Source organism: Nesoenas mayeri (assembly GCF_963082525.1).
Source record: "Nesoenas mayeri genome assembly, chromosome: 19".
Classification (NCBI taxonomy): domain Eukaryota; kingdom Metazoa; phylum Chordata; class Aves; order Columbiformes; family Columbidae; genus Nesoenas; species Nesoenas mayeri.
In genome coordinates this window covers 2,065,755-2,137,843 of record NC_137568.1, presented here as the reverse complement: position 1 = coordinate 2,137,843, position 72,089 = coordinate 2,065,755, and the positions used below count along the sequence as shown (strand labels likewise).

Genomic DNA, 72,089 nt, shown 5'->3' with positions numbered 1-72,089 from the left:
AATACTGTTCAATTCTGCTGGTTTTGTACCCGGTTCCCCCTCCAGCTCTGCTTCACTGCTGGAACGAGTCGTGAGCAGCGGAGCAACTTGGAATGTTCTTCAGATCTCTTACTAAAGGTGAATGACAATGGGAACACTGGCTGTATGGAGCTGTGTGGAGGATCTGGGAACAGCGAGTAAAATAAGTGGGTCCTATGGAGAAGTTCCTTGTCTAGAGTGGTTTGGGTGTTTGCTGGGGCCGACCCTCGTTACAAGGAATGGCATATATGGAATCAAAGTGAAATTCTATATGGGACAAGAAATGGGGTGGTCTTTATGGCAGGGTGGTCTTAAACTGAGGTTTAATGTATGTACAATATACAAACATTTTTGACAGACCATTAACACCTATAATCTTGTAAATATTTGCAATTTTCTAGATCATAAATATAGCTGCATAAGCAGTTCTTTCAGGACATCATTTATACTCCATTAAAGGTTAATTTACAAGTTAGTACCTTATAGAAAGAAGATATGTGTACTTTTATGTTAACTTTCTGTAAAGGGAGACCGGTGTCTCCAGCAGCAATTTGTAATTCTCCTGTGACGCTCCCAGTGGCACTATTCAAAGCACTATTTGAATTCTTTTCATCAGCTCATGTTCACAGCAAACTTAATCTTCTGTTTTGAAGACAGAGAGGGAAAGAAAAAGGAGAAAAAAAAAAACCCCAAGATCTTAGGTCTTCTGTCTGTGTTCCCAAGCATCCAACTGTTTGTTTGAACAGTCTCCCCTGACACACATCCCCATTTGTCACCGCGCTGCCGATACCTGCGGCTGCATCTCAGCCCCGCTGGAGCAACTCACTGGTGCTGGAGCCTCGGTGGTGAAGGGGGCAGGGAGGAGAGAGGTAAATAGCGCAGGATTGACTCTGCGGGCTACGACTTTATTCGCTATAATGGCATTTGTGCTTTCTAAAGATCAAAGGACAGAAAAAGGGTGGGGGCAGGGGAAGGGAAAGAAAATTGTTCACTGTAGAGCCAGCCTGGAGCTTTCAGAAGTGCCTGTGAGAAATTAGGTGCCTCTTTGCACATTTGATCATCTAACTTTGAAATCCTGATGAGAGAGCTTAGGGAAGGACCTGAAGAGAATGACCACTCAGAAGTTAAGACTATTGGGGAAGAAGGAATGAGGAAGGTGCTAAATTTTACTAATTTTGATTTATTTTATTTTTGAAAAGGCAACTTTCCTTGCTGAGCCTGGTAGTTAAAGAACTGAGTGGCTTTAAAAATTGCTATTAGCTGTAGATATACAGGAAAAAAGAAATCTGCTGTAAATGAATATACTTTGTCAGTTATTGGGATAAAAGAAAGATTTCTCAAATGGCATGGCATGAGTTCCTACAATGGTCCCTCTGAATTTATTCACCTTCCATAAGATTTCCCGTGAAGAGAGATGAAAGCTTTATGCTTGTTGCTCACTATGTAGCTTATGTTTATCTTTGTTACTCACACCTTAATAGTGAAAAGATTTCAGCTTTTTGTTCCTTTCCATGTTTCCAACTCTATGCACATTGCAGAATGTTCCAAGCTTCTGCTTTTCATATATTGAAACTCTTTCAGCTGGTTTCATACACAAAACAGAGGGTGATCATTATGGTACATTCACCAAACACTAAATAGGAGCTAATTAGGTATTCTTACAGTACTGTTTTCACTGGAAAATTCATAAAAATTGAAGCTTTTCTTGAAACTGAATGACATCAACACTTGAGTAATTTTCTAAAGCTCAGGGCTGAATTTCTGACTAAGGGATGTGAGAACTGGAAGCTTTGCCCATGGCACGTTGAATTGGTGATCTTCCAATCCATACTTGTGTATCTGCTCTGAAAGAGGAAGATTAAGTAATTAAAAGCTCATGGGCTGCACACTGATATGGACAAGAAGGACTGAGCTTCCTTCTTACCAGGTTAGTGATCTAAGTGCAACACTGGAGTCAGTCTCATCCGTCAGAACTGCTCCACATGTTTTAAACAATTGCTTGCTGTCTCATAGGAAAACTTTCAGAGATACTGCTTGTAACCTCTTAGCAGCTTTTCTCAGTCAAATAACCTTATTATAGTTGAGGCTGGAAGTGGGTGGGCAAAACAAGAGTAGTCATAAAGAAAAGGCTGAAATATCTCGTTCACTGGGGAACTTGTCAAAGAACAGTTTCTTCCCACAATCACTAGTAAAGCAGCCATGGTGAAGGGACCTGATGTCTAATGCCTGTGTAACGGCTTTGGTATAATTTAGCCTTAGAAATCAGTTAGCCTCAGTATGTGTAAATCCCTTCACTCTTTTTTGGCTTACCATTGCACACAGGGCAGCTTAAACAATGTTTGTCTACGTTAAGTAGCGCAAGTACTTAATGAGGGCATTTGCTGCTCATCTTGCAGTTTGTGAAAGGACCGCCTTCATCTTCTGTCTGGCCTTTTTTCATCCCTCCTGAGGGAACTCCCCTCATATCCTTCAGAAATGGGAAAATCTGAAGAGATCCTTTCTACCACCTTTTTGCCTTTTCTCATCCCTGCCTCTTAGCTCTAGAAACGACCGTGCAGCCCTCACTATACCAGTGAAGGGCAGGGTCACAGCTCCCAGAGGGGCTGGTTCCATCACCCCCAGCCCTGTGACATCCAAGGGACGGCCAGGCCTGTGCTCTCTGCTCCCACAGCAGCTCGGCTTGTGCATAAAGTGAAGGGTGTGCTTGTTATTTTGCAGCATCAAGCCCAAAACATTTGCTCTTGGCCTTCCTCTCCCACATTTCATGTATAAATTCACATGGTGGAAGCTAAATCTTACCAAAATTTTCATGAATATGTAAATATATGATTGTCTCAGTATGTGAAATCTTCCCGAATTCTTTGGGTTGAATCCAGATTTATACAGGCACAGAGCTCAGTGAGAACATAGGCCTCACTCATTATAACACCTACTCATCTAGCTGCTCAAATGGCATTTGCCTCCCTAAATTTTACAATAATTTATGGAGCCTTTAGGCTCCTCTGTAGAAATCTTAATTTAAAATCTTTGTTTTTCTTATGTAAATTGGTGCAAAAATATGTTCAGTTGCTTAATCTTTGAAGTAGTGATTTGTCACACAGTCATTCAGGAAGATTTACAGAGGGTTACTTGAGGACACCATTAATGTGCATCATCTTTCTGATGATAACTTCTGTATATTTTATCATGAATTTGGCTTTTACATTAATCAGACTAATATCTTTTCCCTGTTCATTTAAAGGGTGATGAATGGATGTAAGAAAGCGATTTTTCTTTTCTGTTGTGAGGGAAGGGGTATGTGCCAATGCTTATGGAATCACTATGCTATGTCTGCTATGGTTTGGCTATGACATAAAGTAAGAAGTAATTATTTTTTTTAATCTAGACACCGATCAGCAAGGATTTATTCCTGCAGTAGCCAAGTCAATGAGATATTAACTAGTGCTTTGCAGTTCGATCAGAGCTGTCACTCCACAGCACTGTTTTACTAGTCCTTCAAATCACTGTTTCTATAGCGGAGTGCTAGTGTGAAAGAAGACTTTTTGATAGTTCCTTGTCATTTCTAAAAATGCTTTGTTATCATTCCAAATACAACAAAGCAATTGCATCACAGCAGTGAATTTCTGGGTATAAGAAGTTATCATTAAATTGTTTGGCTTTAACTAGATTGTTGCACATTGACAGTACAATATTTTTCTGGGCAGCAGTCAGCTCTGTTTTTCTGAGCAGTAGTTTGCATGAGTTGCAGATACTGAGACTGTTTGCTGAAGGCACCACACTGCTGATCTCTCAATCTAAAGCATAAATAAACTGCTCTGGTACCTCTTCCTTTTATCTCCAATCCCTCTCTGAAGCTGTGTATTTCACAGGATTATTGTCTTGAAGGTGACCATCAAAGCAGTGAGAAAACCAGCATCCTGATTTTCTAAGAGTGAAACAATCTAAGAGTTATCTAAATATTTGCTAATGCAACTTTTAAAGAGTCTTCTATTATAAGACCTTATAACCAGGCAGCACAGAGGTAATAACTGGAGTATCTTTAGGCTGTAGTAAACAGTTGTTGAATTGCAACAGAAAACTGCAAGTTGGAGGTTGCACTGATTTCTTATTTTATAACATCTTTCTATTACTCAAAAGCTACTAGAAAACTCTTTGCTCGTCTCTGAAAAAAGCTAGTATTATTTATATTCCCATACAATACTTCAGCCAAATGACTGAGATTTTGGAGGTTTTCCAGAAGACAAAATGCTTGAGATATATATTTACATAGTCTAGCAGAAATCCTATGTTGTTTCTTTATACTGTCAAGATCCAACAATTTAGAGTTGTTTTCCTTGTTACATAAAGTCTGTGTAATTGTGCTTCATTTAGCTTCAGGAAAAGCCAATTCCTCTGTCTGTCTTTCTGTCGCAGAACGTACCTAATGGGGAGGGTGTCCTATTTTTTCAGCTGTTTATGAACTACTGTTCTAATTGACGAACCATAATTAGAAGTTGCTCTTAATCCCACGTATGTTTCCCTTTCCCAGAACCTGTCACAAATCCATTCTATAAAGATAAGTGTTAACTCCTCCTGGACCATTTCTTCTTTTAAAGTTTTCACATTGGCTGATTCAGATACACATCAATTGGGACTTTCAAAATGATTTACCAAAATGATTTACCAAAAATAGCGTCTCGCTTTCCTTTACTGACTGAAATGGTATCAGTTTAAACTGATGAGAATTCTTTATCTATGAGTATAGCTACTCATAAAACAAGAGATTATTCTATCACTGAAGTTACAGTTTTTTCTTTTTTAGTTTCACTATAATAGGTGGATGCTGCACATTTTGATTCCCTGACAGCTGCTTATTGTTGCTACTGTGATATCAGTGGAAATTAAAGAAGCTTTCAGCTTGGGTTTCAGATTCCATAAAAAACACTGATAAAAGAAAACAGGCAGGTGAGTTATAGGTAATAGGAACAAGTCACAAAATGTCCAACGCGTAGCTAAGAAAAGCCTTGCACATCTTCTGTGCTGTCCAGCAATAGAATTAATCCAACCCAAACGGACTCTTGAAGTAACTGATTGGCTCAAATCCTGTTGCAGTTCATATTGGTCTTGGTGGGTTTGGATGGTAATTTCTGATCCATGATTCGTTCTCTTCCTTCATAATTTGTTGAGGTTTTTTGAAGATCTGTTTTGCATCATTCATTCTTACCATAGTATTCTTTTCAGAACAGCACAGATAACGCAAATGCCACTTTTGGACCTTTTTTAATTGTGACCTGTCACTTGTAAAGAAAGGTGATTTTCTCTCTTTCCTTTTCCATTTGTTCATGGACTAATAATAGTGTAAAATTTAGTGTTATTGGAAATAGGTGAAATTGTATCTCAGTGTGCTGCCTTATCTTCTTAGAGACAGAGGTGAAAATGAGTTAATATCTCTTTGAATAGAACTCATGGAATAAAATTCCGTTGAACTGCTTTCAGACTTGACTGACTTGCATATTTCACTCATAAGCTTAATTTTCTCACCCATCTGTGTATGCAATTCAGTTGTATTAATTATTCTGTATTGAAAGACACTACTTGATAATTAGCTGGTTGTCTAATTTGAAGCAAATGCTGAAGTGAGTTTTGCCTTTCTTTTAATTTAGAAATCATTTGCAAGCAGTGTTCTCAAAAGTACTATGTACAGAAAAATCATTTACCTGGTGGTTATATTTGAGGAACTGCAGCTGCTCTTGAATCATGTCTAAAAAGCTCATTGTGTGTATCTATTTTTTATTTTTAATATATATTGACTCTCTTAGTTGCTTTTTATTAGAGGGACACATATTGATACGCCGTTCTTCAGTAGAGTAATTTCTTCACCTGAACAGAATGTATGGATTTAAAGATCAATTGCTTTCTACATTGCTTTCCAAGGAAACAAAAAGTTCATGAGTTATCTCCGAGAAGTTATCTACTTTTATTGTTCACTTGGAAATACAGTTCAGCAGAATTCCAGCATTTCTGTTAAGCTGTATGCTGAGGTGTGAACAGGCATAGGAGCAAGATTAATGTCCGGTTCTAGCTCTGCCACAGGTACACTGAGTAACCGTTGCCCAGATTGCTATCCCTACCCTCTGTTCTGTGCTGTCTGTCTGCAATCCATTGAAATTCCAAGTATTGGTACTTAAAATGGTAATTCCAGTACAAAACATACATTTCTGTACTGCAGTCAGTGTCAAAGCGTACCCGAGCTTTCTTCTAGAATATTGTAAAAGAATTACTGTGTCATCGAATGCTCCTTTTTTAATTTATGGAACGGAATTTGTACACGTTGTTTTCATGGTTGCCCTTTACCTGTGATTCAAGGTTGAAGTAGTTCTTAGCAGCTTGTCATGTTGTTTGGGTTGTTTTTCTCCCCTTCTGTAGTTCAATATTTTTCCCAAGAATATTCACCTTATTTCTACTGAACAGTAGTGAACAGAGCCATCTGCACCAGCAAGTCTGAGAAAGAATCTAATATGATTCATGTTTAACACTGCTGCTTACAAAGTGCAGCTGGAATAATCCATTTGACCTTCTGTTTTCAGTACAGTTTTATTTTATGGCTTTTTGTTTGGTTGCTTTGGGTTTTTTTTTAGAGAAGGCAGCAAATTCATCCTTCTTACTGATAGTGGGTAATTCTCAAGTTCTTTTTAGCTGAGGCCACTAATTATAAACCAAAATACATAGTTTTATTGTGAAGTGCAGGCAATAGAAAAGATCAGATGCTTCCAGAGTATTAGAGCACGTTATTTTCTCATATAGCACTGCATCTAATAAAATGTTGTCCATCTGAGAATCTCTAAATATTTGACAAATATTGGTTATTTAAGCTTCTCAATTACCTACCAGCTGTATATTTTAATATATCGGAAGCTGAGGAAAGGAAATCATGACGTACTTGGGACACAGTTATGTGTCCATATTCAGATTGCTTTGAGCAACCTGCTCTAGGGGAAGGTGCTCATGGCAGGAGGTTGGAACTGCATCATCTTTAAGGTCTCTTCCAACCCTAACCATCCAACAACTGTGATCTGCCTGGAGTGAAACAGTGGAGGATACCATCTAAAGCATATTATTTACCCATCAGAAAAAATTACCAAAAAAAAAAAGGGGGCAGAGAAAAGGTACTCAGAGTTTTCACATTGTGTGAATTCAGTTAAATTATGAGGTGCTATAAGAAAAAATTTTCTGAACAGAGATCATTAATCATTGCAAATTGTGTGCAAGTTTGTGCGATAGCTGTAAGACCACCAAACTCTGACCCTGGAGGAAATGAATTCCTAAAGGTGAAAAGCAAGTGTTTTCTTAATTAAGCCACCTAAGCTGCCTGGTTTTGCAAATATTTATTAACTCGATTCAGATGAAGCCAGATTAGCACTTCTAGTTGCAGAGAATGTTGTTTCACTGGACCACGAGTCCTTGTTTTCAAATCAATATTCAATCTTTTAACACAACAGCAAATTATTCTCCCCATATGTCTCCTGTGACAACTCGAAAGAATGTTAATATCTGGGTGGTGATGGACAAACACTTTCTAAGCACTTCATTTATAAAAATATACATAGTGGTTATTTATAATACACTCTTGGGCATTCATTTTTTTTTACACTTTTTGAAGTTAGTTTCTAATATTCTTTTCCATTTGTTGCATGTAACTGAAACATAAGTGAACATGTCGGTGACAAAACGCTGCGGATATAGCAAACCTGTCAGGTATGCGAGGTTGGTATCACACAGGCTTTCCCAGCCAGTGCCTCTGTACTTTAGGACTAACAAGTGTTTTAGGATGAGTTGGAGAACTAAAGGTCCAGTGAAACCTGGCCCAGCTGGACTGAGCCAGCTCAGAGCTTGACTTGGAGCTGGTGATGCTGGTGGTACCACTCACGTGGATCCGGGCACTTGCTGCAGTGCTGTCGTGTGTTGGAAGCTCCTTTTGCCCCAAGATTAACCAGGACTGTTCTCTCTGATTTAAGGATGAGTCAAGTATGGCCTGTCAACAAAATGGAAGTTCAGAGACATATCAGGATTTGGCTATACCACAATCCCTCATGAAGAGGGACTGGTTTTTTTTAAGTCCTGAAAGCAATAAGTGGCTTGAAGGCTGTGTGCCAAGTCCTTGCTAAGTCAGAATTTGAATGTAGGAAATAAAACCAAGAATTTCATGGTCTGAATCAGATCCTCTTTGACCTGCTGGAAGGGTAATGCTTGCTCCAATCTGCCGTGAAAAGTAGGAATTTATTTCACATCCATTTCTCACCTTTGGTGTCGATTGACGTGTTATTTCGGACATGAGGAGGATGGAGGGATTGAAAGAGAAGCTGTGAACTAAATCCGTCCAAAAAGTATGTGCTCGTCAGAGAGCAATGATCACTTTCTGTTCTGTTCTCATTTGTGGTGATGGAGATGGGACTCATGGCAACAGAGTGAGGACTAGTAATAATGTTTATTGCTTACCCGGGGGGCTGGCATAACCCATTGAAACAGACTCATCAGTTTTAGGGCTTAAGGAAAGTGATGAGAGGATATTTTTGTGAACTGCTGTTCTAACTGCCATGTATTTTAAAAGCCTCTACTACAATAAAAAAGTAATGATTTTTGGCAAAATACATTACAGATCTCCTATATTCTACACAGGAAAGATTTGGTTGCATTCCCTGCATTTTAATTTTACTTGTATTGAAATGTTGGACTTCAGAAAAGAACAATCACATATTTTTGAGTTTGGCCACTGATTTTGCTGTGCCTCATACCCCTTGTAAAGTATTCATAATCATACTTCCTTGTCTCCGTAAATTATAAAGAGGCTTTAACAGAAACTCTTTTATGTCCATGTACATTTATTTCCTCTGTAGTAAACCTTGGATCTTCATGATTTGAAAGCTATCATAAATGCTCAGTAAAAATGGATGTTTAAATGTGCTTTTAGCTCAATGTGAAATAGAATGGTACTCGCAAGCGGGGAGTTTCTTCATGGCAATCGCTTCTGTTCTGTTTAGGTTTCTGGTTCTGTATTGCTCCTGTGAGACACTGGTTTGGAACCCCTCAGAGATATTTTCGTTTTAACTAAAATGTAAGTGAAGAGTCACATCAGACCTAATAATTGCAGTATGAATTCCAGCCTGGATAGAACTATCACAGCCAGGAAATGTGATGTGTCTCTGTTACAGACATGACCCCCGGGGCTATTCACAAAAGCTGGTCTAGTGAGACAGATCTCCTTGTGCTTCATTCTCTGATAATGCAGACAAATAGGCTCTTGGTTTTAATTGCTGTGATCTAGAATAGTCTGTCTCTATCAGGATCTGGAAAAATTCTCCTCAGGTAAATGTTGGCCTTTGAAAATAGTCCCTATCCTCCTGCCCCTTGTCCTCAGTGTCAAAGTTTTTCTGAAATCATACTGTATTCTTGTTTTTAATAACTATAAAATATTTGTTAAAGAGAAATCTTTGCCATTAAAGACATTTCTGCTTTTATTAGGGCGAACAAGCTGATTTTTAAGGAATATTTGTTTAGTGAAGTAAACGCTGCTTGGGATTCACAGACTAGTGGGAAGTTGTTCTTCTGTTGTCTAAGTCATTTCTTTACTCAGTATGAAAAATGACACTTATTTAGTGCTTTATAATAGATGCTTTGATGCACCAAATTTTGAAGAAAAAGGAGATTCACCTTAGAAATAGGCATTATATCAGTAAGTACATTGCTAATTACTGTAATCATACAGAAGTTGCAATGACACGTATCTATATACTTATAAGTTCCTTTCAGCCTTTTTAATTACCACATCACAACCCTAAAAATTGTTCTGATCTGTGAAGAGAGCATCATTTTCTAGCTATAGTTTAATTGAGCTTTGTTCCATGCTCAGTTTTGGTAAATCCTATTTTTTCTTTATTCTTTCCTAATCTAGAAATTGCCAGCTATGAAAAGCCTGTTAATTTCTGTTTGTAAAATGTTCTGCTGAAGCTTGGACTAAATGCAGTGCAGCTGGGACTAGTCATGGCCGAACAATACATGGCATAAATTATCTCTATATGGAGTGGCATAATCAACAGGAGACTGACAAAACAACACAGTTGCACTGTTGTTGCTGACAACTTCATTATTTCGATGATGTTCAGCTGCATAATTTGTTTCTGAGGAACAGCAATATCTTCAGATATGTCTAATGCCCTGTATGTACTTTTATAAGCTTTCTGAAGATGGATGCGTTTGCACAAGTTTAGATTTGTTCCTGATATGGCGAACAATTGCAGGAACCATTAGCAAAGAGCATCTGCTCGCCGGCGTTTTTGCAATAGGGCAGTTATTTAGTCAAGCAGTGTTGGTGAGCACCTCTCGATATGTGTGTGGATGATGGGTTAACTGCGGGTGCTCTTTGATTTCTTGTTTCAAACAGAATGGCTTCAAGGATCTGATTAACTTCTTGCATTAAGGTATTTCTGTTTACCTTAACTTGTACTCCAGATGATCCCAAATGACTAAGTAAGTGTCCTGTAGCTCAGACACTCCAGCCCTGATTCTATTCCACTGCAGTCAGGGATTATTATTCTCAAAAAAATAAGCCCTTTTGTCAAAAGCAAACTACGAAAAACATGTTGTCTAAAGAATTCTGATCAAACAGCTCTAGTTTCACTGCCATGTCCCCCGGCTTCAGCCCTGCAGCACAGCCGGCTGTGGAGAAACCCAGCCTGGGCTGGGAGACCTGTAGAACCAGGTCTAAGGCAGGAAGCCTGGAGGGGCTGGGGCTGCCAAGCTCAGTTTCTTTTAGTCACTTACATCACGGGCGTCTCAGCTATTTCCAAACACTCGGGAAAATTATTTCATTGGGAAATCTTCTAAACTTAATCCAAACACAATTATTTTTTCTTCACTCACAATTTCAAAATTTCTTGAGTTTGATCACGTCCATGACTGATGAACTGGGAAATATTTGTCTTGTTTTATGAAAATACTGAATACTTCTGTGTGTCTGTGGATAATAGGTTATTTGCTATGGATTTGGATCAAGAACACTGGCTAAAGAAACTAGTGAAACAGTAAGACTCAGATCAATGTCCTTGAGGAAACACAAGAAACCAGGGAATAGGACAGAGAATTAACAAACTGGCAAAGGGGTATGTGTGAAAGATGATAGGTAAACAAGGAGCCAGAGAGGCAGAAATTGCCAAAACCAGAGCTAGAATTTACTACAGTAGCTTATATGTAGAAAAGTTTGCAAGAAAGAAGAAGTGTGGAGACAAAGATACACTTATAAGCCTCTTTGGGGTTTTTTGGTTTTGATGTTCCCACTGTGTACATTTGGCTGTATTAAAAAAACACCCTAATATCTTGTTTCAAGGAGCAGAGTCACCTTAACCACCTTTTTAGCCATATATTTCTAAAATGAGAAAGCACACGGACGCCAGACAGAGCTGACCTGATCAAGCCACTCTGGGAGGGAGGCTGGAGATCCCATTCCCAGGCATCCAATCGACCTCACTACATTGCTCAGCCCCGGCCGTGACAGTGTCTGGGACATTGGATCTGATGTTTGAGCAGCATTTGTCACTTTAGGGGGATTGTGAACAGTTTAAAATTACAGCTTTGATGGTGACAGTTTTGCCATTGACTCATTAGGAAGTAAAGTCAGGGTCCACATGAAGTTTTCAAATTTCAAATATATGAGTGAGTTTCTTTGCTCCGAAGTTCTCATCCAGTTTCCAGATCACTGGTCTACTGAGTGTTTTTCGCAAACTCAGTGCATGCTAAAATCCAAGGCGATCTGAACCACAGGAAGATTGGTTTCTGTACACAGAGGACGAGCTCGTTACTGAAATACCATCTGCAATTCAGCGTTGGACATTGTGGAGCGGTGAGCGTGGCTTGTGCAGCGCTGGGTGAGCAGTGCCACCTATTGATTGACGGGACGAAGGGGAGCGAGTGGTTCCCTGCTACCCCAAATCTGCACAACAGCTTTGTCAGCTCCATCCTTCTCATCCCAGAAATGGTACCGGTGTCCAGAAGAAACAAAGAGAATTCACTAAATGGAATTAATGGCCAATCCAATGTGCTGCTTGGCTGCTAATAATATCTGCTGTATAAAGCTGAGAACAATACAGGGTAAACATTTTGGTAAATGTGTCAGTCAGCCAACTTGGGTGGCCAGTTTAAAAGAAAGATGTTGCTAAATGTGCATCCTTATAAAACTGTGCAGTTTTAGCAGCAGAAACAGTAACAGCAGCTTGTGGAATCAGCTCAGGTACTGCAGGTTGGGAAACTTGTAGAGTGATCAAACATGGAGTGAAAATCTGCTGCAATAGGTTGAGTAAGTAGTATAAGTACAGCAAACAAAATATTCTGTTTAATAAGTACGAACTATAGGCAGGTGAAATAATATGTGGCTGACATCTCTGAGCCACCTAATGCAATCATCAAAGGCTCAGAGCATGCAGGTTACAGGACGAGGTCAGACTAATGGATTTGCTTGCATGTGTTTTATCATAAACCTGAGGAGTTGTTTTCTGTAGGTTTTTTAGTCTGCTCCGCATACAGACGTTGATGCAGGTGCCTCTAGCACTTATTTACACACATTCATTCATTAGTTTTAGTAATTAATTTCATGTTTTTATCATTTGGTAGATTTATGATTACTTCTCTCACCTTACTGAGTGTTGTTTTATGCTTTCTGGCTTTTGAACAGTTTAATAATGAACTTACATTCATATGACAGGAAGATTAGAACTATGTTTACTTGATAAAACAAGCTAATTGTCTTGCATATAATTAGCTCAGGAAAAAGAAATCTTTTACTATTGTACTAAATAATGTTTGGGTAGCAATAGAAATACTAAGCATTATCAAAACTGAAATGGCACCGTCAAAAGTCTGATTTCCACCAGGCTGAAGGGAGAAAGCAAGAGAGAAGGGGGAGTATTGACTCACAGCGAGAAATTGCTAGAAAATCTTTAAGAATAGACTGATTTCAATAAACTCACTCTAGATTTTTTTCCCCTGAAAACAGCTGGAAATCGAGAATTCCCTCACAAGCGAGTTCCATAGGTGGGGTCTCTACAGACCAAAAAGATCTTAAATCGGGGATTTTGACTCAAGAATCAAACCTGTTCAGCACAGCACTGAAAATGGAATTTTTATGCTTACATTTAATTTTAACTAATTTAGACATTTCAGATTTTCAGCATGCTTTTATTTTCCCAGATAGTGTCTCAGTGTTAGAGAGGTATTTGGTGGTTTTTGAAAGATTTCCAATCTCGCTCCTGTTGGCACGGAGCGGTAGCCTGGGTCAGCTGCCCTGCAGCCTTCTGCCTCAACCAAACAGGGAATCTATCTGTGTACAGCCTGCCATTTTCACTATATGGGAGAAGGAATATTGGGCATAGCATATTGTTATAGCCCTTTGTCTTTCTCTGCTGCAGAAAAACCTGCAGATAGTTGCATTTGAGAGTCTTGTTATGTCTTTGAAATATGTACATATGCATGTTTGCATAAGCACATACATATACGTAGAAAATCGCTCAAGAAATGGTTTGGTTCATATGCAGATTGATTTAAAAAGTATAGATTAAGTTCAAATCCCGTGACATCCAAATGTCAGTCCCAGGACCAGATTTCAGCTGCTTTGGCAAAAGGACACTGTTTGGTATGAGGTTCAGCATCCTTAACTGAGTTTTGAAGGGTGGGCGAATCAGACTGGTCACCGGCTTTTGGGAGGTTTCCAACATTTTCCAAAAATGGAGCATCTTGTTTGAATAAAGCCAATGATTTTTATTTTGAGGAGATTGTAACTGTAGCTCTGATACCCCTTTAAAAACAAACACAAATTCCTTTTCTGTTGATACTAATGATCATTGACTACAACAGACCCAGGAATTGGTGTGTCTTAATTTTTTTTACTGCCAGATGGTATACAGAAGGTTCTGGTTACATTGGTTTAACCCAATGGATTGTCCAGGAAGGATGATGATTTTCTAGATTGTTGTTTATCTTTGTTCATCACCTACACTATTTTTAGAATTCTAAGGCTGTTATGGTTATTCCATATTCTGACTTTGTAACATCTCTGTGCTGTTCTGCGGGATCCAGCATTTGCATTTTTTGCCCTATAGTAAGAAAGATTGTATTTTAAAATATCACCGTTCTACTATTTTGGAAGCTCTTAATGCAGATATTACAGGATCCATTTTAGCCGAAGCACAAGCATCAATAAAATATGTTTCTCTTATTCATTTAATAATATATTTTTTAGGCATAAGCTGCTCAGGCTGCGAGCTTTCAAACGATCCTGCAGACGTCCCATAGCTATGGATGTGGTTGCTGCTTTTGTTGCTATGATTGCAGACAGCTGTAGTGATAGCTTGCTCAAAGAAAGGAGAAACAATAAATCACATGCAACATGCATTGCTGGACTGAGTGTAGGACTGTGATTCTTTTTTCCCCTTGTATTGATTTAGCATAAAATTAACTGTTTTAAGATGGCTGCGTTAATGTCTTTTTGCTCACACTTCATGGCAAATTAATTACAATCACAGTTTTGTTTACTCTGGCAGTAATTATTTTTTCTACTTGCACACTGTGCTGCTGATCAGTTTGAAGGGATACGGGCAGCTAAAAGCACACACAAGTCATGGCATCTCTGGCTACGGAGGCAAGAGCTTTATATATTAGTCATTCTTATAGCTGCCCAGGTAACTAGTATAGAGTTAAGGCACCAACTGTTTCACCTGTGATACGACACTATTTGCTTTAAATGCTGTTTTGCTCTGAGATCCTATCAGTGATCTTGGACTTAGTAATTGCCAGTAACAAGCTTTTTCATATCTGATCATTCATGCAGTGTAAGGACGAAGTTTATTCATTGTGCCCAGAGGCTGAACCAGCAGAGACAGCAAAGCCAATGTGATCCAGTGAATGAAGACAGTGACAATTACCAGCAACTTGTGCACATTTTGCCTTGGATAGTCGAAGTTGGTAAGTCTAATTTAACTCTTTAATGCATACATTCTTAATTATTAGTTTCAAATATTGAATTGTTCCATAAACATATTTATGTACATGTACAGTGTTGAGTGGTTTCTTGTCTGTTGTGTTTTCCTGAAATCTGAATTTGATGCTTTTACAGCTATGCTGTGTCCTGTTAGTGCACCTGTCTATACAGTGCACTGTATATGTGCCACATACAATGGACAGTGATCTATCTCTCTCTGCAATATGATTTTAAAAGGACATGAATATTAGGTCAGTGTTTGCCATTTTTTAAGGAAAAAAAAGCTTTTATAAGGGTGACTAATCTATATTAATTTGTATTTGAATTTGACTTTTAAAGCACCCTGTTTTGTGAATTAAAATGGTTACTTCGGTGCTTAGAAGCACAAGTAGGAATCCCATCACAAAGATTAAGCTCCAGCATGTGCAGCATGAAATGTGTGTTGGAAGAGTCTGATCACTGGTTGGGTACACAGTGTGTATAGCAGGGTGAGAGTCTGCTTTGGTGGATATTTCCAGGCTAGTGCAGTAACTGTTTCCCCAGAGATTCAAGTTATTTGTTATTGGGATCATTGTCATAAGACTTGCCTTTTGTGTTTTTAATTCTTAGAAATGCAGACTGCAGTTAATTATGACTATTTATAAGGAGAGCTGCTGTTGTTATTCTGTCTAGTTCTGCCTTTTGCTGAGGAATCTTGAAACGTGCTGCGTGTTGTGGTTCCTGACGTGCTGTGAGAATGCTGGTTCGTCAGATCACACAGGGCTGCCCCAGCCACATTGGGGTGTCCTTATCAACTCATTCTGACCTGTGCCAGCTATATGCAGAGGCTTCCATAGGTGAAAATATCAAATGGGTCAGTCATGGACATCTCCTGTTTCTAAATTGTTAGTCTTTGATATAACCGTAACAATTTCAGTTGTGGCGATGAAATATCCTCAGGCTACGTGCACTTCAGTTGGTGGATTTATTTCAGTCCAGACAATGCACATTTGGAGGTTTCACCCGGTTGGTGAGGTGAGGACATGGTTATAAAAAAACCTAAAATGAAGCATTTTCTTCTCCTTTTTTTAAGAGACAGTGATTTCAGTTAGTCCTGGTAGGCACTGCTGAAATGCATGTAATAATTAAAAGGCAGGATGAATTGCTTGTGTGAGCCTCACTTTACCTTTTTTCCATAAGCTTAGTGAAAAGCAGTCCAAAATCATTGTAGTATTGTTACTCCCTGAGCCCCAGAGAGCTTGTTCCTTATGATTTCCACTCTTGCACATTAGTTTCAGGGATGCAGGTCACATAATTCCCTTCTTCTGATTACACACGCTGTTGTCCTAATTTAACAAAGTCTTCTCATCACATATGACAATTATGTTGACTCTGTCTCCATTCAGAGACTTGGCCTCTCTTCAATACCCCATGAGCTTGGAGAATATGTGAGATTACTTGGAAACAGATCCTTTTGTGTCCAGGATGTCTGCTTCAGCACAGTTCACAAAGGAGAAAGGAAGATGGAAACAGCTTATGAGACCTGGGTGGTGCCTTTAATCTTAGGGACCAATTCATGCCAACAAGCAGCCTCAACAGCAGGGCAAGTGTTTAATAAATAACGCTTTGATTGTAAATAGTTACTAGAGTCTGGTCCTGCAGTCTGATTTGCTTAGGTGCAGGCTGAGACCACAAGAACAGAAAGTTACAGGATTTGTATCACAGTATAAAAAGTCTGAAGTTTATTTCCAGGAAAAGATAGTCTGAAAGGGTAGTCAGATTTGCTATTACAACTGTGAGGTCTTCTAGAGAGGTGTTCTGTCATATAAAGGTGTACTCTTGGCAGGAAAAAAGGAAATGTGAAGAAATTGTGCATTTTCACCACCTTTTCACTTGGATCCCTGGGGACAGTTTTCTGTGCTTGCACCTGGGTCAAACCTGATTCTTGGTTTCCCTTCAGAAAGGCAAAAGTATTTCCAGGAAGTTAAATTAATTCAATTTTTCCTAATATGGAAAAATTACTATCATCATAGAGCATAGAAGGTGGTGTTTAATTATGAAATAGTATGGAAATCCTATTAGGCCAAGCAGTTTCAGAGAGGAGGCAGTCCCTCTTGGAAGAGTTTGTAGTCTAAATGGACAGGGCCAACACAGAACAGGATAAAGTTATGCAATACAGAGACAAACCAGTACTGAGGGAAGAAGCTACTCATTCCAAAACTGTAAACAGCAACAGTTAGAATCACAGATTATTTTAACTGTAGAACATGGAGTGTAAGGTCTTTGTTTGCAATAACGTGGACAGTAGTTGGTCATAGATAGTTGAAACTAAAAATGCACATATGCCTTGTTACGCCTACAACAGAACCTAAGTAGGTTTTCTGTGTTTCAGCTGATGTTTGCTAAAACATAATGCCTTAGGAGTCTTGGTCACAGGGCAGGTTCCTTCCCTGGCAAATGCTCCTCAAAACTCTAACAAATAAGCATTCTCTGTAGCACTGGACTTGTACTTGGATGATAACATGTCAGCGTTATTGCAGATTATATTTAAGTTCATGCATTATTTCTGTAGTATCTTGTGATGGGCTCAGAGATGAAAAGGTATTTTGAATGCAGCCATGCTTGTTGAGGAGCACTGCTTCGGGTCTCCAGAGAAAGAGAATCCACCCACCCAGCTGAAAACACCACATGCCTTTGGAGCACGCAGTTTGCTGCCAGATAGTAATGTGGGAGATAAAGCCCGTCTGACCACGGTGGTGATTGTGTCAAATTTAAGGCACTTGAGCAGTTAAAAAATTCAGTCCTGCACTGTGCTCTGTAATCAATACCATTTTTTTCCACTCTCAATGACTTCAGTTTTGTTCTAAGAAACCACTGTACTGACAAATCACAGGTTATGTATGTTATCCAAATTGTATAGTAACACGTGACACTTTTTCTCACACCTGTATAACCAGAACTCATTTTGCCAAAAGGTTATTTCTCTCATTAAATGAACTCCCTTCTCCTTATACAAATTAGTAAACGAAGTGATATGTTTCATTTTTTGATACTTAATTCTCCCTTCTCATAGGTATCAATGGGACCAATCCCATAAAGAGCAATTTGCCATTGAAAAAGCCCCAAAACATGCTTCCAAATGTTCAAAAACTGTGTTATAGAAATCTCACCATGTGCATTTCAATGATACATTTCTGATTAATGATGTTAGTGTAGCAAAACGTTGATAAGCAGCTGTTGTTTGTCTTCTAGAAACTACTAGCTGAAAATGACGCAGCAAATGCAGAACTTAAGTCTCCTCCAGACTAAGAAGAATAGCATGCCATCCTCTCCTAATGCTGCAAAGCGCTTATATCGGAACCTGTCAGAGAAGCTGAAGGGGAGTCACACATCCTTTGACGAAGCGTATTTCAGAGCTCGATCTGACCGGCTCAGTCTCCGTAAGACCTCAATGGTAATTACTTGATATTTATCAAATTGCCAGTTTACTGTCCTATTCATCTCCTTAATCAATGTGATTTTAATCTGTACCATTTTCATCATCTCACGTTGTCTGTTCCTGACCAATGCTGCACAGTCTCCCCAGACTTCCCATGTATGATCCTGTGTAAAAAAAAAGTCTGACCTTCGTGAAGGCAGAAGCAAAGGTACCTTACTCAAGTGATGATGTTTTGGTCTAGAATTTAGGTCTTAAACTGGCACTAATGTGTCAAAATGTGGATTAAATACATGCGTACAAGTGTTTCTCTTCCAAGAAATGAAGAAAAAGTATTTTGAGAAAACTGGAGATGACATCAACAGAAGTTCCGGTTTTTCAGAAAAACAGAGGACGTGGAACTTATATGCTGTGAAAGATCAATGCAGGGTTGATCAGACTGTGGTGATGGTCACTAGATAAGACTGTGGAAAAAGGAGATCCCACGTGAAGCAGCCTGCCATGCGTACCCCACCCTACTCGCAGAACACAGCCCAGCGCTCTGGTGCCAGTACAGAAAAGCATATCAGCACCTGCTGGACTTAACACAAGGGCTCCTATTTACGCCAGTGCTGGTGAAGTTACACAACCTCCAACACATACCTTTTGAAGAATGGACGGTGTCCCTGAAATAATAGCACAGTGTAAGTTTGGCAAACAACAGAATCTTTTGTATTTGCTGGAGGAAGATGAACCTGCTGTTGATATTGCCCAAACAAAATAAATTTCCTTTTTCCACAAGAAGGAAGAACAGACAGGTCCTTCAACTTCTCTGGATTATTCTTAGTGAAAGAGCTCTTCTCCACTTCCGATGAGCAATGACTTATGACATAGTCTGTGAATGTGCCAGGAGGCACCTCTTGGAAGCATTACTCTGCTGCACTGAAGCAGACACTTAAAGCGGTGCAGAGCTGAACTCTGGATATGCTGGGCCAGATAATAAAAATATTACATTTTGTCAGAAGAAAAAGCACACTCTAGATTCCTTGAACATTCACAAATCTTTGTGGCACATTTGTGACTAGACAAATTATATGAATAAATGCAAGAACTGAAAATAATTTAAAAACCAATTCAACGATCCTATCTATCCCCTAGGATCCCTCCTTTCTTGAAGTCCAAGGACCCACACATGCCCCATCAAATGGTTAAGCTGAAATATAGCTCTAGTGCATTGGAAAGTCAAGAGACTGATGTCTCTCCTGTGAAGAAAGCCTATGACCTGCAGGAAGCAGGGGATCGTGGCTCCTTCCTCTCAGCTCTGCCAGAGCCAATAGATTTTATTTTGCAGAAGGAGAAGCCTGAAACTCAACCAGGGCTTGATGGCTGGAGAGTAGATGGCTTTGCACAGTAGCCAACAGCTGTGCTTTTGGGGCTGTGAGTTTCCAGATGCTTCCAGGTTGTAGGAATTGTTTGAATTTGGGCCTCTAAGAACTGTGGGAAAAGATTCTTTAGGTGAATTTTTTAGCCCCTTATCTTTTCTCACATTTTCCTTTTCAGCTGCAAGCTTGTGTGTGACTAAATGAGTGAAAGAGAGGAGGATAAACTAGTGCTGGGGACTGTGCCAGAGCAGACTGACATGTAGACGAAATGAATGCCAGTCTGTTAGCATATCTTCTGAACGGTGTTTTTCTAAGTATGCACTTCAGATTACATATTCCTTCATATATGGGGTCTTCTGTCATACTTAACTGAGAAGAGAAATGGCAAATGAGCGTAGGCCAGTTTGAGGAGCAGTGCTCTGGTTCTGAGGCTCAGGTCCTCTGCTGTCCACAGAGCCAACTACTTACAATCTGCTTCTCTCCCTTTGCAGTCCAGATCTGCTAGGCAGTGGGAGTGCCTATTCCATCAGTAATCGGAGTTCACAGCATCACAGAATCAAGTGCAGTGTAGTCATTAGGAGACTTGATTTTACATTGTGATGCAGATGGTGGTTTAGTGTGATATAGACTTACCTGTGCTAGCTCTGTTTACCCCAACCCACTACACTGTCATGGGAGCAACAGCACTTTTGTCACTGCTGACCCGCGCTGAGCACAGGTACTGGTACGGCCGGGTGTTGCTGGTCTGGGGTCTGAGCCGGCGTCCACACCAGCTGGTGAACAGACTCTCTCTGAGCTCCAAAGGCTTTAGATCCCATTCTGTCCATTCTGCCTGTTGTTTTCAGTTTTCCCCTAGAAATAAATAGCAAGGAAACTGCCAGTGAAGGCGTAGAAATATTTCAGGTCAATTTGCTAGCTGGTGTATTTTCTAATCATTGAGTTTCTGTGCTACAAAGGTAAGTCAATGTCTAAAATCATGTCTCCAGACAAGTGAACAACATTTGTTAGAGTTTGTTTTCTTTCAGCCTTGGCTACTGAAGAGTTTTCTTTCCATTCTCTCTTGCTGTGCAACACTTTCCATTCAGTAAATTGTTGTCTTGCTACAGACATAGCAATGTCCCAAAATAGCTTTATTCTTGAACTCATGTTTATCAGAACAAGTCTTTGCAGAAACTACTTTAATGTTTTTTCCAACTCCAGTAGCACATAGTGGACTTTTTCAGTCAAACCTAGAGCAAATATCTTGAAAGGGGCACTTTAATTAAGCTACATAAGATTGCATTTCTAAACACTCCAGCACTGAATCACTTACTGGAACATGGTTATTACTTACTGCAAAGCAATACTGTAGTGCTTTTCAGTCTATACATTTGTGCATCAGAGTAACACCTAAATAAATTAATCACATAGCACAGCTGTCTAGCTAATGGTTAGAGGCTGCACGAGTGAGTCAAGCAAAAAGCAATGTGAAAACTGCCCCTAAACTTTACCTGATCACTTGTAAATATGATTCAGTTTCTTTTGAACTCAATAGTCTTGTCTTTTCAGAGCAGAAGGAAGTGATCTAGGAAATGCAAATGAAGGCAGAAATCAGAAGGCTCTTGTTAGTATTTGTGACAATACCAGCTGGACTAAAACTGAGCACATGGCTCTACAGATCTGATGTCTGATTTTCTTACCCCTGAGCTGCGGATGTCTGAAGAACGCTGCAAGACCTGAGAGTCTTTTACATCGAATATGATCAGCTTTTTGCAAAAAACTATATGATCTTCAAATATGGTTCTGTTTTCTGTGTGAAACCAAATAGTTGGCAAGAGCTGGTCAGGTGTACAGGATGTTTTGATGGACATGGAGAGCTGGGCTCGATGGAGACTTACAAATAGGGCAGTTCGCTGGCCTGGCTAAAAATGTGGTAGATGTTTTGGGTAAAAATCATACAATTTATATCTTCTTGTTCTGCTGATCTCTGATATCCAACATAGTTGGGATCCATATTAAAACTTTAACATAGCATCATCGTTGCAATTTCTTAGTGTGATATCAACGCTTCACATGCAAAATAACTGACCAGAAGATCTCTGTCAGGCCTGAGAATTTCTGTAGATGGTTTTAACTTCAAGCACAAATGAAAAACAACCTGATCAAATTGCAAGGTGTAGCTGTGGACTGTAGTTTTCAGAACTGCCATTAGTCTGTGTGTTTTAGGAGGAGACAAAAGGTGTCCCAGTGGATCCGTGCTCTTCCTGAAGGTGGTGTCTCACTGAGAGCAAAACCTCATCCAGTTTCACATAGAAAACACAGAACGTTGCTCCTATAGTTTGATTACAGGACAGATGTCGAACAAGTACGGGTTTGTTCTGTATGGGTTTGAATCTCACCCGAATCTTCCCACAAGCCTCAAACACGTTCAAGCACACAGGCCCAGGGGCAGACCATGCTCAGCTTTGCTCAAACCATTTCCCTGTTCCTAGATGAACCTACGTTGGGGCTGGCGGGTCAATGTTTTATAGCAATATCACAAAACACAATTTTTCACAATTTATTTTTAAAACACTGACGTTTGAAAAGTTTGACTGAATTTCTGCTTTTATTGATACACAGAATTTCCAGTGCAATGAAGCTATGTTTGAGGCCGTGGAACAGCAAGATCTGGACGCTGTTCAGATTCTTCTTTATCAATACACGCTGGAGGAACTGGACCTGAACACACCGAACAGTGAGGGACTAACTCCTTTGGATATTGCCATTTTGACAAACAACGTTCCTATTGCTAGGACACTTCTGCATGTTGGGGCAAAGGAAAGCCCACACTGTAAGTAAAACACATACATTGAATTGCCTTAGATAATTGCCTATAGATGAGGTTTGCTGCTGTTTTGAGAAATTAATTACATTACACACACAAAGTGGGTGTTTTTATCATAAAGATGATTATACCAACAATTGTGCCACAGTGCTTGCTGAATGCCTGCTCTGTATTTCTTTTTTGTTCTCTATGTCAGATACACCAACTGATGAATCAGGTTCAGCTTCAAATGTGATTAACACCGGGGCAGCTGAGTTAATATCAATACTGAGAAAATATCTTCACAAATATGGAAATAGGAATTGAGTGAGTGATTCAAAGATCATGGTCTGAAATGTGGAGTTTGTCATCAAAAAATGAAAGGACGATGGGTTGTCTAGACTTTGGTTTATTTTTATTATGCTTTTGATTTTGGCTATGCTGCCTTCAGGAGCCAGGTTGTGTTGAAATCTATCATTTCCATTACCACAGGCTCCTCACTCCTAGTCTTCAAATGGCCTAAAATCCCACTTAAATTAGAATTTCAAAGTTCTACAGAACCAAAGAAAGTTGAAGCACAAACTAGACCTTCTCACTTTTATGGAATACCAATATCGCTTATAACCACATATTGTAGTTATAAAACTATCCTTTGTATTCCTTCATGGGCATTTTTATGCACAATTTGTGGGTTAGAGGGTGACTTACCAACCCAATTAATCAACCATATACCATGACACAAACTCTGACGCCTTCTTGTGTCTAAAAATACACCAATGTATGCGAATTTGTTTTAAACTGTCAATGCCTATATTTAGGACGTTCCCAGCAAGGCTATAATGAGACTGTGTTTGAGGGATTCGGCCACTGCAGACTCTGCCATTAATTTGAAGTTAGTTAAATTAACAACATTTAGTGCTGGCATGTCAATCTCGGTGCTCCAGGAAATTGCACCTTGAGGCTACGAACATTGCCAGTTTTTTCAGTGGCGAGCGTGTGTGCATGTGCGTGTGTGTGTGGAGCTTTTTTGCCAGACCCTCAGTGTTGGTACACCTTTATTGCTTTTCTATGTCCACAGCACTTATATTATCATTTATTCTGGCCTCCTTTAACCTTCCCTGGAGATTTTTGCATAGTGTAGCTGCTCAGTGAAAAGAGTTTTTTAGTTTTATATTTATTTGTTTATTTTTCTGTCATGGTTCATGACTGAGGCTTTAAAAAAAAGTGTGACAGCATTTAGAGTACATGATTGACTGCTGAAGCAACATTCATTAACCATGACAAATCTAGAGGAAAACACAGTCTTGAGTGTTCTAAACAGCAGTAAAAAAGACTAAACTAATTTTTCATTGACCTCATCTGTAAATAAATGCAGTCTGATGGCGAGCAGGGGCAATCATAAATTAGTATTCATTTCCTGTAATTAATGCAAACATGCCTATGAACACAGGGAATATGAATATATAACCACCTAATTTCCATTTCAAAATATACCCACCAAATTTCCACTTCACTTATCTTGATTTTTAGTTTTTCTGATGGAAATAATGGGCGAAGCATTCTCAATAAAAAGCAAATGATTGTTTTGTTTTTACCTTAAGGGTTTACAGTTGCTACTTGAGAGCAAAATGCAGAAAGTTATTTTCAGCACTGAAAACAAAGGTTCATGGCATCTTTGTATCTGGCTTCGTTCTTGTGGCGTTGATAGCAGTCACTTTCTGTTCTCTCTTGTCTTTCTGCTTTGCTTTCTGTACTTAACCAACCCTGTTAGAATGAAATCCATTCTGTTTGGATGATCTCAGGGCTGCAAGACCATGATGCAGCACCCAGTGGGACCATTCCCATTTCTCTGGGCTGAGCAGTTGGGCAAGACTGCCCCAGGCTCAGCAGGAGGGGAGGGGATTTCCAGGTAAAATTCTGCCTCGCCCCAATTTAGGGACAGGACAGAAGCATCTCTTAATCTCATTGGAAGTGTATAGGTGGATAGGACAGATGCACAGATCTGGGAGACTGCAAGGCAGAGGAATTCCCCAATTCCAAATGCGCACAGAAAGCTTCCTACAGAGAAAACTCTTGGTCTTCAGCTATATTAGCTGTACTCATCTCATAGCCCCTATCATAATGCTGTAGAAAAGAGGATCTGGAGGACAGACAGGTCCCATCTGCCTCACCTGGGTTGCTGCCTGGAGTGGGAAGAATGGCAGAAAAAGCAACAGAAAGTAAAACTATGATCTTCATTTCCACATGGAGCTCAGACTTTATAAATCTTAACAGGAACCAAACATGTCTTAAACACAAAGTAAGAAAGATCAGAGAGTATTTTAGTTTGTTTTTAATATTCCACCAGCTTAAAGCATATATGCAATTTCAGTCTAATTAAGACATTTTTAAGCATGTGAGAAACATTGGAAGATAACATTTGCTCCATTTATTCATGTCATTAATCCCACTGAAGTGGCCAGATCCTTAAGTGGTATAAATTGGCATGCTCTAATCCACTTGATGACAAGATAACTACCGGAAAGCAGAGTGTTCAAGGATTTGACCTTACATATGTTATACTAGAATGTGTAAGGTTTTTGCCACATAAGTTCACCAGGCAATTACTTTTTCCTTTTCTTGGCAGTTGTTAAAATGGAAAGCAGGTCAGCACATCTGAGTACATTGGTCCAGGAAGCAGAGCAGCGAGTTACCGAATTATCGGCACAAGTGATGAACGAAGGGCTTGGTATAGACACCACAGAAAAAGAGAAGCAGCTAAAAGCCTGGGAATGGCGATCCAGGCTGTACAAGCGCATGAAGGCGGGCTACGAGCACGCAAGTAAGTAGGAGGAAGTAGTAACATTTAAGGCAAGAGCTCTACAAGTGAGAACACTCTGCCTTTGGTGAGCAAAGATGCTCCCGCTAACTGATCATCGCAGCACTGCCATGGAGCAAAGGAGTGTTGGAGTGGGGAAACTGAGGCATACGGCTAAATGCCCGTCCCAAGAATGGGAAGGGAAGGAAATGGATGTTAGAACAGCACAGGACCAAATACCTGAGAGCAGCAAGCACATAGCTCCTTCAGGAGAGAGCTGCATAAAATGGATGAGACCTCCAAGCGATTGGTTCAGGATCTAATGATTCTGTCCTGCTTACTTCTGTTTTCAACTACTACTGGATCTCAGAATTTCAAATAAGATGGTTAGAAAAGCATATATGAATAAAGAGAAAGAGGGATGGGGACATTGGCCATTTTTCTGTTGTAAATTGATTATTTTTTTAAAAGAATGGAGTTCTTCTAAACATTTGATCAAACAATGGAATTTCATTTTACGTATAAAATAGTGAAAACTTAACATTGGCATCCACATATTACATTTCATCAGTGTAGTAACGGACTAGTTCACTTTAAACAGTTGTACAATGGAGTAAATGTGCATTTGGGCCCATGGGAAGGCGTGAACAAGGCTGAATTATTTCACATGTAGGTCTTTTAGTTGTATCCTATTCAATGAAATGCAATCACTGCCATTAACATTTTTACAACCATCTTTATATAAATGTACTTATAAATAATTTTCTCAAATTTATTGTATTCTAAGACTACTCTTCAAGACAGATATAGTGTCCCTTGTACTAGATACTAAATACAGAAAATACAGCAGTAGTGTAAGTTAATACAATGATTATTTTAAATCAGTCCCAGCAGCGAGTCGTGACATTTTTGTGTTCGATTTCTGAATTGGGTCTGATTGATATTCTGGGGCTGCAGCTTTTATTTAAAAAAATAAAAAGTTAGGCCTCAAGTGACAACTGTATTGTGGAATTACTACAATGAAATATTTATGGAATTTGCAATTTCTTAATCACAATAATGTAAAAATGTTTTCTGTTATTTGATAAATTTGTTAGTGAAACCATAAAGGTTTAATTAGCTCTTTGTGGTTTTGTCCTTTCTCTCTCCTCCTGTCCACCTCGAGAGATTTATAGGGGCTTTTCATTGACATAATTAGCATGAATCTGTTTTATTGGGTTACATATATGCAGGAAGATATTTTTAACTGAAAGGAGCCAAAAACCATGATAGAAACAAATGGTGTCCAAAGGATACTGTTAGCAGGGGCACTAATTAAAATGCTCAAAAGGCAGAGAACACAAACACCTACAACCCAAAGCTCACAATTGCAGGGTGATTTTCAGGGGGTTCTTTGAAGACTCAGAAACATTGTTTGAATAGGATTTGTTGTGCTGAAGAGCTGATGTTTTCTCTTCTCTCCCAGGAGCCCCTGAGGCGCCAACCAATGTCTGTCTCATGGTAACGAGCAGTACATCACTCACTGTCACCTTCCAAGAACCTCTGAGTGTCAACTCAGCTGTGGTGACCAAGTATAAAGGTACTGGATCTTTCATTTACCTTAACAATGTATGAAAATGTGGCACCTAATGACAAAGGTATTTATAAGATATTATAATGCTAATAATATGAATTTATTTTCCCAGTTAATAGTCGTAGAAGTGGAATTTTCTAAAAGATTCTCCAAAGATGAAATTTTTATTGAAAAAGAAAAATAAATTAACCAAAAGCTTTCTCCATGAGTGCTTTGAAGAAGTTTGCTTGACTCACTGTGGTTAGGACATGGGCTCAATGACTGGGTTGAGATGAGCAGTTATAAAACACAAGCTAACTTTTGGTGCCTGTGGGCTCCTGAAACCATGTGTATCCTTGTTAACGCCAAACCCACACCACCATTCCTTATAGGAATGTCTCTGGAAGCTGAAACTTTTGGCGGAGGCATCACACAGCTCAACTAATTAACTATTCCAGGGCTGCCACATCATTCTTGGAAGGCTAATACATTTGGGGTGGCACCAGTTAGTTGCAAAGTGGAATGAATAGGAAAATGCTTCCATCTGAATAGCGCTGTTGAATAGGAACAGTTTCAAAACAGAATTTCTGTTCCACAGGAAATTCCAACATTAAAAAAAAAAAAAAAAAAAAGTTTTATTTAAGATTAGAAAAAAAAAATGAGAAATTTTAAAATTTCTTGTGTAAAGGAACTTCCAGGTTGTCTTAAATGTTTGGAACAGTAAGTTCTTCAGTGTTAAGTGCAGCAATCCACAGCCTCCATCTTCCAGTTGGAGCCCGAGTCCTTCCATGGGCCGAGGGACTGAAAAGCCCCGTTCTCAACACTGTTCTCAACACCTGAAACTTTCTTTGCCCAGCCCAGGGGCATCAAGGAGCATGAAGCCTTAAAGTCCTCTTAGTTATTTCCCGCTGTTCTCTCCTAATCTCTTGTGTTGTTTGTTTCTTTGCATTAATAATTACAAACTCCTTTGAGAGGTACTTGAATCTTGCATTTCCATACACATAGCAAAAGCAGAAAGACTGTGTTGTGGGGCAGTCTCTTTCACATTTCCATGTGTGGGTGTCACAGGGGTTGCTTCAACAGGAGAGGTTCAGAGAGCCCCAGTCCCTTGTGGGTCCAACAGCTCATGGAGCTCTTCCGAAGGTGGGACATGCAGGTGCACAAAGTCCACTGGCATCAAGCACAAGCACCCAAAGGACTGCATGAGTTTGTTTCGGAAAAGGCGGATTCTTTCTTTCCTCGCCCTGCTTCTGGTCGGAGATTCCACTCATCACTAGCTATGCCCAGTAAAAAAACTATTTAAGAACATTTTTTTTTTTGGTAAGAAAAACCCCCAACCTCCCAGACCTCACTAAAGCCATCAAAGTGATTCCTTTCCTGATTGCCTCAGTAGAAGGATAAACTACTGTATTACACCTCGTCAGCTGTGCAGTGCTGCAGGAAGTGTGATTTTCAAAACCATCAAAGCCCTTGAGAACCCTAAATCTAATTTTCAGCAATGGGTTGGGTTGCCAGGAAACTAAATTTCATTTAAGGGCTTCCTACTGCCTGGTTTACTTGTGACAAAGATACTTGGGCTCCTAAAACATGTCAGTTCTCTTGAAAATGTCAGCCTGCTCTTTGTAAGATGCGTATTTTAAACAATACTGAAATATTTTCCGCACTCTACTTATAATGATTTTTAATGTTTTCACAGTAAAGCGAATTCCCAAATAGAATTTATTTTTTAAAAATAATTTTCTAAAGGTTGTGGCATTTCTCTCTTGTGTGTTCATTTGTGTTAAGTCTGTTTTGCACAATGTCAATTCTGTTCTCTTTTTGCTGAGCACAAGAGTCAGAGAAATTTAATCCAACTTGACCTAACTTTCTAATCAGAGCAGGTAGCATTGCCGTCACATTTTGAATTACCCTCTCTGGTGATCATTTTATGCTTTATCAAGTTGACAGTTAGTTTTGCCAGAATGTTCTTTTTAAATCCTTTGTCCCAGGAGACTTGCATATTTATGGTTACATAAAAAGAAAGATCATTAATAGCTCCGTTTGGTGACTTTCGGGAATTAATTAAGCACTGTTTGCGGAATTGTTTATTACGTTATGGAGTGAGATTCTTTGTGCTAGTTTGAGGAGTCATAAAATGAACCTTTCAAATGATCACTTGCAAGAATGATTAGAACCAGCTAGCAATTACTAGCCCTGAAAGGAGAGCTTGCTAACATTGTGTGAGGATCTTTTTAGTGACATATATAAAGCTCCTATCCAGAAAACTGTCTGAGCATTTTGCTAATTCAGGAACAAAAATAAGCTGTTGGGATTTTTTACCCCCCGCCCCCCAATACTCTACCATTTCTTTTCCTAAGCAAATTAAAATTCAGGAGCATTTGCAGCAGTGTTTAGGGAATACCTGCTCATTAACAGAAGCTAATAATGTTCTTTTCTCTGGACCTGAATTATAGGGGATAAAAACTGACATCACGACTATTCAGTTTAGTTTAGTTCCCTGAAAACATTGAGAAACTGCCAATTCCTTTTTTCTGTGTCATCTTTTATTTTTTTTTTACAATTTTTTTCCAAAGCTTTATTTGCCCGAACGCCATTTAAAACAGGACTTGGAACATTATCTAACTGTCTGCTATTTTCCTGTGTGTGATCTTTTCCCTTGTTAGCTGTATAGCTTACAAATAATAATACAGTAGAATAATACTTTGCGCTCACTCTCTAACCACTAAAACCATCTCACTTCATTAGGAGATTTAATTTTAACCACACACGGTGAATGAGTATTGACTTTGGTGTCCCAGCTGGATGGCAGCTCAGTGCCTGCGTTCTGGTGAGCCACTGTTTTCGGGAGCCAGAGTATTCTTTACTTCCTCTCCTGGATTGTTGTTTAATGTTGCAGGCACCATCCTAATGGGTCCCTTCTGTTCCCCTCCAGAGAAGGCTACAGCATGGTGGTGGCTGACGTGAAATGATTCCTATGTATATTGTAACCTAGTAAAGTGTTTTGAGGCTGGAAGCAGACAGGCATGACATAAATCAATAATAATAGTATATAATCTGCTCTGTGGCAGAGAATGATTCCAAGCCAGAGACACCTCACCTCAGTCGGTTTTAGGAAGGATGTGAAGCATCATGGTAATCTTGAGAAGCAAAACCCTTGCCCTTGGCTAATCGTATCCTAAAGCCAAACTTCACATCCCATCGTGGAAGTATTTAAGACCTGCTTCAGTTTTACATCTTTGAAAATGTATCAAAACATTCCACACCAATTTACTCAGCCTTGTTGAGCCTCTTATCATTTTGCATGGGCTTCTGCTTGTCCCTGTGAGCACGTAGAAACAGCATTTACTGTATGTTTTGCAATTATATATTTAATTTGTCTATCAATAATTGACTTGCCATGTTTGATCAAGTTTGGATTTGTTCCATAACAGGCTTCCTGCAGTGATCCTTCTAGTATTGTACAGTAGGTTTGGTTCCAGACAGTTTTGGCTAATCTAATAGGCAGCTTACACAAAGACCTACGTACTTATATGTGTGTATATATATATGTGTGTGTGTGTGTGTGTGTGTATGTATATGTATATATATGGCGTCTCCAGCTTTCTTCTCCACTTTTGTGGTAACCAGCTGTTCACACAGCAGTGTCGGAATAGGAAAAAGCAAGCCTTGCTTTCTTTGATTTCTAGAAGAGCCCTTGTTATGGAAATGAATGCTTGTCGAAGTGGATCTTAGCTATGAAAATGTGGTGCTTTAATATTAATATCCATGCATCTTACTAAAGTAGGTGCTATGTCACTGCTTGATCATGTGCCAGTTTATAGTGGAATTAAGTAGCGTTCTGCATTCAACTTGATCTTGAAACCCTTTTCACTTATTATTCAAAGTTTCTTTGTATATTTTGAAACTCATTCTTTCCTTCCCTAAAACAGTTCTTACTCCATAAAAAGGAAAGAGAATACATTTCTTTGTAAAACATTTGAATTTATCCTGCTGAATAGGTGTGGTCTGATATTTTTTACAGTAGCTCATTTATGGCATTTTATTATGTCTCCTGGGCACTTTATTTGCACATTACATTTTGGTAGCTAACAGGACTGTGCAATTTGACTTCTATTTTTATGCCTTGCTAGTACAGAAATGTATAAACGTTGAAACAAACCTTTCTATTTCTAGCTCTTGTCAATGTCTCTAGTATGTATAGGACTTAATATAAAATTTAACCACTTCTATTTTTTTAAGTTTTCTATGTACTTAAAACCACCTTTGAACAGGGATCACGTATTAAGTGATGGTGTAATTAATTAATGGAGTTGATCAGACACCAGTTACTCAATTCAATCATTCTTCTGCTTTGTTTTTGATAAATGGCTACGAGAAAATCCAGACATATAGGCTCTGCTTTTGTCTGTCTTTGGTGTCTGAAAAAAAAGGCTCATATCATGACATTGCTGAATTTCAGACATTGCTTTACCTTTTACTTTTGCTTTGACTTACTAAAACCAATGAGTATTTTAAAAAATTATTTGCATGTGGCTAAGCGTTCTAGCTTCCAGTTCAGAGGTATTGCATAGAGAAGTGGTTTAAGTTGAGCCTGGGAAAAGTGGTGGAAAGATGTTCACTTAAATGTTGGTTTGTTCATGTTTTCTTCTCACTCTGAATAAGGGATTAGAAGTTTGTGTTAACTGGCAATAAATTAGGTAAAAATTCCCCAAATCTAGACTGTTTTGCCTGCAACACCTGGCTCCAGTGCTAGGGAAAGGTAAAAGCTCTTTAAGTTACTGTAGGGATAAGTTTATAAAGAAACAAAAGTCTTAAATCGAATTAACATCTATGCAGCTAAGTCTTTCTTCAAAAATATATTACAGGAGAACCAGAGGAAAAACAGTAGAATGCCATTAAACAGATTACTTGAAGTAGGGTTCATGTATTTACTTTCTTTGTTAACAGTGCTGTGCAATGCCCTGGTTTGTCTAGTACATTGCGATAGTTCACCTTTCTGTTTGCATTTTCCCAGGTGCTCGTTATTAATTAGATTTTAATGCATTATGTTTGAGGCAGAAGCTGAGCCTAACCCATGCAAGCTTCACACAAATGAGTAGACCTTACATTCATAAGCTTCCCCACCAGCTTTGGTTACACAGATTACATGAGGAAAATGTCCCCACTGGGAGTGGAAATTTGCAGAATAAGAGCCAAGCCTGTTATACCTTTCTAGGATGTGAAGCCTTCGCATAAGAACCCCGTTTATTCTCCAATCCCTTTTCATGGTTCTAACATGGATTTTCTCCCACATTTCTTTCCCCAGCCAGCGTGGGATATGTTTGTCATTGCAGGGCTGAGACACAAATCTTGGCTGTTATTATAATCCACTGTGGCTTTTTAACCACTGGCCCACGTTGGAAGGCACTGTGTACCCACATGGCATGTATTCTTAGTTATTTATAAAATGTTAGTAAGAAATGTCATTTTCATTAACAGAAAGAAGTTCCTTCTTGTACTGGAATAGCTGACCTTCTTACAAACAGATAAAGAACTGTCAGTAGGGAGAAAACTAATTAAATATTTGAGAGAAAATAGTTTTTAAATTTTCAGTAATTTTTTATTTTCTCTTGGTGATAATTCCATCACAATGCAATAAAAGTAATATCGTACAAATCATTTATACAATGTAGATTGGCTAGAAGATGAACTAGTGAAACCTTGATCAAGCAAAGATGTGTCTTTGGCATCTAGCCTGCTGTCATAATGCTTCCCATAAATATCAAGACATAAAATAGAGTATTCTGGCCTGAGTCATCCAGACAGAGCCACAAGAGAGGTGATTTAGCATCATTGGGCATTATCAGCAGGTATAAAAGGTAAAGGAGCCCACAGGTGCTTGGGAAGAAGTTTTATTGCAAATAAAGTATTTGATTATATAAAAAAATATCTGAAACAAGTATTGTGAAGCTTTATAGCCAAGGAAGTTTGAAATGAAGCTGTGCTCTCTAGGAACAGCCTAGGATGCTGCTCTTGGGACCCTTCTTGCTGCTGTCCTGACTTGTTCTGGTGAGAGTCCCTTCCACCCACCCGCAGCCCTTGCACACGGAAACACAGCACTGCTGTATTTACTCCAGGTGGACACAGAACTCTCTTTGTTTGCATCTTTTTCATTCCTCTTCAGCCTTATTGATGTTGCTACCGACCCACTGCAAAGAGCCTTGAATAAGTTTACAGAAACAACTGAAACAATAAGTAAGTTCCAAAATAATGAATGCTAGTACTTAGAGCAGTGAGCAGCTCAGGTTTTAATTTAAGTAGTACCTAGAAATCTTAGTCCTGGGCCATGGCTACGCTATTTTAACTTCTCTGTTTGCACAGCAATATGCCTAAGTCCTTCATGCGTTGTAGTAAATCCCAGTTAGAATCCCTAAAGAAACAAATGAAAGTTCACCTGTCCCTTTTGTAAACGTTGTGGCTCGTATCATATTGTCCCTGTCTATACTCTTACCAAGCGGAATGCAACCAATTCCAGACTAATAAGTTAGTGTGCATTTATGGATGGATTATATCCTTTGGAAAAAAAATAAATCCATGGGAACAAATACAAACTTCTCAGTGCCAAACATTTGTTTTTTCCTAATGGAAGCACTGTGCTGGGATCTCTGTCAGTACTCCCTCCAGCTGGTATGACTTGTCTTTCTCCCATCATTCTTTGGAGAATTTCCAAACATGAGAGAGGCATGAACAGAGCCTGAACCAAAATCTGCCCCAAAATTGGTTCCCTTCTTAATTCAGGCTGGAAAGAACAGTTCAAGGCAGGTAGGAGGAGCTGACTCAATACAGCAAACAATATTCTCAATCTGAGCTGGTGATGCTGGCTACACCAACAAACTGATTCCTGCTTTCACTAGTGTTCAATTCTCTTCAATTGTGTTATGCTTCTAAATATTTGTTTAGTTAGTTTCATCCTGATTTTATTCACATCACCAGCAGTGTTCAATATCCTTAAATCAAGTTGCTAAGATACTAGGAGTGTAAATTATGAAAATTATTTCATAAAGATCAGCAGGCAGGAAAAGATGGTGTGAAGTGGTTTCTGGTGTTAGTGTTCTCTTTCAGCTTTACATTTCAAAGGAAGCTATTGAACTAATGCAATTATTTGTTTGGAGGCCTTTGGAAACACAAGCCAAGGTCACAGTGTCCTTCATCCCAGGCCCTGGGTGTGCGGAGGAAGGGAAGAGAATCTGTGCTGCTTAAGTCTAGGTTAAAGGCCAGAGCTGCACGATGCTTTGCATAAGATCACACAGCAAGTCAGTAGCAAAGGCAAGACTAAAACCCAGAATCCCAGCCCCGTATGCTGTTCCATAGATCCCATCAACTTCGCAACAGAACTCATGTCCCTCGGTCTAATTAATCTACTCAGCAATTCAGTGAGTAACTTAAGTGCAAGCAAAAACAAACGCCAAGAGAAGTGACAAAGTCTACTGTGGTTTGGGCTATTTACTTCACTTAGGAGAAGGTGCTTTCCTGAAGGAATCTACAACAGGAGGTGTTTTGTGCCTTCGCTTTATCTCGTCTGTCTGTCAACCTCTTTGATGAGCTGTTTAAGGTGTGCCCGGTATAACAGAAAGATAGCAAGTGGAAAAGAAACAGGTGAAAATAAATTTCTACCTTTATTTTAAACTGCATGAATTGAGTATTTAAAAAAAAAAAACTTGGCCACAAGTAGGTTACATAACTTAAGCCAGTCTAAAATTATGTGCCAGCAATTTACATGAGTTTTATGTAACTGTTTATACTGCTGTTTATTTAAAAATTACTACTTATCTTGGCGACCGCAGCAACACATCGTGCATTTGCTAGCTCTGGAATACAGGGCACCTTCATTAAAACACATAGTCACCAATATATTAAACACACAAAAAACGCTTGCTCTGACATAACGTGAAGTGTCAGATGGAAAGCCGCAACAGCGAAGACATTCAGTGTTCACGACAAAGCCGGCTTTGGGGTGTTCAGAACAGGACTGGAACATGCTCCATCCTTAATTCACCCAACAGCTTTCAGGTCCTTTACAGCACAGTTGGTGCGGGCTACAAGACCAGCTCTTGTTCCTGGGCTCTTATAAAGGACCCTCTTCATCTTCAGATTTGTCTACTTAAGCATTTTTATGCCTGACTTTTCAAGTGCTGGTCTTAGCCAGCCTTTTGTTCTATCTTAAAGTCCCAAGTACCTGAGAGTTACACAAATGGTTGGTATTTTTTGGTTACTACCAGAACAGTCTCTCCCAGTGCTCCCTCTCAGAAAGTAGGTAAAGACCTAGAAAAACCTTCATGCTGGGTTGCTCATGCACAAAGTTATGTCATTTTTAGATCCAGGTTAATCACAACGGTTAGAACAGGGATGTGTAGCTTTGTACTGGTACCAGAAAGAGCTCCAATTGTCCCACATAGCCAGAAAGTATGAGCAATGCTGCCCTAGTAAATGTAATATAGGTCACAGGAATTTGTCCCTTGTTGTTTTGGGGGCCTGCTGAGTAACAAGGTGCTCCACCTCTCCTTGCCTTCATTTTCTCACCTATAAAATAGGGGCACTGGTATTCACATCCTTCTAAAAGGTTTAAAAACTGATGGATTAGTATAATTGAGTATTATGTATTATTTTTAGACAACCATGATGGTAGAAAGCTGAAATCTGGCAATGTATGACAGGAGATCAAAACTTAATTAGTTATCAATGACTTAGGTTGATTTGCATTTCTTCAAAGCGGAGTCATGTCATCCTCTTCTGACTTGTGGCAGTAAAATGATGGGGAAAAAAGTTTGTTAAAATCAGAAGCAAAAAAATCCAAAATTGGTTGTGATTTTCTTCATGACAGATATCATGAGTCAGAGAATGACATTTTGTCAAAAATAGCAAAGCTTCAGTGTATCCTGTTGATATGTTTTCAGTAGTACTTGGAAACATGGGGGAAAAGAAGGCGCTATTCCAACACAGCTGTTCAAAAAATGTTTATTTTTCAGTTATGGAAATTTGTATTGAAACTGAGGGGCAGGGTTTTTTCCTAGATGTGAAGTTTTAAAACACACATAGTTTTGTTTTGTGCCACCTAAAGTGCAACCTCCCCCCTGCCCCTCCTGCTGGGCAGCACCCTCACTCACACATGGGGACTTGTATGAAGACAGGATTTGTTGGCAGAATGTCTTGGGTGACACTATCTGGCTTTACACGAACCTTTGAAAACAAAACAGTATCTGAAGTGACTGCAAACATGTCGATAACATGTTCAGCAGTTAGAACAGGGTTTCTCCAATTCATCCTTCTGGAAAACAGACAACATGTCTGAAGTTTGCATCATGTATACTCAACGATTTAATACAGCGGTGTTATAAACCATGAAACTCTGACAGTTCAATGGTAGATATAAGCATTCTTATAATTAAGTTGTCAATAAAAACCTACAACACGGTACCATAACAGTCTCTGTATTTTTGTACTGATGTGTACATAGATAGCTTCCAAAAGAGATGGCAGTAATTAGGTATTTAGAACCCATGGCAAAATACACTGGAAAAGTTCAAAGACAATAGACAAAACTGATATCCTTTTCATTTCAGCAAACACAAAAACGTTGCAGAACATGCTGTGCATTCACAAACTGCAATCAGAGAAAAGGAGCAATTAGGAGAGAAAAGAAAAATGAGTTGTGCTATTGATACTTGGCTATTTTAGAAAAATGTGTTGGCAGTTAGATGGTGTATATACTGAACGAGAAATTCTGTGAAGCCGTTTTCTTTTAATGTGAAAATACCAGTATAGCACAGCCAAAAGATGAAAAGTCGGCATGCTGAAATTAAAATATCTATACCCTGTGATATCTTCTAAATTGTTGACTCCAATACTATATGCAACCAAAGTAGCTACGAACTATTTTGTGAATCTAAAAGGGCAAGTTTTGAATTGAATTCTTTACTTTGGTGTAAATCTAGAAAATTGATGGGATTTTCCCATGTGTCCAATGGAATGGTTTAAGAGATTCGTTTGACTATGGTTTTGATAGGTTTTCATGCAGGTTTGAGTCTGAAGGTACAAGTTATTAAGTTCCAGAGGTATGAGCCTGGGATTAACCTTGGCTATAATCACGGTACCTGTCATTACTAAAGTATAATTTAAGGAAAAGAGTCTGGTTTCCTACCTGCAGCTTTCAGTTCTCCCCTTACATATATCCTTTTTTTCATGGTTTTTCATGGTCTGCTGGATACGACTGTACATGGATGTTAATTTTTGCAAGTACTGAGGAAGAGCAGTGACAGTAGGACTTGTAATTTCATAACCCCTTAAGCAGGAATATGAGGCACTGTTACAAGATGACAGGAGGACTTGGGTGAAGGTGTCATTGTAACCGAGGCTGCAGGACAGTTTGGGAAGGATGTGTCAGCCCAGCACCACTTAATTCACTTCAAAAGTGGACACAAGTTAATAGGTCCTTGTGGAGCTCTGTAATTTCAGTGACCACAGCAGAATCAGGCTTGGACAAGGGAGCCAGAACCCACTGAAACCAATGAGGAGACTCCAGTGAGTGTCGAGCTCGTCCAAGGAGGATATTTCTACACAAATCAGCCAGGGCGATGAGAGTTTTGTGGACCAGCAGAGCCAAAAGGACTCTCTGCCCATGCCTACCCATGCAGATCCCTTTGTAAACCAGTGCTCTTTGGTGGTTTGGATGCACCAGCTGCCAAATGGCATTAGCAGGTCCAAATCCTCTACCAACTCTTTTGCACTACTTCTCTTCCTTGAAAAGAAAATTGTTTAAATGAGGGCAAATGTTAACTGAATGTCATTTGTATTGCAGTGTATTTTAAGCATTCCTCCCTGAAAAGATTTTCAGCAATATTTTGCTTTTCTCTCTCATACACAGAGATACAATTTAAATATTGTGTGAAATTTTGCTAAACATTATTGTTAAACTTGACTTTTAGCATTCACACGGAATGTGAAACTTCTGGAAGAAAACTAAACCTGTGAGTGATTCAAGTACTTTGATTTCTTCACTTGGACTGGTATCTGATTTGATTTTCTCCTGCTATTTGTTTCCTAGTGGAATGGAGCTCTTCAGAAGACTTTTCTCCTTTGCTTGGTGAAATAATTATGGATAATTTTCAGTCTTTGAGGTGCACCATCACAGGTCTCAGAACAGTAAGTGCCAAATGACTCGTTTAGATCTTGATGTTCTGTGCCGCCGCAGTGATGCACAGACACTGATAATCTGCATCCATGACTGTTGGGAATAGCTGTAGAGTGCCTTTCGTCAGGCAACAAGTTCCAGTCATTGAGCACAATACGTCTGGTATCCATAATCCGAATATCACAAAGGAATAGACAGACAGCATGACTTGTTTCAGAAGTTGTCATGCCGAGAGCAGATCAGGAAAGATGGGAGTGAAGGCTGCTGTTTTCTGGATCACAGGCTAAAATAACAGTTCTTTCCCTTCTGCTTCTTCCAGGAACACACACGTTGATGGCAATCATTTCATTTTTTTAATTTATTTTTGTATAAATATTTTACACTGGTAAGAACTGGGTCAGCAATGGAGAAAATGGATGAATATTCATATGGATTCTTAAGCAGAATAATTTTGACCATGTGTCTGAAAGTCTTTTCTCTACGTGTTGTTCAGGGCCATTTGTGCAAACAAATTTTGATTCACAAAATACTTGATGAAAATAAAGCTTGCTCAAAATACATCTCTTTCCACTGGAAACATCATTAGAGGGGCCCAATCCAGCATCCATGGAGCTGGAGCCTCCCCAGTGAATTCACTGGATCAGACCTACAGACTTAGAGTAGGGGGAGCTCTGCATGTGACCATTGGCCAGTGCCCCAAAGCACAGGCTCTCAAAATGAATTAACTCTAAAGAGCAAGCAATGGGCACAATATAAAACCCTCTACATAGAATAGAAAAAAAAAAATATTATGGATTTTTCTAGCATTTATCTGAAGAAATCTTTGATTTGAAGCACACTGTCTTCCAGGGAGCTGAGCCACAATCTGCATTTACTCTGTTTCTCATTTTCTAACAGCAAAACAGAGACACTATTCCTAAGTTAAAACCAAGCAAGCTTGCACAGTCGCTTCAATAGGCACATATTGAGAACAGTGCTTACTGTGTGTTTGTCTATACTCTCCAAAGACCATAACTCCAGTTGTTTCCATTTGCAGGGCCAGAGGTATTACGTCCATGTTTCAGCATACAACATGAGAGGATGGGGACCTCCATGCAAATCCACTCCTGCATATGCTTCTCCTTCAAGTAGGCTGAGTTTGTCTACCCTCCCAGTTTGATTAGTGAGGTTGCTTTGTAAGAATTTCTCCGCCTTCAAAGAACAGAAAAAGACAAACCTTCTGGAGTTCATGATTTAATTGCCATGTCATCTAGGAGCAAAATAAATACATAAAACTCAAGTATCCTTCTAATCCCCCAAAATAAGCAATATATGTATATTTGTTTGTCTAAGCTTTTATTCTTCTCCAGTCCTCTGACAGAATGTTGTCATCTAGTCACTAACACTTAAGAAAAATTATAAATACTTTGACCTTCGTTGCTCTTAATAGAGCTCTGCTATATGGAACCTCATTTGTTAGTATGTGAATGGATCAAAACCTGAATCTGTACTGTTGGAACCAAAACACATGTATCATATGTAATTTTGTATTCTGCCATGTTCAGTGTCTCAGGGATTCTGGGCTTTAGAGCAGCAGAAAGTCCCTGACTTGCTGGGGTTAGGGCCATGTTGTCACATGCAGCTGCTCAGAGCTGCTGAAGTACCTGCAACAGCTATGGTGGGTGTTTCTCTGAAAGCAGCCAAGGTAACAAGGTCTTTTGGATTTCTGTGTAGGAGAGCAGGAGCGTCACTTGATGTGTATGGGATTTTTTGTGAGTTTATGACAAAGAAAAATGTTTCTTCATGGCTATAAATGTATGTTTTCTTTTTTGGTGGACACAGAGGCTTTAGGCTGACTCAGCTTACTGTATTTGGATAGCTGGCAAGAATGTCGTGTTTTCATTAAGTATTCTTAATGACACGTGCTTAAGCTTTACAGCAAGTGAGACCATCAAGCCTAAATGCAAACTCTTTCAATAAAAAAATTTAGCTTGAGAGACAAGATGCTATTTACTGCTGCAGTTACTGGGGGCAGAGCTTCTTCATCCACATGACTGTCTTCACCCATTTTTGAAAACTAGCAGATCTGTGCTTGGCAAGAAGGCAGCAACCTGAAATTACACCAGTGTTGCATAACAAAATATGGCCCTAAGCTAAAAATTAAATGTGAATACATTAATTCTTCACAAAGGTGTCTGTAACAGCAGCCAGAAAAATATGCAAGGGAAATGAAAGCTTCAGGGCTTCATCCTGATCCATTCCAATCCCAGAGCATCAAAGGTTAGAGACAACCTTGGAGATGTATCTGTGTAGCATGACAGTGAGTACTTGCCACTGTCCTCCTGTTTTCCCCACACACCACAGCAGCCTGGAAAGTGGTGGCCAGTTTTGTGCAGCTGGTCTGTGAAATCATAGTAGGTAGGAGCATTTCTGGGCTTATTCATTTGCTTGTGAGTGATGAACAATGAGGGAAGCGGGTCTGGTTTCCATGTCATTTTTAAGGTAATCAGCAATCTGGAGGCTCAAAAAGTTTGGAAACCACTGGGACAAAGGAACTAGGTTGTTCCAAACACCACCAGTTTGATGACATCAAAGCACTTTGGGATTGGTGAGTTCCAGTTGATTCCTCTTGGCTGCTCACAGGAGATCGAGGAACTGGCATCCCCACACAGAGCTATAAATGCAGCTGGTCCTTGATCTCCACAACAACACACAACATGCAGCACAGCCGCTCTGCAGCTGTTACCACTGCCCACGGGCTACCAGGGTAGCAAATGTCTTCTCTTTCTGCCCTTTCAAGGGGCTTACTGTAGCTGCTATACTAAATGGCAACAAATACATATTCCTATCCCTGGCATAATGAGCCCCTTGGAAGGAATCCCTGACTCCAAATTTGCACTAGAAACCACATCCCTATATGTAGTGAGTGAGCAAACTGTTGGTTACTGTGAACGTGGCCTATATGCCAGCAAGATGGAAGCACATCTCCCTTGCAAACAGATCTCTTAATACCTTGATCCATCATTAGAGTCAGGAAACTGGTGCAATACTTTTTTTCTCATAAGGAAAGCAGCCAAGTCTGGAATTAAAAAGCTCCTCTCTGATACACACACTTTCATCCTCCTGTTTGTGATGAGATTGTCTGGTTTTTTAAAACCAAGACTGAGGTTGTAGCTAGCAGCAAATGAGTGAAAACAAAGTCTTTTGTAGGTTGAAGTTACGTGGGACACAAAGCGCAGCTTCTTGCCTCACGAGTGCAGTGCTGAGCAGACCGGAGGCTCCAGGGCAGGAATTGCCGGCAGTTGTTGGGCCTCTGCTGGGAGCAGATTTTCAAAAGCAATTTTACTCTGAGTGTGTTTCTGCGACTACAGAGCTAGCTCTGGTTGTAGGAAGATGTTCATCCTCTGCTTTGCATTCCGCTTCCTGCATGACCGTAGGAGAGTCGTTCAGGCTCCTGGTGTCTCCACAAAAGGCAGAAGGAGCAGGAGTGTGATCTCAGTGCGGTACGGAGCGTGTCGGCACGATGCTGCTGAGCGCAGGTCTGACACCGCAGTGACAGAGCCTGTTTATGTACGGAAGAGAAATAGCCATTGTCTAGTGAATCACTACAGGAGCTGATAGTGAGCGCCTTGTTAATAATCATTGTGATTAATTACCTAGCTGGCACAAGGCAAAGGAAACTTATTGTACAACAACAGCTGACTTTAAAAAACATGCCATTTTTCCCTGCATGCCCAGATGTAAAATTCCTCTAAAGCCAAGAAATATCAGAGGCAAGAAAATATTTTAAAACCTTCTCCTGCTCCTTTGTGTTTCATTTCTGTTTATTTCCTTTGTTCAATAGACTGGAAAGACTGCAGCGGAAGAGAAGCTCGGCACAGGGGACACACTGAGGCCCTGGAACGTCTCCTTCAGCAGGTTCGAGCAGCTCATCAGCATTATAATTGCAGAGGTAAGGATAAATATCTATGTGGTAGGGCACCAGCTGAAGCCTCTGTGGCGCCTGTAATTTTAGCAGTTTTCTAACTAGGTCATACCTTCTCATTCATCAGGAAAAGAAAGATATTAATATTGGTCCATCTGGAATCACTTTAGCATGCTATCTTGTGCTTAACCCTTGAAATTAGTTGGATGAAAACATCTGCAAGCTAGAATGCACACAAGCACAGACACACCCTCCCTCCCTCTGTACCCCACACACCTATTGATTTGTTTTTTCCTACAAATTGGATTGCACTAAAACGTTTCAAGGATCTCTCTTTTATTTTTTCATATAAAGAAATACTTTAGAGAGTTAACAACTGTTTTGGATCAAAAGAGGAGACTTGGCTGCCTCCAAATGGAAGACACTAGGTACTCTAGTGGATGTGATGCCAATCTGTAATGAAAAATACTTGCGCAATGCAATGGGAAGATAAGATTGCTACATTTTCAAATAGAATGGATCAAAACTAGGAGAGAGTTCGAATCTCAGCCAGCTCTTTGCTCTTCATTCATGAGAAACAGACTGTGTCTTTAATAGCTCAAGAGCCAGGACAACAGCTTGGCATTCTTTTTAAAGCATATATAAAAACTCCTGTTCTATATGGGTTGTTGAAAAGTACTATTTATTTTCTTAAAATAAACTTCTAACTGGAATAATGCTTCACTGCAAAGGAACTTATTTTAAACTGAAAAGTTAAACCGTGAAGTTTTCATTTTTCTTCGCCTACTGTGACTGTTACGTCAAGCTGCACTAATTGATTTAAAATCATAGAAATAATTGTGGCTAAAGTCATCTGGGTGAAATTGAAAGATGCAGCCTTTGTTCTTTACATGCAAATATGTCACTATCATGATGATCTGGAGTCCGCCACAACCCATTGTAACCATAGCAACTTAAACTATTCAGCTATGTTGCTTGGAAAGGGAAAGGAGATATTGCAAGAAAATGTTGTTTCTCTAATTAAAATTCATACAAGCATTATCATTTGCAGGTGGTCTTAGTACTGAAAATACAGATGATGTATCTATCGCTTACACAGCTTTTACATGCTGTTAAAGTCTTTCTTCCACGGTACAGTTTTTCCTTTCTGAAGTTAGTGCATATCTCGGGTCTTTCAGGCCACCTTCCTTGTCAGCAGGGAATAAGTGATGGAATATCTGAGAATATTCTTGGTATAAATTGTTTTACTGACATGCCAGCCCAGAACAGAAGCCGTTACAAACATGCAGAAAATCCCTCCTTTTGAGAATCTGACACCAGTGTTTGCTTCTTATAAAATTTCACTGCTCCAGAAATGAACCCCAGTCTCAAAGCAAAGCACAGACAACTCTGGTGATTTCCTAACTCCTTTTCCTTAAATAATAAATAAAAACAACCTAGCAAATCTGTTTAGCTCAGAACATTTTCTTGCATGTCTGAAAGAGGATGTAGTAGCTTACATGTGGCAGTACTACACTGTGGAGTTAGCCTGAGCAACACCCTTGCCTCCAACCAAATAAAAAGCTCATAATTGCTTGTAATACTAGCATTACATAGTAGTATATTTTGGATAAATCGGGATTGTAACATAATAGGAGAGCCTTTGGAAGTTGCCTTAAATATGTGACTGATGTTAATCCCTTGTATTTCAGTAATTTGGTAAAGAAGGAAGACAAAGAGTTTGCAGAAAGAGTAAGAATCATGACATCACTTTGAGTCTTAAATTGGATTCTGGTATTTATCAGCCTCAGTGAAATCTGAGCAGTTTGATCCAGGATCTGAGATAAGAAACTGTATATGACTGAAAAGCCCAAATAATGGCTTTCACTTCATATTACACAGAGGCCTGAGCTAGATTCTTAATGAATGTAAATTAGCATGATTCAACTACCATGGACCATAGTCAGCATGGATATGCTGTTATGCATCAGCTGAGGACCTGCCCAGGCATTTATCCATTCTTTACCATGCTTCTCTTTACCACACTTTTTGACATTTAATATTGTAACCTCTGTTTTCCTCATTTGTTTTAGAGAGGTTGAAAATAGCTGGACATTGTAGAGTATCCTTGACTCTACTTACAACAACTGATTTGCTGTGGTGTATAAATGAGAATCGAGCTCTGTATGAATTAAAGCCATGTGAGCACAGAGCCAGGACCCAAAGCTGGGTTCTTGGCACCCTGGCTTTTCACCAAGGGATACCCCACTCGTGCTGCTCAGGCTGGCTGAAGGAGAGCAGAGGAGGAGTGCAGGGAGGTGGAAAAAACTGAGCAAAATCAATTGAAAAAGTCTGAGATTACTTGGATGACACAGGCAAAAGCCTAAGGATACAGAGGAGCTGGAAGAGCACGGCCGTGCACTAGCGCTCTGTGATCTGGGAGGGTGAAATTGCCCAGATTCCACCCAGATCTCCTGCCCAAGTCTGTTCATTCAGGCTCCGCACTGCAGCCTGCCTTTTGCCCCGTGCTTTGCATTTTGGGGGCTGGAGAAAACGAGCTTACAAAAATACCAGGAAGAATACATTGGAATGTACAGTGAGTTTAAGAGCTTTTGGAATTAGATCAGCTGTTGCTTTTGAACCTGCTCTGTGATATGATGAAATCTCCTAGGGAATTACTTAGGAAGCTTTGCTTTCATATGTTTAATCTTCTGGAAAACCCTGATGACTACAAACAACAGTCACCCATTTGTCTTCATAATACCATGCTACAGACTATCATAACTGAGTTACTACAATTGTATGTCCTGGCAATACTTCAAATGTATTTTCTAAGTATTTTTTTCTTGTAGATCATTCTTTCAAAACAACTCTGAGTGGATTAAGTAATTGTGTGATGCTTCATTAAGAAAGGAACCCAGCTCGTCAGTGAAATGCTTACCAGATATTTTCTTTCTGAAATTGGGTTGAACTGTGTTTTACTAGACAAGTCAGAGGTAAAATAAAAATGCTCTAATTGTAATTTGATTCACAAGCGGAGCACATAGTTTTATTGCATTTAACAAAGAGAAGGATCTCTGATCCCATCGAGCATTTAAAATGTTTAGATTATAATTATTTGTGAGAATATACAAAAGCAGGCTTGAGAACCAAGCCATAAGCAGAAGTTCAGGTAGGTTTCTGTTAAGTTTCAGTTGCTGAGCTTGGCTTTGTAACCCAAAGTATACCACTCAATAATATGGCTGTCATGCCAATAGCTTCTTCATGAGACACAGAATTTTCTTTTGAAAGACATGACACCTTGAGGTGAGGTAATACAGAACGTATCATGGTCTCAAGCTATTAAGGTGTCCAGCCACCACTTATGTCTTTAACTTCTGGCTGGAATTGTGTCTCCATTATCCCCGTGTCAGTTGTCTGCAGTGCTATAAATGTGCAGCTTTAGACTGAGTTTGAATTTGTCTGGAAGTTTCCAGCTATCTGATGTATTTCCACGAGTTTACACAGTTAGTGAAAGCTCTAATCCCCATTCTGTGTCCTCCGCTAGGATTTCAGGCTGATCTAACTCATCTTGTGCTAATTTGCTTCCTTACACTGGGTCACCCTAAACGATATTTAGCTGTTCCACGGGCTCTCTGATTTGTGGGGCTAGGATTTCAGATAATTTTACACTGAGGTAATTCCATTTACATCACATCTGCCCCACTTGAGGAGAGGCACCCGCTTGTCTAGTGATAGGACAAAGAATTCCAGATGATGTTCCTCCCCAGAGCAATAGCCCGGCATAGCAGGCATTCCTGCAGAGCAGAGAGCCCAGATGCACACTGGCAGCCTGAGTATGCAACTTGGTTCTTATTCTTGCACTGGAAACTCTCTAATCTTGGCCGCTAGCTGTTCACAGCTCTATTGCTATATCTTTTATTAATATAAACTTCTTTTGTTGTTATTGGTGCTTTTCTAAAAAGGTTACTCTACGATATTTATTAGTTAATTAAATAACAGACAAAGTTCCATTTCCTCTAATATCAGCTCCATGGTTTTTTGGCTTTTAGACACACTATGCTGTAAAACAAAAGCAAATAGCAATGTAGGAGAGTTTACAGTCTCCATCTAGTTTTACGTTATTTCTTTTGCAGTTGGCTTCTGTAAAGCCGTGGACTAAACCCAAACCACTGAATAGCCCAATAACATACGTTTCCCTCTTAATGTGTCCTCTTATTTTAATGCTGCAGTCTCTGGGTGTTTTATACAGAATTATGTTGCTTTGCCTCCAGCAATTTCCTCTTCCATTCGCTCCATCCTTAATATAGAAGAAAATAAAAGTTGTGTAATTAGAATGAAATTTGTATTCCTAAATTGGTCTTAACCTTGGAAGAAGGAAAGAGTAAGACAGGAGTTTTCATGTAGCACTTGGTTTACATTACTGTGATACACTGAAAAAAAGTTTGTAGTGAAACAAAAATTATCTGAGGAGATATGGATAGAAAAACAAACCCATTTTTTTGAAAGGAAAACAAGGATCAGTTGCATCAAAGGAGCAGTGATGGGTTTGGGCAAGTCTGTTAAAACTAAACTGAACAGCACATTGGAGAATATACCATGGAGAAGACGTTTGCACTGGAAAGACAATGGATTTGATGATCTAATAAGTCTCATACATCTGAATTGTATAATTTCACCCTCAGTAGAACCTTGTTCTCTTTGTACTTGCTGTTCAGCAGAGTGGTAATTATTGCTAACAATGTGTCTTCTTTCTATGGTTTTCAATGTGCAAATTATGGTGCAAATTTATTCATCATTTAAAAATATGTTGAGCGCTTCTACAGATGGGGTTTTGACAAGAGCAAATTTAGATGTTCTTCAAATGTTCAAACTTAGAACTCTCTAGGGAGACACAGAGACACACCTCCTATTTTGCATTGGAGGTAAGTGGAAAATATGTTACTCTGAAAACACCTGAGCAGACTGATTAACAGCTTTCAGCAAATAGTTCTTCATGAGTCATTTTTCCCCTCTGGAGAAGGGTGTCCCTCAAACTGTTTCACGCTTCAGTCTGGATGGGTATCCACGCTTCATCTAAATCAACAGTCAGATCCTGAAAACAGATCCTGAGATGTAGTTTCATAGTTACATTTTTCTTTTTGTCTTTCTTTTCAGATCACAGTAAATATCTGAATACTTTTTTAAATTGAATGTTTCTGCTGTTTCTCTTAACAACATCATTAAACAGGAGGAACGTTGCACAAGACAATGCAAAAAAAAACCCACTAACCAAACAACCCAAGCAGTTTTAAGCACCCGTTCCTTTTAAATGCCATATGTGGAGAACACCAACTGACAAAACTAAAATCATTTTACAATCCTGCACGTTCCCGACTGCCATCTGTTGGCATACCCTCTCAAACCTGCTCCCAGGTACGCGCTGGACACAGCTGTTTCACAGAGCGCTGCCTTGCAGTTCCCACCAGGAGATGTTTCTTTGGCTTACAAGGAAACTCAGGCCTTGCATGAGAGAAGGAAAGACACTGAGTCAAATTCATGGAAGTGAGAAACAATACAATGTATAAAAATGTAACCAGATTTTTTTAGAATATTGGGCAAATATTTGAATTTATACAATTCTTCTTGTGGGAGAGCTATTCCAGAGATCCTTGCAGGCACACAGACCATCTCAGGTTTGTCATGAAGTGAACAAATGAGTTAAACAACTCTCCCTTGGATTCTAGATTATTAGGGAGCAAATGTAACTGTGAAAGCCCTGAAGTAGTACAGGTGAGTGGAAATTGTTGTGATGGGGGAAAAAATCCAAACAAAAGCAGATGCATTGAAAGTGATATAAAGACGAGGGTCAATCTAGTTGTTTCCTTAAAGCTTTGACTTCGGTTAGACTGCTGATGCTGTGATGTTAGTGATTGCCAGGGCACCAATCATTCAGTTCTTAGAAGCTTAAGCTGTATATAAACAGAAACTGAGGAATTACAACACTCTAAAATGTTGACTGATGGTTCAATTATCTCCTTGGGTTTTTGAGACAATTTGCAAAATTCGTATCCATTCTGAGCATTAAGAGAACGTGGTGCTGGTTCAAGCTATTCTTTGCCTAGAAGCAAAACATTTTTACCAAGCCTGATTTTGCTGCAGGTGTGGAAATAGTTTGCTGTTGCATACCACTAAGATAAAATATAAGCAAAATGTTGCATTTGAGCATGTTTTTAAATGTTGTCTTTTGAAAGGAATATATTGGGCACTGACTGAAATTTAGTATTGTGGTTCAAAAGACAAAAGTTCTTTATGAGATACTAACTGAAATGTAACCGCTGGGTTTCGTTTGCTTTTTCTTTTCCATTTTAGAAAGTTCTAAATTACAGAATGCTGGTCGCAAGCAATCTGTTTCCAGAAGCTTGAAGCACCTTTTCCATTCATCGAATAAGTTTGTGAAGATTCTGAAACGGTTTGTCATCCATTTTATCTCCCAAACATTCTGAGTTCTAGCCAGCAGTTGTTGTTCTTTTGTGAAAAGCACCTTACAAATACATGTGAAGATTCCACAACCAATGAAACAGCAATCAACCAGAATAACCTGATAAAATCACATACATGTTAGACTGGTGCAGCTAATAGGAAAATAATGCTCTGGTTCCTACTGAAATCAATAGAATATTTTCATTGTTACTGTCGGATGTGGATTTGAATTGTAACAGAGTGAATATTCTGTGCAAACACAAAGTGCAGTTACTGAGGTGCTTTGGAAGTACAGCCTCTGTTGCTGCTCAATAATGAAACCATGGTATTTATTTCATTCACAATATAAAATACAGGGCTCATATAACATGTTTTAATAGTCCACTGGCAACAAGTAACACACCGAGAATTCTCTAACATCTTGAGCTACGTTTACAACCCAGTGTGGTCCAAACAGCCCTCAGCCTTGATAATTTGCTTTAGCAAATGGAAGTTGCTTGTGCTGTATTGTTTCTTCTTTCATTGCCAGGAGTGTTCAGTTTGCTTTTTCTTCTTTATATTTTGATAAGAGTTTGATTCTTTCAGAAGAGCTCTCCAGAGTCTTTAAATTCCCTAAGGCAACTACTTAACGTATGTAACTAATTGCAAGGGTAAATATTGAAGGGAATGATCTCTATAAACAGTTCTGCAGATATGCTGGCCAAATTACACTCAATTACACTAATGTAAATCCATAACAGCCCGCTTGATTTCAATTGAGTTACTTCAGATTTACTCTAAAGTAAATGAGGGCAGAACTAGGCCCATTAATGATAAAAAGTTTTGGTAAAATTTCTGATGACTAAAGGGCATAAAGCCTCCATTGTGCACCCTGTGCTCTGGCAATGTTCTTATTAAAACTGATGTCAGCAGCTCACACAGATTCATAATTTCTTAGATTCCCCTAGTGTCATATCATCTAAAGTGATAGCTCCCCAAATGTTTTTCAGAATTCACTGTCCGAAGTTGTATGATCTATATAACACAGAAGTTAATTCCAGATGATTTGATTTGTTTCCTCTGAACTTAACATCTATGTTTCTTAGACAAAAATTTGGCCTGGATGTGAGTAGACATGAAAGATGTTTGACAATGTTTCCTTCTTCCTTTAGGGGACTCTACTTATCTGTTATATTTTTTTACAAAGACAATTTGCTGGTAACCAATGAAGATCAAATCCCAATTGTGGAAATCGATGACTCTCACAGTAGTTCGGTTACGCAGGACTTCCTGTGGTTCACAAAGGTAACGGGAGCCTAATTTCATATATTCCTTCTACTAATTTGTTGCTAGCAATGCGTAGGCCTTAGCTCATTATTCTGAATATGTGAAATGACATCATTAAGTCTAAATGATTAAGGGCTTTACCTTGACTCATGTTAAAATGCAATTTTCACAAACCATTTCTATGGGTTAAATTCTGACTGGGTCACTGACAGTGTCACAATTAGGTCCTTTAAATATATGATCCTATATAGATGATTGCTACTTGGGTACATAGAGGTTTTATGAATGTTTAGAGGAAGAGCCTAAAGAAATAACTAGAAGTTTTAAAGTGGATGTAATGGCTATGTCATCATTCAAGATATCTTCACACTATTTTTTATACCTCAAAGAAGAGTAAATCAATTTTACACAATAGTCCAAACAACAATTGAAATAGGTGCATGACGTTTACAGAACAACTTCTGTATCCCATTCAATATCTGTTTCATGTTTATCTGGGCATCATTGCCATCCACAGAAACTCAAAATTAGCAATATCTACTGATTTCTCAAAGTCCAAAATGTTTCTAGTTTCATTTCTGCTTTTGTAAATGCTGCAAATAAAACGTGATTGCACTAGATATATTTTTGCAGTTGTCTTGCATGTGGGATGATATCAGATGGCTGAGGCAGAATACGTCTGTATCTGCGTCCTCATCAACAGCGCTTCAAGCCAGGCAAAAGATGCTTTCAGCAGCAGCACAGCTCCAGGTTGGTTGCATTGCATATTTCTAGCTATTAACTTAGTGACTTTCTGATCCATAAGGGACAGTGCTGCCATCTGTCCTGTGGTTCACCGCTCCAAAGAACAGGCCAATGGGGAGTGGTGGTGGCCTGTTCTTTGGTGTGGCATTATCATCTACAATAAAATGAACCACTGAGCCTCTCTTGCCAGCTGGAAAGGAGGAGTTACATTAAAAGTAAAGAGCAGGAAAAAGAAAAGAAACAAAATATAGTGGCAGATAAAGAAGCAAACAGATGTGAGCCAGTAAATAATGACCACAGATAAGCCTGTGGGTTTGCAGATTGGGAACTCAAGAGTTATAAGCCTAATATTTGCTGCTCAAAAGCCTCTTAGAAGGCCTATTCATTATTAATTATTAATATATTAATGAAGCATTTAAACTCTCGGTAAGATTTATCACTCTCTTGTGTGATATGGGAACCTGCAGCAGTAGGTAGCTTCATAGACAAGGCCAAGTAGACCACTGGAGTTGCCAAAATGGTTCTGGTGGTTCCCCCATGATTTACAGACTGCTCAGGTACAGTTCCCAGGGCAGAACCACACTGACTAACAGGTGGATTGTCAGCGGGGAAATAAAAATGAATCTTTCATTAAGTTCTTCATCGAGCTGCCAACATTTTTAAGGTGAAATGTACCTTTGTGCAGAGAACCAGTCAGAGACTTATTTAGACCCTTAAAAACAGAGACTAAGAGAGATTTAGTGATGCACAGACCTTGTGCTGACCCCTCAGCACAGCAGCACTACGGGCACTGTTCACACCCTGTTGATAAGGCACAGCAGAGACTCTCAGGATGGTTCTTTTCCAACCTGTGCTGCGGATACAATCTGAGTGGTTCTGAACTGAATCCTTCTGTGTCTTGGTCCACTATTTGCTATGCAAATAGTATTTGCTATGCAAATAGTAATTACACTTTCTCCAGTAGAACATTTTGATATTTACTGTAAAGCTTTCATGATAACATGAAACCTCTAGCTGGAAGGCACTTTCAAAAGATATTTACTTTAATGGGAAAATATGTTTTTAAAAAACATGTGTGAACAATTCTTACAGAAAAAGTATATCCAGGCCTACCTTTTGTTTGAATGAAGTCACCAAAGCTTCCCAGAAAAATCTATGGTACAGTAATGGAATTAATGAAGATCTTCATATTGCTTGGCTCGTGTTTAGCCATACGGCCATCCCTCTTGCTATTGCCAGTCAATGCAATAAGCTGGGTTTTACAGCAGCTATGAGAGCCAGATACTTTGTCGCCATTATTAAGAATATCCGCGTGGGGTTTGTTTTACATGTTTTGACAAAGCACGCGGTACAGGAGAGAAGCCTTCCTGGACAACCACCTGTCTCGACTGTTTTCCCAAAAGTATCTCAAAATATATGGAGTGCCAGCCTGCCGTACCTTTATTGGAGGACCACCTGTGCTTGGCAGCAGCTGCTCGTCAGTCCTTTGAGTAGTTTTAACTGTATCTGCTGAATGTTCCCTCTGGTGCCGTTAGCTCAGCTTAGGTAGCACGTATTCCTTTGGTTAGCCCAGTTTCGTTCCCTCTGTGCAGATCGCCTTTAGCAGAGCATTGCTAGCATGCACAGGCTGCACTTCGAGATAACCAACATTCCTAGTACGTAGTGCTATTATTTGCTACCAGAGATGTTAAGAGCAGAGTTTGAAGCACAGAGATATCACAAATGTGTCCATGTGGTATATTGCTCTGTTGAATTTCTGGCAAATTTGTTGTCATTAATGTTTGTTCTGTTGGCTTGGTCCCCTGATGAACACCGGGAGCATCACCGATCTGCCAGCCTCTAACGGTGTGTGGCCTAATGGGATCCACCAATGGAAGGATCTCAATAAAGTTTATACGGTTGAATACATTTTATTGAGGCAGTTAATAGACTGACTCCACAGGAATTTAGGACAGAATGGAAAAGATCAGTGACAACACAGCTGCTCAGGGATCGGTAGATTCAGAGACAATGGAGACTCTAATTTGGCTTGTTGTTACCACTAGACAACTAAAGCAGACAAAACACAAGTGATGGGGTGCCAAGCTAAGCAGACACAACACTTTTTTAGTATATTAATTAGTCACATATTCATATTAGTAGGCACCCCTATTCTCTACACTGGAATGCCGTTCAGAATATATGGTCAGTGACAGAACTGTTTGTTTTATCCAGGCACATTCATATGTTGCAGTGATTAATACGACAACTAGATGGCTAACATCTACCTGCAATGATTTGTCCCACTTGTGAACACATGGATTAATACAAAATGTATACTCAAGACCCTGTGTTAATCAGTTATGGAGGCCAATCTCAAAAGGCAGAACAGTTAAAAAAGGAAGAGGGGAGGTGCTATATAGATACCAAGAATGTGCCCTGCAGAGGGACACATAAAGCTAAAATAGCTCAGCTATGCCACATAAAGGGCAGTCACTGTGCTGACTGCTTAGAGTTTATAAACAATTTAATAATACAGTTTATAAGTAAATATTGCCTGCTAAGTACAGACAAATAATTTCAGGATAATCTATCCATTTATAATGTCATTAAGTTAACGTGCAGCACTTCCCTAAACATACAATGTGCTACATTGTGAATTCAAGTTTTCATTTTAAACTACCCCCTTCTCTATCCAGCTTACTGGAGATCTCCTGAAAAGTCACGAAGTAATGAGCATATTTTAAATGTTAGGCATTTTTCTTTAAGACATCTGGGAATCTCTTCAGCGGCTGGTCACTGGGCTGAGTGTGTTTGCACCTACAAGCAGATGCCTTGCTGTGTGAGGAAAGGGATTTTGACCAAAATATGTATTTTATGTGGAGCCTTTTAAAATTACTTTTCTTTAATCCTCACATATTTTCCTGGAGAGCTTTGCCCTGGTAGTTTGTTAGCTCCTGATGGTTTTCTCTAGCGCATTCTTGGTATCTGAAGTAAAAAGAAAGGGGTCCGCATCTCTTCAAATTCTTCTGGGTTCCTTCACAAGCACACTCCAGTATATCCCCAGAATTATTTACATTCAACACAGATATGAGGGCCTCTTGCTTTTGTTGCTGAAAATAATCTGAATCATTTTAAAACAGAGAACAGAAAATGGAGATTATAGTTAATGACCCTAACAGAAAACTTTTGAAGTCTCCATATGAATCACTTGGGGATAGAGGAAGAATTTTGTATCATCTCTGACATTTGGTTATTAGGAGGTTAAGACAAGTACCTGGCTCTTCAGTAAGTTCGAATCAGAAGGGTTTCACTGATGCCAAAGGAATCACCACTAGACCAATACCGAGTGCTTTTGAAAACTGCATCCTTTCTCTTTACATGACGGGGCAAAGAAAGGAAGTTCTATTCAGATAAGTGAATCACTTTGCAGTGTTTCCTTTTGCGAAGGCATTGGGTCACAGCAATGTTTCTGATGTTCTCCATTAGATGTTGGACTGAACACTGCTGGACCAAATACATTGGAGGATCCACAACACAATCTAGGGAAAAGCTTTTCTTTTTGCCACTAAATGATATAACTGTAGTGCAAAAGTTTGATAAACACCGTGTGCTTAGTTTTTATTGCAGTCAATAGGACTAATGTCAGTGAGCACAAAATTAAGTTTCAAAAAATACCACTCTCCTGATACGTGATAAATAACTTTCATTTTATAACTCGTTTGTTTTCTAGAATTTGCTGGGAACTCACAACTTAGGCAGAGTTTTTTATGAGCCAATCAAGGATCGACACGGCAATATGCTGATAGTTACTATAAGAGAAGTGGAGAGTCTTTATTCATTTTTTAATGGCAAATGGATGCAGGTATCCAAACTACAAAGCCAGAGGAAATCCCTTTCAACTCCAGAGGAGCCAACGGCATTAGACATCTTGCTTATAACAATCCAGGTAGTGCTTTGCTTCTCTTACTGTATGTTATTTGCTTTTGTAAAGCCTGTGCCAGAGCCTGATTTTTGGAAGAGTCTTGTAGAATTTTAGGCCTTAATCCAGTGCCCAATAAAATTAATGGCAAGGCTCCCATTGAAAGCAAAGACTTATATTACTTCCAGTGGGTCTGGGATCAGATCCTTAATATGTAAAATATCCATGAGATTCTAAAGAAATTACTTGAAAGTCCTAGCAGAGAATAGTAGTTTCTATCAGTTTTGGGAAACCACGCTATAGAATTCTGCAGCAAGGGATATAAAATCTTTAAAATTCTCTGGGATGTTCTTAAGCACCTATACAGACACTTACAACTTCTATACTCCTTAGGATTTTTCCATCCAACCTTGAATACTAAATCCAGGTTTAAAACCTTACCGTTCTACTTAATAAAATTGTTTTGTGGGGTTCAGAGTTCCTTTGAGCCTGGTATAGTTGCTATAGAATTTTTTACTGACCATAACCCTCCTTTAATTTCTGCATAACATGCCCCTAGACTTCACAATTAGAAAAGCAGCAAGGTGAGGATTGATCTTGGAAGTTGCTTTGCATAGTCAGTCCAGTTAACATCACTGAGAGCCACAGGTCTGCGGCCCTTCCAGAACCAGGGTAAACTCATTAAACAGAGAGAGTTCACATAAAGATTAACACATTTTCTGTATATAAATAGTGGCCTATTTCTCGCAAAATATCAGTTGCCAATCTCTCTAAAACTCAATTGCGTAGCTACCCAAAATGCAAGACAAATCCTTGTCTTAGTCCTTTCTTTAGCACTCTCAACTAGACGATGACTGCTGTGGTTAATTTTTGAATTAGAGGCAGTTTCTTTTGTAGAGACTGTGTTTTTTTCGTACCGGAACCTGACAGGCAATCAAAATATACATTACCAGGATTTGGGAACATTAAAAAATTTCCAAAAGACAATAAAACTTACCTGATCCATGTTAGATTTAGTGCATTAAAATGTGTTAAAGGTGTAGAAAAATGTCAATCTGGACAAAAGTTTTCTATTAGAAAACCCAAAATGCAGGCCTGATCAGATTTCCACAGAGATCCTAGTGGAAAAAATGTTCCCCTAATGGTTTACACATTCCTATCTAATGCCCACCCTTTCTTGTATTACTTGTTTAATCATCGAATGGGTATTTTGTTCATGAAGTGCTTGTGAAAATGAGTCTCTAATTGCACTGGTCAGAGCCAAGCATAGCACTGGCAGATAATTTGATGGTTCCAAGAGTAAAGGCATAAGGCCAGGTGTCTTAATCCTCACTCATTGCAGACACACATATTTCTCAGGATGGCAGCAGACATCAGTTTTAGGGCAGTTTCAGGGGGCTGCTATACATAGCCTTAAAAAAGTCTCTCAGCTTCAGCAAATACACCATTATTATAAATTCCTTCTAAGCTCTATTTGTTGATAAAGATATTTGTTCAGAAAACACAGCCGCTAATTAAATTTTGCAACACCACTAACCCCCATGCTCACAGAGATCTTCCTGTTGACAGCAGGTGACACAGGTTTTCAAGAGCTGAAGGCTGGGACTCTACGAGGATTTCTTTGGTGACAATACTGGCTTATGCAGCCTCTCTCACCCCTTCCCCAGCTGGAAGCTTTTTCCCAATGCTGTTCTGCTCCATCCATATCCATACGTACCAAACACTAACTAGGGGATTGCTCTGGTTGAAAAATGACTGCTCCTCTTCCTGAGTTGTTTTTCAGCTGAATCAGTTCCCTGCCCCAGCTCACTGCTGAAATGATCAGACAGGAGTGCAGAGGTGGGTGTTATTTAAGCCAGTTTAAATCCTACCGTTGTAGAAGATTGAAACCTCATTTTTTTTAGAGCCAATTGCTGCGTGACGTGGAGAGCTTAGAGAACCTGTGTATGGCTTTAAGTAAAAAGTTGTCCAAGCGCATCCAAACTACCAGAGATTATTTATATGCTTAAGCATGTGCTTAAATGCTTTGCAAATTGGGAACACTGTTGAAACAAAAAGACGGCTGTAAAAACATTTGTCGCTTTTTGATCCCAAACTCTTCCGCTTATGTGGAAAAAAATGAGATTTTTATGTAGGGCTGTTTCTCTTAAAACAGGACATACTTTCCTATCACAAACGAAGTCAGCAACGCCTCCCTCCCGGCTTGTATCTGGGTTACCTGAAACTCTGCAGTTCTGTGGATCAAATCAAAGTGCTCGTGTTGCAGAAGTTGCCTAATGTCCTGTGTCATGTTAAAATCCGAGATAACAGCAATGTCTCCAAGTAAGTGAATACACGCACGTTTACGCATCCATATTTAGACAGAGAACATTTGGTTTAAGTTTGAAACAACTGATCAAATTTGAAGGCTACAACAATTTTGCCATTGCAAACTGTAGGTGCCGGCAAAGCCTGACTCTGGTGTGTACGTCACTGAGATGGGCACTGAGCTAAGAAGTGCGCCTGGGTGTTTCCAGCCACCCAAAGGCCAATCTGGAACACAAACAGCTGAGCCACTTGGTTTCTAAGGATAGTATTCTGTGACCACTCAAATTCTGCACACAGATATGTCTTCGATATATCTGTCAGGAAGATCGCAGCCTGCAGCCCTGATTCAGCCTCCGGTGAATTCAATGTCACTCTTTCAATTGATTCCCCCTGACTGGAGTGTCGGTGTTGGTGATTTTTCTGTATACTCTCTCGTGTAATATCTGGTTTCTCACCTAATCCAGAGCAAACATACAGGGACTGAAAACATATTCAGACAAATGCTTTCAGCCATTGAGCTGTTGTGCTCTGGAAAAGCCGTTTTCCCCTTTGTCCGTTGCTTCCCTTATCTATTGGGCAAGTGCACGGATTTGTACTTCCTAGTCTTTGCCAACACATTTTATTGGCTTTTTTTCTGGGCCTTTTTAATCCCATATCATTTCAGCAACCAGCTGAAAATTTAGCATGAGGAAAAAGGAACTGAATATCTATAAGGATACAGAGGATATCCAGAATGTAGTAGTTAATACTAACAAAAATTTTGGAAGAAGTATAAAGCCTAGTGCTTCAGAGTTTATAACAGTCTCTGACTCTTGAAGTTTAAGATCAGATCTTTATTTAGAAGCAAATTGCACCACATCTATTACTCATCTTGTAGTGGGGCTTCCTGTACCTTTTTTTTCTTGAATGTTTGATGCTGGCTGCTTTTCAAAACTCAATATTGGGCAGGGTGATTTAAGGATTTGATCCAGAAAGATGATTCCCGTGTTTATCAGGTCTATAATGGATATGTGTCAAGGAAATCAGGAAGTTCTTTGGGTCCACTGAGTACAAGACAGTCTGTCACAGAAATTAAGCTTCCCGCTAATTGTCACTGTTGTCATTTCCAATGCGTGCTCTTTAAAATATTGTGGTCGACAGAGAATGAAGTATGTGAAAGAGAAAACCTGGAATGAGAAGCCTTAGAAAAATATTTCGAAGGCAGTTGGACTTTCAGAGGTTTGCAATGAATCCTCAGCCTCATCTACATGTGCTACAAAAATTAAACTTTTCAAAGTTAGATTTTTAACCACAAACAATCGAGATGGTACAACTTTAGAATGTTTTGCTATATGAGGCTTAAACTATCAACAGATCCCAAATGCACATACACTGAATTCCTGCTTGTGCACTGAGCTTTTGTTATATTTCTAATTTTAACTTGACTCAACATACAGAGATGAGTGGGAATGGATCCAAACACTTTCTGGCTCAGAATCCGTGGAAAGTATGGATCATACTTCAGACTGCCCAACTCAATTGTTCTTGTATGAGCTCCAGATGGCAGTGAAAGCTCTCCTTAAACAGATCAATCTACCTCTGCAGCAGGTATTTTCCTTTGTGGTTTTTATCACCTTTTTAAAAACTGATTCTTAAGAACACTAAAATCTACAAACTGTGTAACTTGCAAGTAGGGATGAAATGTTACGGTTGCAAGAAAAGAAAAGCTGAGCAGTTCTGTATTGTATTATTGGAGTGGGGGGGGGGGGGGTGGAAATATCTTCAACAAAAATTTTCCTGGATATTTGAACATATAGGGATCATGAGACAAATTTCAATTAGCTCCTATTTTTGCATTTATTAGCATATTTGTGCGACTTCAGGCAGGTGCAAATAAGCACTTCTGCATGAAACTAGTAGTTGCGAGCGCCTTTGCCCAGCTGGCAAAGAAAACCAGGCATTTTTCCAGGCAAGCAGGGCAGTTGACCATTTTTTGGAAGTAATAGTGAGGGTATGTGAAAGGCCTGCAGGAGCCACGGCATTTTGCTATTCTTTTCCGCACAGATAAACGTAGCACTTCTAAACCACACAGTTCCAGACCTCCAGATTGCTGTGGGTGAGGAGAGCTATCTGGCTTCTAGCTTTACATTTAGGTACAAGAAATGCACATGTGAATAAATAAAGTCAGGGAGTATAATCTATGATGTGAAAGATCCATGAAAAAATAAGCTAAGGAGTTTGTTTCTTGTTTACATGAATTCCATTTTATTTTGGTCTACAAGGGTAAAGAGGGCTTAAAGTAGAAGTAAATCATCTTTATATTCACTTCAAGGTCTGTTTGTGCAGCTAGAAAGATGTGGCCTTAAAATAAATTAATCTGGTTCTACATTTCTTGATTTTGAAAGGTTTAGGCTTTGCTTTTAAAAAGGAATCCATCAGTGCTGCACCTTCTACCCTGGGAAGAGCCAAGTAAGACTCAAGTAAACCCAAAATTAAGACAGATGGTGTGCTGCCTTGTGGTCAGTCACTCTAATTCAATAGGGCTCTGTATAGGTCTCTATGCTAGTGTATTTTCTTGGAGATTATAGCTTTTGTGCCTCTTTTTTTTGAGCTAGGGACTAAAATATTTCAATCGATGTGCAATATATTCCTTAGGCTGCAGCTCAGCCAAGCATTTAAGTTCATCCATTGTGCACGAGAGACAGACATAAACATGACCTTGCAGTTACACACAGTTGTCAATGTTTTGATGACTCAGGACCAAGCTTCTATGTTACTGAATTGAATTTTTAGATTTCGTTCTGTATTTTTATTATTTTAGTGGTAAACAGAGTCAGGACAGTGACACTGGTGCAGGTCCAGGGTACAGCGCGGCCCTACGCTCAGCAGCTCTCAGCAGCCGGGCCGCTCCTGCGTGTGCCATTTTCTCTTGCTGCAGCACTTGTTAAACCTTTTCAGTGCTGTGTTGAGGGAGAGCCGCATACTTCTCTTAACCAACCCTAAATTGAATCTTAAAGGTTTTTAATTGAATCCATTTTCATGTTTTCACATAATTATGCAATCATAATCTTGAAAAGCACATGGCATGTGATCATTTTCTGCCTAATAAGAAACATAAATGTTGTTTTCAGGGGGGTTGTGCCTGTGTGTGTTGTTTTAATGTGGAACATTGCAGCTTTAAATCTTTATTTTATGTAGTGACATGAACCCACATTTAGTCCCCTCCCCCCCTCCACCCCCCCAAATATTTGTTTTATGAAAATTCCGAGCTTGATGTTGTGCAAATTTTCTTTAATGTTTTATATCATTTGGGGTGTTGTTTATATAAGTGCCATGTTGTAATTCTCTCCTATTTCTTCCCCCGCGCGTGTCCCTCTACAGGCTAAGCACTTCCGTCTGTATACACAGGAGGTGTTGGAACTGGGTCACAATGTCTCCTTTCTTCTCCTGCTCCCCGCCTCAGACGACGTCTGCACTGCCCCAGGACAGAATAATCCTTACACCCCACACTCAGGATTTCTTAACCTCCCTCTTCAGATGTTTGAACTCGGTATAGTAGCTTGCTTCACCTAGAAATATTAACCCAGTCTCCTTATAATAAAATCACAAAGTTGTATCTGTTTTCCCCCTTGTCCCAGTGGAGAGTCAATAAATCACATGATGGCTTTGGCAACAACACTACCTATAACTGTGTACAAGTTACAGAGGGAGCAGAGCGGTTAAAGCATATACTGTAGCAATCGTTATTGAAATGCAAAGCATAGAGCAAAGCCCACAGTTATCCAGTATGTGTCTCTAAGCCTCTTTGGAAGATGATGTTCTTTAAAAAACAGAACCAAAAAATTACACACAACATTGCAAGGTTGGAGTGTGAAAGAAGATGTAAAAAAAAAATAATCCCTCTAATAGAATAATCACCAGTTTTGTAGAGGAGAATGTTTGCAGTTTCTGACTGCAAATACTCGATGTCTGACTCCCTCACAACTTTGGGAAAGGCCTGAGTGGAGTTTCCCGCATGAGAGTCATCATTTTCCCTTTTGATTCCTGGAAAAATGCAGGAAACTCGGTCCTACAGCTGTGGTGCTGCTACTCTGAAAAATGCCAAAGCACTGGACTTGAATCTGTCTCTTTAGGGAGCACATCCTGTGCTGTAGCAGATTCAGCCCTCTTGTTCCATGGCATTGCTGACTGGGTAAGAATTCCCCAAAACAGAGTTTTCCAGCTGTCTCACAGAAGGCATAAGATGCTTTAGCTTCAAGGTCCTCTATTTCTCATTTCTTCTTCCTTGGTCCACAGGGAAAAGAAAGGTTCCACATAAAAGCAGCTCATAAAGACTTAATAGTTCTTTTTAGAAATCATATTATAAGTGCAGAGACTGCTGAGCCTTACACATCAGTCTCCTCTGTTTCCTTCTGGCCTGTAAAACTGGATATCTTTGTTTCCTCTGCCTTGGAGAAGAGGGAAAGATGTGAGCCAAAACTGAGAGAGTCGGTACACAAGGAGCCACTACAGAATAGGTCTCTCAGTGACATCTCAGCCATTTATGTGACACCTTTAGCAGCACCATCCTATTTCCTATATATCACTGCTGAGTGCTGTTAGAGGCACTAATGTAGGAGAACAGTGATTAGGTGTTAACTGAGGGTCTTACCAAGACTATGTTTCTCCAGATCATCCAGCAACAACAATTTCATTTGGATCAGGCAGGAATATGCAATTGTGTTTACGCCACATCAGCCAGAGGACACCAAGTGGTGCCTGAGACAACTTTAGGGGTTTTTTTGCTGGTTTGGGGAGGACAACTGACAGCTGAGCTGCCATAAACCTTGGAATGGAACAGACAGACAAACCATGAGCTGGTATAGTCTGCCTAGGAAAAGTGACCCCTTCAAAAGCAAACATAATGGAACTAGAAGAGTTAGTTCCGTGCTTTGGGTAATATGACCATGGCTGTAGTGCCCTAAAGCCAGACTTATTATCTTCTTGACATGCAACCCTGAAGTCTACAGTTAGACTCTGCGTATCACGTATCATTTCTCTATGAGAGGTGACTGCCACCTTCACTGTGCAAATTAATGCATGAAGCAGATTCATCTCTGGCGAAATTAATCTCAGTGCTAGAGATTTTGCAGACTATTTAAGTCTCATTACATGGCACAGAGGCCAGGGGCAGGAATCATTCTCACTTCTGGGACATATTTTGCATCAGGCTGACAAAGCCATAGACACTGACCAGCATGATGTGGTGCAGATAAACATGCAACAGGGTAATGTCTCAAAGGGCATTCCGGGTGCAGACGTCTCTGTCAAGTGATGTTGCTGCAGTGGGAAGACAGTTCATGGTGGAGAGAACAGTATAGAAAGCTGAATTTTACTTTCGAGCATTTTTTTATAAGTAAGCAATCATCTGGCCAAAGGCAGATGACATTTCTATATGTCTTATTATATATGTACCCCTAATGTTCTATAAAGTGACTGTGATTCACATCTCAAATATTAGAAGCTTCCATTCCCCATTAGCTGGTGGCTACCAACTATCTAATTGCATAACCACAAAAGACTACGTTGAAGTAACATTTGTTAAAGTAACATTAAAGGGTCTGACTTAAAACCACAAAGGCTAGAAACTTCAGCACTGGAGCTGAAACCGCGGCTGTAATTCACTCAAGAGTCCACCACATATGGCATATATACTGTAAGACCACACACTGTTCAGACTGGATCCCTGCAATATCTAGGCATCGTTGGGAAATCAGAAGGTAGAATTCTTACTTTCACTGTTTTGTGGGGTTTCTATGTTCAGATTAGGCCTTTACATGCTAATGATGTGTCTGCGATTGAATTTCTTAGTTTGAGAAATTCTCTGTTATCCTTAACATGTTGTTTGCAAGAGATAAGTAGATACGTGACACCATTTTTATTTTTGTTTTAATATTTATGATAACAAGAATATATGCAATTTACACTTGAAACACTCTGAAAAATATCCTGCTACAATCCAGAAAAGTCGCAGCAGTCAGACAGCTGGCATTCGCTGCTCTAACAAGATCCTGCTTTATGCTTGCATTTATTGAAGCACCAATGAATGGGGAAGTATTTCTCAAAACTCGTTCTCCCTCAGCAAGTTACAGTCTGTCTGTACTGCAGTTCGCAGAGGTAACTGCTGAGTTTTGCCTGAGCAATTCAGGAAGAAGGTAGCTCTAAGTGGCCAGGTACATCAACATTTGTGAAGCTCCATGGCACTGCAGCATTTCTGTCTGTGTTATGTAGTTACCTCTTTCAGAGGCAGCTCCAACCACTCTGTGCTACTCCAAAGCCAGATCACACACAGCAGAGGTCATGTCTGAACCCTCTGTGTTACCCTTCTGCATGAGCGTTCAGAGGATGCTGTGTGATAACACCTAGAAATTTCAATTGTTTCACCCAAACCGTGATATCACTGAAATACTTGTACCGCTGAGTCATTTACATTGAAGTTACTGAAGAGAAAGTTATCATTCTTCAAAGTGATGCTTTCTTTCTGAAACACTCAATTAAAAAAGAAATGTGAGTTCCATTTCCAGTCACGTCACTACTTTCTTGATAAAAGAAATTATGAGTTATAAAAGGCTCAGAACCAGCCTTTCTGATGAAAGCTATGAAGGGCAAAAATAGCCTCTGGAGTTGCATACTAAGGACCTGATCATCCCTTCGCTTAGACAGAAATTAGAAATTACTTTTTTGAAATCAGTGAAGTTGCAATGTAAATCCAGTGTAAATGAGAGGAGAATTAGAGCCTGTATTATTTATTTCTAGCTTAAAGTAACCCATCCAGAGACTTAGTCATTATATTTAATAAAATTTGTGTTCTGAAAGCTAAGGATTTCATATTTCATAACCAGAATATAACAGTGTTTCCTTTGCGTTTGGTCTTTTCACAGTTCATTTTTGCTGTTACAAGGAAAAATTTATAAGCCTGTATTGCCGCCTTTCTGCTGTCATAGAGCTGGACTCTCTGAAAACCCAGCAGTCCCTAAGGGAAGCAATTTCAGACAGTGAAGTCGCTGCAGCCAAACAAAGACACCAGCAAGTTATAGACTACATACAGGTAATAGTCTGTTTCTGACTATTCCAAGGAGATTTTTAAGGTGGCTTTTAAAAAATTGCATAGGGCACTGTAATTTGAAATCTAAATGGAGAATTATTCACAGACATCATAAAAAGAGCAGTTGTATCAAAATGCAATTCTGGTTTTATGAAATTCAAACCCAGAACATGATTTCCTTAGTTGTTGCTTTTATACAAGGATTTTTATGGGTAAAATCAAATGACAGCTATACTAGACTTTTATAAAGAAATGTGTCAGTCTGCTTGTAAAACTCACTCCGATCTAATGTGAGGTAAGCCAGTCCCATGCTTGGGCATTCGTTTGCGTAATAGTTTTTCTTTCTGTCTTTGTGAATTGAGGACATTTTTTACTATGGTAAATTGCCAGTTAGAAAAACTAAAATGAAAATTTAGTGTAGGTTGTGGAGAAAATCTTCATCAACACTGTCACAGTGGAGAAAACGGCAAGCTAGCCCCAAAACCATCTGTAAGTCTGTCCAGCACGGTGCAGTGATACTGCTTCAGTGCCCCGATGCTGAAGGATCACAAGTGTTCTCATACTTGTATATCTTGCTTATTCTCTGCCTCTCACACTTATTTTCCTGTACTGTTCCCAGATCAGGACTTTACCTACTCTGCTCAGGTACTTGGAGTCTTTACCACAGTGTTACACAGTAAGAAGAGAAACCTACAGCACTGAAATGAAAAGTGAAGTTAAGCTTCAACTTAGGTAGCATAATGCTTCAAATGCCTCTAAATTGTAAAAGAACCACAGTTCATTAAAATAACTGGTCCGTTAACCCAGGAGACACTGCAGAATGGCATCAGGGAGAAAACCAACAGGATTTGCATTTTATTAAACTGCACGCAGTATCATTTTTGTTTGGGGTTGAGGGAGGATCACGGAAAGGAAATGTAAAATCTCCAAAATCAAATAGGTGAGACGTTTGCTAATGAGCATTCTCTTCATGGAGCCACACTGAAGTCTTGAAATGACGTAGGATTATGAATTAATCTCTGAACCATTTGCTGTTCCTATCAGTGTATATTCTTAGTTCAAATTAACTCAGTGGCAAGGCTTGCACTGACATCATTGGAGTCGGGATTTCACCTTTACAGAAAAATGGCCATACTAGGTCAAAACAAAGATCCATCTATCCAGCTACCCTGTCTTGAACACAGCTCATCAAGAGCTACCCTAGCTAATCTGGCATCTACAGTATCCTTTGGCAATAAATTTCAGGCTTTGAAAGTGAAGTATCTCCAGCTAAGAGTAGGTGCTGCAGAACTTGTGTTAGAATATGTGAGTCTGCAGTCTCCTTTTCACAGATCCTGCTGTCACTTCCCTGTTTGACAACACTTGCTGCAAAGCACCAACTCATTGTGCCTTCCCATTTCCCAACTCAGAGCTCTCATCCCACATTCTTGCAGAGTGTACCTTGTGTAACTGCAAAGCAGTTTCCCGTAAGCACTGCAATATTAATATGAATGATCACTTATTTAAATGCAGAATCTTCTGTAAGAAGAGAAGTACAAGGGAAGTTCTAGAGCAGACACTGCAGCAGAAGGACATTGTGCTCACAGCCACTCCCATGTGCTGATTGCAGCAACATTTCCTCAGTCATCAAAGATCTTGAGTTGCTTGAAGGTGTTTAAATTGTTCCATTATCAAAAGACTCTCGAGACCCACGTTAAACAGCACCTTTCCTCTCTGCATAGACACTTAAAGCTCTATCCTGCTGTTGATTTAGGCACTTGTCTCTTATTGCCATCAACAGGCATGTGTTAGAACTGTCTTAGTGTAGATTTATACTATTAAAATGCATGCAGCCCAAAATGATGATAAGTGAGAAAACCTGCAGTTTGGCTCATAGCTGTACTTCAGCCCTCCATGTATGTATATTCTTCCACATGTATGTACATTCTTCTGTTAAAAATTACATTTGATCTAAACAGTCTGCTTTTGAACATAATCCTGGGTTTGCAAGGATGCTCAGGAAGTCTTGCTTTCATTCCAGTTCAGCATGAAACCTGCTTTCAAGTGTGGTACAAAATCGATCTAATTTTTAACTCCATCAAAAGACAATTTTTGTTTTCTTTCTGTGTCACAGTTTAGGCCTCGATCCACCCCTTGTAACTACAGGTTCTTAATTGAGGTACCTAATTTGAGAGTCTGGTGGCTCCAAGCAGCCTCTGCAGTGGTGGAGGAGAACAAGCATCTGACCAAAGGCAGTTCAGACCACCTAAATCTGAAGTGTCCTGTCAGGGGATCCTGCTTCTCTCTGTTGGCAGTGACTACACACTTGAGCACTTGAAGAAAGTACACACTTAGGTAAAATTAATACACAGACTTAACTGTGCTTTTTCACAATTTTTTTCTCTACAGCAAATCGATGAGATCTGGAGGGAAATGCGATGGATCACAGAAGCACTGCAGTACGCAAGATACAAGCAGCCAGCAGCTGGCCTTCCCATAAAGAAGCTTGTGGATCTTTCAGAAGAACACTCTCAAAAGAAAATCAGTTCAACCTCTTCCCATCTAGACTGTCTTCCTTCACCTCCCCCTTCACCTGAGGCCAGAATCCAGAGGACAAAAGCTGTGAGTGGTAAGAGAATTTCTCTTTGTTCATGAAGCAAAATCCTTGAAGTCACTTTTTATTATAACAGTTCTTGTATGTCAGAACTTAGTCCCAATTCAAATTCTTCCCTGTACTTAATATAATAAATCAATTATTTTTGCTTTTCCTAATTCCACCACCGCCTCTCTAACACACCTGTAAACCTTCCTGCTGTCTTTGCTGTCACCTATGCCCATGGACAGTTCTACAGAGGAAACACACATAAATCTTCAGAATTGTAGATCTGATTCTAAATTAAGAAGACAAACCCGTACATGACAGTTAAGCAATGTGTCTGCTGTGCTTGTCTTCTGAGTGGTAATCGGTTCTCTTTGCAGATTCCCAGCCCTGCTCAGATGAAGAAGGCTGCTCTGAAGTATTCCTTCCAACTGACAGTGACTATGACTCCAGCGATGCATTAAGCCCCAGAGAATTAGACCTGATTTACTCCTCCTCACATGACATATCCCAACAGGCAAGCAGTGGCCTGGGTGGCAGCGCACCTGATGTTCTCCAAGTCCACGACATGAAGCCTTGCCTAACACTGAAAGAAGGCCTGACAGAGTGTAGTGCCTTTGATGCTGATGCTGACTGTTGCACAGAGCATATGAGCAATCTAACAATATCAAGGCTTACATCGAAAAGCATAGACAAGTCTCCTAGCTCCAAGCAGCCATTGAGCTTTTTAGGGAAAAAAAAGCTAGGGAAACATCAACACTACAACTACTTCAGCCGGCATCACCGTTGGCTGCGTGTGCACAGTGAGACGCAGTCTGGCTCTCTGTCTGAAGGCGTGTATACTCAGCATCTCATGACATCTTCAGATTTGACTCAAGAACCTACCTCCAGTGAGCAGTTAAATACTCCCTTCAATGGGTCTCGGAACACTTTCTTACCTCATGCGTCCAGCCTTCCAGAAGATGGGAAAGGCAAGTATAAGGAATCAAGGCAGAATGTCCATAGGATACATGTGGAGCCTTATAAAACAACATTTTTGGGTGAAGAGGGCAAGTCCTGGGCAATGAGCACACAGTCTGTAGAACACAGGGACGTGCACAACGCTATGCAACAGATAAAAGGTTCAGATGACCAGTCATGTTCTGCTGTCTCTGAGGTCTTCAGCAGCACGCTCTAACCCCAGACTTCTGCACTGCTTCCCGTTGCCCCACAACAAGATAGCATTATGCACACAGGGCCATACTTTCAAAACCTCCTATAAAAATCCAGCTCCTGAAATGGCAACTCATGCTGCTCAAAAGAATCCTAACCTTTTGACTTCATTGCCAGATTTCTGGTCTTACAGGACCGCCTGTCATGATGCAAACATTATTACTGGCACCTGCAGTCTTGCAGGTTAAGTCATAACAGTCACCACAGAACAGAACAATCTGTGGCTGCAAATCTAGTAATGAGGTTTTGCAGTTCTCTTGATTCCCATATATATATATATATGAGCATGCAAAATTTTAAGCATGAGTGGTTCTGCCTGCAAGTTAGCAGAAACTGTAACATCCTTGGTGTCGTCATGTTAGGACTGTGTCCTAAAGTGCTATTAACCTGTTTTCCACCATTCCCTGTAATTTTTTCTACTTCTCAGCCTTCTTGAATGGATTTAGGTTGCACACTAAAGTGGTAACTGGTCTAGTAAGACAGTTAACCCAGACTTTCTAGCCCCTTACAGAGAAACAAAAATTATTTCAATACATAGAAAATGCAGTATGCACCATCTCTGCTGCCAGAGCCTGACCCAATTATCACAGTGTTGGGAGGGGGGGAGCATTTAGTAGCTTAGATTTCAAATTATATAAGTAGCAAGTTATTTTAAAAGCTTAGGGGCTGAACCTTTGAGGTCAAGAGCAGGCAGAAGGAGGCCGAGTTCTGAGGGAATAATATGCAGGGTCTAAGTGAGACGGAAGCAAAGCTTGGTCTTCTCTTCTGCCCAGCGCACACGAACACATTTCTCTACGTTGGCAACACTCTCATACAGAGAAAGAAATTCCCTTGCTTTTGTTCCCAAGTATTCACTGTAAACTTCAGAGGTATTTGATTACCATGTCCAAAACTGGGATATTCTAGCAATTCAGATTAGGGAAATTTGGGGTGCAGTCTGAATATAAGATATTTTTATTTGGGCCACCAATAAATATTAATATCATATGGAGGGTAGGAGGTAGTGTTTTAGCCTGCTGTAACTGTCTAAAGGCAGACCACAGTGAGTCATGATTACATCCTTTGCAAACAGAATAAGACTTCTAGTGCTACAGAAGATGATCTCAAAAATTAAATCTGTATTAATGAGAACCGTAAGATTTAAGTTACTAAGAAACGAAATAATGTGGAGAGAAACCCCAGCTGTTGCACAAGCTTTAATTTTTCTTAAACAGTTCTTGAAGTTTAATTTTATGGGCCACATTCCTGCTGGTTAAATTCCCTCACTCCATGTTTGTGCAGCCTTCTACCTTTCAATTTTTCAGCCTCCAGGTGGATACATTCTAAGGCCTCCAATAAAGAGATTTGAGTTAAATAGTTGAGTTTACAAGTCCTTGAGGTAGAGGTAAGGATTTGGGCCCATGATCTGTGGTCCTTATTAAAATAGCACTTCCATAACCCCACTGCTATTAAAATCCCTGTGAACTCAATCCATAAATTCAAAAATAAATGTTATTCACTATTTTATACTTGGTCAGTATATAGAAGCCAAGAGGAGTCTTTGCAGCGATACAAGGGCAAAAACTTTCTATAAGGGATTTACATTTGTAGCTTCTCTTTTGGGGAGAGGGAAGTTAATTTTTGCACTTCAAATATTCATTCATTACCTGGTCCAAAGCTCAGTGAGGACGGAAAGACTTCCATTCACTGCCACAGGCTCAGAATGAGACACAGACTGAAAATTCCTGTGGGTGAGAAGATGCGGGGGGGAGCAGAAGTGTCAGTGCCAATTTGCAGCTAGAAGGACATACATTGTGTGTTTTATGCCACATGGAACTGCATGGGGAAAACCTGACTCACACACCACAGCACCAAACAGTGATGTTTTACTGTCACTGAAGGCAGTGACAGCTTGTTACATTCAATTATGTTCATTAGCACAAGGCTTGTCACCAGGGAGAGCCAGAACAACATAATGCTCATATACAGAAGTCACAATAATTTACATTGTTTTCTACTATACAGCACCTAGCCCAGGCTCCCCTAATCTGTTTAGCCTCTAAGTAAAACTGCCATAAAACTGTCCATTAAAGAATAAAAATAACTATATGCTGAGGCCATATGTTTTTGCAGGAAGTGACGAGATAAAACAAGATGTTCCTAAATGAAACCCACCTTGCTTCGGCTCTTCAGGAACAGCAAGGGCAAGAAGTAGCAAAATCTACAGCAGCACAGGTACACACTCCTAGTTAGATAAGGATGTAAAAATCTGTTACCTGCTCTTGCTGCTGGACTTTTTCAGAAGCACTTATGTATCTAATAAAAAACTGGATTGCTGGATTCTTTACTGGTTGAAAGGTCTTGACTACATCATAATCTCCTGTGCTAAGATGGAATTTGACTCTGGGAATGCAAATGCCAGCCACAATCTACCCCATCTTGATTCTGCCCTTGTTACATGGAAAGAGTGTTTATGTGATGGCCAGCATGCCTCCTTGATCCACTTACCTCTAGGTGGAGGTTCTTCCACATACTAGAGTAGTGAAATTAGTAATCGATAGTTCTGACTTTAAATATTTCTGGTTATAAAGCGCTGCTTTATCTTTTGGTAGAAATACGTGTTTGTTGTTCCAAATTGTTATCACTAACTATTCAGTGGGTGACAGAGTAAAGCGGCTCCTTAAAAGAACAGTCATGAACACCTGAAGGTAAATAAATAGTAGAAAGCAGTGCCTTTCAAGCACTGTCACAATACTAATCATAATCCTTCTGCTGTTCTCTTAGGAAGATCACTCACACTTTTTACAAGCAAATGCAGCAATTCAGAAGATTCCTGCAAAATACAGCACAGTTATCCCCCCTCCATAATGGCACGAGTGACTCTTCTGAGCTGAGCTTAGAGTCAAGGCTCACAGTCAGGAATCAAATTAAAATTAGGAACTCAGACCTTTGCTTTAATTCCCAGGAACGCTTTGTCCAGGTTGAGCTAGAGTGCCCCTCCAAGGATCCTTGCACAGAAACGGGAAAGGCTGTGGCTCAGAGCCCACGGCCACGAGAATTCCATCAGCCAGCAGGCAGCTCGTTCCAGTAAGCCTGTGCTCACTTAGATCAGCTGAAGCTCTGCTTTAAAATGGGTACTTAGGCTTTGCAAACTTCTGGATCTCTCTCTCTTACTCATATATCTTGCTGCAGAACCCTTTTCCTGCATTTTCCAGGGAGTATATTTTCAACTGGGCTGAACCCAGTGCCTCCTATTTCTAGACATGACTTGGGCTGACTAGAAAAGAATATAGTGCTTAAATATTATGGCCTCAAAGGAAAAAAAAAAAAATGACCATTTCTCCTATGGTCTAAAACTTTATTGCTTCTGCTGGTAGGAAGCAAGATACAGGTAAACTGCAAGGTTTACGCTCAAAATTCTTTGCATCTGCAAGAAGGCAGTTTGCCTCAAGAAACCTGTGACTCAAGCTTTCCCATGCTTGTATTTTTTTTTGTTTGCCTTTAGATATTAATTAACAATTGGATTTTCTATACAGTAATCTCATAAATTACATCTATAAATTAATATAGTAAAGGGAGTGGGGGAAGATGGAATATTTTATCCTGAACTTTTATGTTTAGAGTGTTTTGGAAAGAGATGGTGCATCTTTTAACTCCCTGTGGTATGGAGAAATGCATTAAGTTGCTGGTCAACTCTTTTAAGGTGTTTAAATGCATGGCTCATGACTGTTACGTAAAACTTCAATACAGCCTTACAAACAACAAGGGTACAGTGTATTTGAAAATATGGTATACAGCTTGGAAACTTACTCTGAATTTCTCCAAGGTGTTGAACTTTGCCATCAGCAAAAAGTATTTTTAGTAAAGAGGCCTTGAATTTTCAGACAACAGAGATTTCATCAGGTTGAGTCTCTGATTTTTCCACTAGAGAAAAACATTAAATAGCTAGAATACTCTATTTGCAAGTATAATTTATCTTTTGATTCCATGAAGTAGAATGGATAAGATTAAATGATGCCCAGAAGTGAGAAGCAGAGCTGTTGGCCCAGTCCATTCTTCCCAAAACCCAAGCAACACTTCCCAAAGGGCTGAAGGTGCTCATTCCTGTTCTGTGCAGGCACCACCCATAGCCCCTCTGCTGCTGAGGAGGCGTTTGCAGAGGCCTGAGGGGCCATTTTGTTGATTCGACCTGGCCCTGTAGATCACTGAAAGCTCTACAGATCCTGCCGGATCCAAGATCTCTCTCCCAGTACAAGCTATCTCTCATACTGGGCTTTTGGGGTGCACGAAGAGCCAGGTTAGAGCACCTTCCTCAGCCTTGTGGTACCACAGCATCTTGGGCAAGATTTAGCCTTTAAACCAGTCATCCCAAAATACGGTAATGTCTTACTAAGCTTGTCTGTCACTAAGCTACTGAAAACCTCCTATTTTGCTGCTCAAATAATAAGAATAGATAGTGGGGTTTTTTTGTTATTTTCATTTTATTTCTTGGAAAACTGTGTGCAATTGATCTAACACTGGAGGAAGTGACTGGTGTAGCACTAATCTACCTTGTTACTGTGAACTGTAGTAATTTATTGAGCAGACTTCAAGCTAAA

At 39.6% G+C, this 72,089-nt stretch overlaps 1 protein-coding gene across 1 annotated transcript; it reads left to right on the top strand.

The window, feature by feature from the left end:
• Positions 1–18,266: 18,266 nt before the first annotated feature.
• ANKFN1 (ankyrin repeat and fibronectin type III domain containing 1) lies at positions 18,267–67,477 on the top strand (the record flags this gene model as incomplete). The annotated part of the gene is made up of 17 exons (XM_080356455.1): positions 18,267–18,452; positions 22,397–22,607; positions 25,207–25,401; positions 26,843–26,956; positions 38,010–38,107; positions 39,133–39,223; positions 41,920–42,027; positions 48,331–48,430; positions 49,593–49,725; positions 50,341–50,457; positions 54,164–54,379; positions 56,508–56,674; positions 58,096–58,246; positions 60,020–60,188; positions 63,559–63,725; positions 66,111–66,330; positions 66,681–67,477. 17 exons carry the CDS (start codon positions 18,267–18,269, stop codon positions 67,475–67,477), a joined length of 3,240 nt encoding a protein of 1,079 aa, XP_080212581.1.
• Positions 67,478–72,089: the final 4,612 nt, after the last annotated feature.